At 40.2% G+C, this 72,089-nt stretch overlaps 3 protein-coding genes and 1 long non-coding RNA gene across 4 annotated transcripts; 2 read left to right on the forward strand and 2 right to left on the reverse strand.

The window, feature by feature from the left end:
- The first annotated feature begins 9,019 nt into the window (after window positions 1-9,019).
- LOC128470570 (izumo sperm-egg fusion protein 1-like) lies at window positions 9,020-15,910 on the forward strand. Its single transcript, XM_053452456.1, has 13 exons — window positions 9,020-9,109; window positions 10,244-10,403; window positions 10,797-10,871; window positions 11,326-11,412; window positions 11,984-12,004; window positions 12,743-12,757; window positions 13,165-13,248; window positions 13,595-13,651; window positions 13,890-13,964; window positions 14,376-14,476; window positions 14,911-15,061; window positions 15,492-15,630; window positions 15,850-15,910. The coding sequence occupies exons 1-13, from the start codon at window positions 9,020-9,022 to the stop codon at window positions 15,908-15,910; spliced, it is 1,116 nt and encodes a 371-aa protein (XP_053308431.1).
- Window positions 15,911-15,956: 46 nt separating this feature from the next.
- On the reverse strand, window positions 15,957-17,694 carry LOC128470714 (uncharacterized). Its single transcript, XR_008346048.1, has 2 exons — window positions 17,367-17,694; window positions 15,957-16,168 (listed from the first exon to the last, which is right to left on the reverse strand). It is a non-coding gene; the product is annotated as an uncharacterized LOC128470714 (long non-coding RNA).
- Window positions 17,695-31,290: 13,596 nt separating this feature from the next.
- On the reverse strand, window positions 31,291-33,202 carry LOC128470571 (nicotinamide N-methyltransferase-like). The gene is made up of 3 exons (XM_053452457.1): window positions 33,097-33,202; window positions 32,440-32,647; window positions 31,291-31,984 (listed from the first exon to the last, which is right to left on the reverse strand). Exons 1-3 carry the CDS (start codon window positions 33,200-33,202, stop codon window positions 31,549-31,551), a joined length of 750 nt encoding a protein of 249 aa, XP_053308432.1. The 3' UTR covers window positions 31,291-31,548.
- Window positions 33,203-42,367: 9,165 nt separating this feature from the next.
- LOC128470573 (indolethylamine N-methyltransferase-like) lies at window positions 42,368-48,039 on the forward strand. Its single transcript, XM_053452458.1, has 3 exons — window positions 42,368-42,532; window positions 45,176-45,254; window positions 47,754-48,039. Exons 1-3 carry the CDS (start codon window positions 42,379-42,381, stop codon window positions 48,037-48,039), a joined length of 519 nt encoding a protein of 172 aa, XP_053308433.1. The 5' UTR covers window positions 42,368-42,378.
- Window positions 48,040-72,089: the final 24,050 nt, after the last annotated feature.

The raw sequence follows: 72,089 nt of genomic DNA on the forward strand, positions 1-72,089 counted from the left end.
ATTGTTCACCAAGGAAATGGGAAAAAAATGTTTTTCGTTTTTTTACATACAAGCACTCACAGTTGCTATTTTATTCTAACCTCATTTAACCCCATTACGTGTCAGGCACTTCAGCTGTCAATAACTCTCACAAACAAAACTTACCTCTGCAGCACACAACAGAGGTCTACTTCCCAACACACTACAATTTGCTGCATGGAGGTAGGCTTCGGGCTCAGCCAAAGAGGCCTTCTTCTATTCAGGAAGCCACACATTCCCCTCTGCTTCATGGCACTATGAGGCTTGGACGGGCATCCTCTCAAAAAGTACTCTGTTGTATTGTTGTGCCTCTCAGCTTAACTTTATGTGTTATTTTCCCTGTTTGCTCCCATGGCCTGGCCTTACCCTGTTCCTGCCTACCTGTTTCTGTTACCCGTGTACGTGACTGCTCCCTAATCCCCTGTTTTGGACTAATCGGTTGTGACATTGATGAGTTCTCTGGATTATCTGTTTGTTATTTGCATCCGCAGCTTGATCTTCATTGCTGATGTCTTGGCTTTTATTTGACTTTGCCTTTTGTATTTACCTTGAACTTCTGGTACCTGGTCCATCCTAATTGTCAGCCTGCTAGCTGGTCCACCGTCCAAGTGCTTCTGCAGCAGTCTCTAGCATTCTGCTCCCTGATCCTTCTCTCCAGTGGGACCCTTTTCATTTGGTCACAAAGGTGTTAAATCCCACAACACAAGGTATAATTATACAAATCTATACAGCATTTATTTGATGATAATTTCCCAGCAAATGCAAAATCCAATAACAATGTAATATATTAGATTAGTTGATCTGTCTCACATGTACTTTGGGTTTGACATGTGCAATTTTTAAGGGTTACTACATTTTGTCTTTTTTTCTCGCTCTTTCAGCTTCTCATGTAGCACTCAAAGACGCACAACAACGTCCCAGGGGATACTTCATACTCCATTATCATTGATGGCCATAAATGTTTCCACCTCCATTTGAAGGTAATCTAAATTGGTTTGAATATTTTTCATTTAGTCTCCATTTTGATATTGATCATTATTTTTTAATTCATGAATAACATGATTAGACCAGGATATTAAGCCTATATCTATCTTAGTAACTCTAAATTTCCAAATGTTTTTGGGATGTTCTTTCCAATGTGTCTCCTGTAATAACATAAAATCTATTTTATTTTTTTTTACTAAAGATTTATAAAGGCATCCTGTTTTTGAGGTGAGTTCAATCCTTTGACATTTTGTGTTGCTATTCTAAGTGACATTTGGAAGCAAAGTATCGCCCCTACCCCATCTCCATTTTAGCATAAGCCCCCTGTGTAACAACTTATACCATACATTCCACAAAAAAATACTACCACATATGAGTTAGAAAGCATTTTATATTACGCTATTAACTTGTCCTGCAGCCGCCTCAGGAAAATTTACAGTGTATGAGAAACTCTGTCTCTATATAATAAAGTACTTAAGCTGTTATTAACGTATTCACAAGTATAAATTGTTCCTGAAGTATTCCATAAGACTAATGTGCAAATTACTGTTCATATTATTATTTCCATCCATAATTTTATAGAGTGCTCAATTCCTCTAAATATTCAAATGTTAATAATGGTGGAAATTAATAATCCAATCCAATAGGATACTCCCCCCTTACATTGATCCCCTAACAATCCTTAACTAGTTGAAAATGATGTCCCTCCTACTTCACATCAAAGAAAGAAAAAAAATTCCCCCTTTCTTTTTTACTCTTTGTCTTTCTTTCTTTTCTTCCTTTTTTTTTTCTTTTTAGCAACCACCAGCCGACCGATTACAATCTGTCCAGAATGGGTCCCAACCATGTAGCAAAGTGGAGAAGAAACCTCAGTTTGGGGGGGGGCAGCTACCCTCCTGCTTTATGTGGACCTTAATGCAACCACTAGCCCGGCGATTTCAAGTGTTGTTCGGTCGCTCGTGAGAACTCATAGGAAAAGAGAGCTGGTCATCGGTCAGGACAAAGCACGGAGCGCAACCTCAGGCAGACTCATTTAGAATAAAAGAGAATCTGTCCAGAATGGGTCTCAAACGTGTAGCAAAGGGAAGAAGAAAACCTTTGTTTGGTGGGTCCTTCTTAGACGATGCATACCTGTTAAGTGTCTCTACACAAAATCTTATATTGGGTAGAATAAGGCTCATTCACCAAGAGGGGAGTAATTAAATAATTTGTAACTGCATCTCAGTAGCTTTAGTACAAGCAGTACAAGTATATTCTCCCTCATCACCAAAGTCAAAATCCTTTTTCTCCAAGAAGGGCTCGACAGAACAATAATAATATGCAGTAGCTTCATTACCTTTACTGTTAAGTGTGTGCGCTACTAATTCCCTCATGTCACACCTGCTCTTTTACCAAGCCCCTAAGTCGCTTTTTGATCATTTTTGCCACAGGAATGCTCGGCAAAATAAAATATGTTTGCTCGCAGAAAACCGTGCTTTTACCTGTGGAATTTTTGACAAGCATTCTATGAACGGTAGTTCCAGAATTTTGTTATAAACCAAATTACTTATCATGTTATTTACAGTATAATATGGAGTAACACAATGGTCTGATATTACTTGGTCATTTGGAATTTGAAACACTGCAGTAACTATTGTTGACTTAAACTACACGTGAATTTTCTCCCAGGTAAAGAGATTTGCATTTAGTGGGACATATGTCTGCAATTCAAAGATTTTTTTTAGTGTTTCAGTGAAATATGTATTCTAGTTGTGAAATGTCTTATAAGGTCTTGTGAACATGACCTTCTTAAAAACGTACTGGATTGGTCCCACCACATTGGCATGTCAATTTAAACGACTATCAAGAAGTAGGTCTTAATCAATTTAAAATACCCAACTCTTATGTTGTATGTAACTGTGTAGAGTTGTTACCGCTTCTGCTGTATGTCAAGAAAGCCCCAGGCGAGAGCATGGAGCAAGAGGGGCGCATGACTGAGGGGACGTCAGGCAGCCCTCTCCCCCTCCTGTTTTCCTGTTTTGCATGTCATGCTTGGGGGGCTGTCAGTCAATTTGATTGACGGCCCTAAGCTGACAATGATAGGTGGGCATCATCCTACTGTGCTTAGGGGTGGGGGTCACTATATATATGGGAGCCCACCCCGTTTAGGTCATTTTTTCAATTGACCTGGAAAGCTTTCCCTCCCACCCCTCTTTTTTGTTCCTTGGCGGTTGGTTATCAAGCTGGCATAGACCAAGGGTTAACCACCTTAGGTGTGGTTTGACCCATGGAGCACAGGCCCTCGGCCTAAGTGCAGGACACTCCTTGGGCTTGTGCCTTGGTGAATCCTAGCCGTGACAATGGCTGCCGTGCAGGGGACGACGGTGGTCTCTACGGTTTTTACGGTTTTACGCCTGTGCCAGCCGGGTCGGTAGTTTACAGTCGTTGTTTACAATTTAGGGTTACGATTTGTACCCTTTGTATTTGGTTTACAATTGTTAGATTTAAGGCTTGCACGTGTCACAAGTAAGTCGGGTGGTGCGGCACGTGCATCGCTATATTATATACTATGTTATATTTAACAAATGTTTACAAATAAAGTTCATTTTACTATGAATAAAGTTATTTATACCTGTGTCACGGTGTGGAAGGCGTAAAGTGGACTGCACCGTGGCCTTATTTTTCCATGGTTGACTATAATAAAACATTATATTATTTACTTTGTGTTTGTGTATTTATTTGGGGGGGTAAAAGAGGGCGACGCATTGGCGCTACCTCAGTCATGTTTAGTTTCTATTGTCTGGATGAGCGGCCTGTAGCAGGAGGACATGTTGTTCAGAATTATAATGACGAAACATTGAAGATAAGAAGATTCTGGATTGAAGATGCAAACTGCTAAACCGTAAGTCTTTTCTATTCCTGTGTGAAATCTCAGAAGTTTTTGAAGATATCGTTAGATTTATGAATGTTTTCAGAGTTTGTGGTGCTTCTGTCTTTAGTCTCTTTTTGACCGGGAAGAACACCCAACTCTTTTGTGACCAGATTATGTTCTATGTAACTGTGTAGAGTAGTTACCGCTTCTGCTGTATGTCATGTTTAGTTTCTATTTTCTGGATTAGTGGCCTGTAGCAGGAGGACATGTTGTTCATAATGCGCAGCCGCTAATTATATATTCAGATTATGATTTCAGAAACTGAACCTGCGGAGATCCCAGAATCTCAGCAATAAAACTGAATACAGCTGGGGCCATACCAAAAATCACTTATAGAAATTGAACGGTTACATTTCAAATATTTTCCATATATGGTCAACATGCATGACATGTCTTGATTCCGCCAGCAATTCTGACATCACAATGGGCACAGCTTCGTAACTGGCACAAGGTAAGTGTAGCAGGGAGCTGAAGCCTCCAGGTAATTTATTTCTTTTAGCTTGGAAAGGGAAACCGGAGAAGAGGTAATAGATTGACAATCAAGAGGACAAAGCATTCAAGATCTTCGTGATCTTTCGTGATCTTCAGGAAAAGAAGGCTTCTTGTGATAAAAACACTTATGTGATGGATGTCCATGCAACATGTGATGAAAACACAGATCAGAACTTTAGAATCAGTTACTTGAGGCCATCACTGACACACTGTATTGACTGTATAATTAAGAAAAATCATATTTCATCCAATTCTCTGTATGTTTTAAGTGGGCCTGTTTTTAGGAAGCGTTTAATATCACCGTGGATTATGCCAGTTTACCGTGAGACTCTTATCATGTTGGGATTTCAGAGTAATAATGCCACAGCCCATCATCAACTGCTGATTGATGCTGTTGAAAAGGCTATAATGTCTCTAGTGACTTTTACATCCAGTGAATCTATTTGTTTTGTTAAGAATGAATTAGAATCCTGTACAAATGTGAACCCTTTAACTGCTCACCAGAAGCTTACTGATGCACATTATACGATTAATATGTCAGCACCTGCTTGTAATGGAGATCAAGTTGTAGGACGCATAATTTCAGTTTTACCAGGGCAGCTAAGTAACAACTTTGGTCTTCTACTGGTGACAATTAATATAGACCTAATAACCTTGCTTCTTTTAGATGTCCCTGATTGGCGATTCATGCAACAGTACAAGCTTCACCAGCTAAAACCCTTTCAAACCTTATCTTTGTATCCGCCATATTATGTTCATGATGTCAGCTTCTGGGTCGGTGAAGGCTCAGTGTTTGATGATATAGAGTTTCACACTATTGTCCAAAGAGTCTCCAAGGGGACTGTTGTTCGCATTCAGCTACAGGATCGATTTGAGAACTCCACAGCCAGAAAGACCAGCCTGTGTTATCGGGTTATCTATCAGTCTTGTGATAGGGCTCTTTCTTATGAGGCAGCATCAGCAATGCAACTGCTATTAAGGGAAGATCTGCAACGGTGTCTAAGTGTCACGCTTAGATAGTAAACTGCTGTGTGCATGCACACCTGTATAATTGGTTGTTAACACCAATAGTTAATCAGCCAATAACATGACAGCAACCCAATGCATTTAGGCATGTCTATGTAGTTCAAACATCAAGTCTTCCAGTCTTCCATTGTCCGGTTTCTGTGATCCTGTGAAAATTGTAGCCTTAGTTTCCGGTTCCTAGCTGGCAGGTGTAGAACCCGGTGTGGTCTTCTGCTGCTGTAGCCCATCTGCTTCAAGGAATGGTTTTATGAGTTACTGTTGCCTTTCTGTCATCTCGAACCAGTCTGCCCATTTTTTCTTTCACTTCTGGTAAGTATTTTTCAAATAAAAGTCAGAAACTGTGTTTTTGGTTCATTTTTTTCAACATATTCTTTAATAGTAAATTAGATGATATGATTAAATTAATGGTATCTTGTCCTGAACAAAAAACAATATTTGAATATTAATTTAGGAATTCCTCTATAGGAAAAAAGTTTTACCAGTAAATATTAATTCAATAAACTATGTTTCTATGTTTAATAAAAACTATGATTGAATAAATGCATTTGTTTTATTTCAATGCCACTTTGTCCCCCAGATAAGCCACTCTGCCCCCTTATATGCAACTCTGCCCCCAGAAATACCTTATACCCTGTGGCGTCAACAGCTTTCACATGTGGGGGGGGGCACATGGGGGGACAGAGACCAAAGTGTGTGTGGGGCAATTATAAAACACTACATATACACTATATATATATATATATATATATATAATATATGCGTTAGACATGCATTTTTAACAACGCAATATATATATACTTATCTCTTTAAAATAAAGACTATGATTAAAATATGATTTCTGCTGAACTGGCAGTTAGTTTTCATTCTTTAATATTAGACCCTACTGCCGATATTTATAAATATTATACCCTGCTGCCAATTTATGTTAATATTAGACCCTGCTGCCAATATATATATAAATAGCACTTGCTGCCAATATATCCAATATATATATAAGTATTAGATCCTGCTGCCAATATATATATATATATATATATACATATATATATATATATATATATAAATTTTAGACCCTGTTGCCAATATATTTTATAGTGAAATAATTGGACCCTACCCAAGCACTTCCTTGGGCGCTGCCCACACGCTCCCTGTCATGCAATCAATTCCTCCTCTACAACACCCCCCAAAAAATTGCCCACACTGACTGCTGATCAGGGGACGACTGTGAGAGTCAGCGCAGTCTTCCTTCCTTCTGAGAGCACCGTGACATTGAAAGGTCCTCTCCCCGTAATCATCCCCAGAGTCCCTTTGTCCCCTCATTTACTAAACCACACCCCTCTTTTACTTACTCTCTGTAGTTCAGGTATAGATCAAATAAACAACACATGTAAATAGCACATGCATGTATAGATCAACTGAATAAAAAATAAAAACACTGTATTTGCAGGTATACATAAATAACATATGGAAACATAGCATTGCATGTAGAGATCAACATAACACACAAACCCAGCATTGCATGGGTAGATCAACTGGAATTCACATGTAAACTCAGCACTGAGGGTATATATCAAATAAACAACCCATGGAAACAGCACTCCAGGTATAACCCCTGTATTTGCAAGTATACATAACTAATGTATGGAAACATAGCATAGCAGATAAAGATCAACAGAATAACACAAAAACCCAGCTTTGCAGGAATAGATTAATTGGAATTCACAGAAAAACTCAGAATGAAAGGTATAGATAAAACCCCCTAAGGCAAAGATCACAGGTCGCGCACCCCAAAGGCCGGCCTTGGCATCCACTCTATTCACATTATTCACACAATCATTTATTCTTTCAATCTTTCACACAAATTTGTAACACATTGATTAATGCATTCTCACAAATTCATCAATTTTCTCACTCATTGTAACACAATTCATCCACACATTAATTCATACCCTCACTCGTTCACACAATTCATCTACACATTAATCAATTCATTCTCTCTCTCATTCTGACTCTTTATTTCAATATTCTCACTACCCTCCTTTCTCACTATCTACCCCGTCTCTACCCCTTCTCACTATCTACTCCATCTCCCTCCATTCTCCCTCTCTACTCACTCTCCCTCCCTTCTCCCTATCTACCCCTTCTCACTCCCTTCAGCTTATCTACCCCTCATCCCTCCCTTCTCCCTATCTACTCTCTCCTTCTTTTGAAGTTCAATTACCTTGTAGAAGTCCTGCAGTGGAAGAGCCTCTGTCTCGCTGCTCTGTTGGGAGCACGCTGATTCACTGCTGAGCGCTGGAATATGACGTTAAGCCTTTTTATCCCCTACATGCCACTCTGCCTCCCTGATATTCATTTAACCCCCTTTATGCCACTCTGCCTCCAGAAATCCCTTGCCCCCAGTTACCAGTGCTACCCTAGACTTGTTCACATGCTTCAGATTCCTTGGTGTCTAGTGGGTGGCAGCCATTGGAGGTCTGCATGATGCGCAGAGAAACCTCCGCTGCTGCTGCCAGTACTTCCGCCAAAGTTTATATGAAAGAGCACCAGAAAGCCATGTGATGTCGGTGCTCTGTCACAGAAGCCCCAGTGGAAGTGGCAGCAGCAGTGGAGGTTGTCTGCGCGCATCGCACAGACCTCCACCGACTGCCAGAGAGAAGGATCCAGGTCCCCTGCAAGGGATCTGGATCTTACTCCTCTATTTGACATCTGATTAGAAGATGACCTCGAATATCAGACCATAGTTATGGTCATATGATCAAGCAAGACGAACCCCCACAATCTTAATATTAAATTAGGAAAAAAAGAAAAAAGCCTCAATATAAGATGACCCCATAAGAAAAAAGTTTTACTAGTAAATGTTAATTCACGTAAAATATTTTTTCATATTTAATAAAAGCTATGATTGAGAAAAATATTTTTCTGTTTTTATTTCCTTTTATTTGTCAACCTGTCCCCCAGTTCTGCACATCTGCGGCCAGGCTTGCCACTCTGCCTGTCTGATATATCTTATACCCTCCTATATACCACTCTGCCCCATGATATGCCTTTTAACCCATTATATGCCATCCTGCCTCCAGAAATGCCTTATGCCCTCTTATGCATATAGGGGTTAAAAGGCATATCATGGGACAGGGTTGCATAAAGGGGGTTTAAGGGATTTCTGCAGGCAGAGTGGCATATAGGGGGATTTAAAGGCATTTCTGAAGGGTATTTTTCAGAGTATTTGCACAGAGTATGTGAGTGCAATGTCACCAATTCTAGACAAGAACCTGGTTGCATGAAATATGACTAGGGGATGGGTTTCAAAAGTAATCAAACTAGAAAGAAAGAATCAGAGAATTAGGGATCACAGAATGACTTCATGAGTTATAATAATCCATAATACAAACCATGCCCCATATTTCTGAATGAATACAGCCAAACACTTTTTGGAGTGTTTGTTTCTGGTGCTATGGCTGGTGTGTAATCAAGGTAGTCTTGAGTGTGGTTTTACCGATGGTGGCTGATGACATTTGGATTCCCAAGCAATACCTATTATCCGGAAAAAAAAATAATTCACAGGACAGAAAGAGATACATGCCGGACATGGGACTTAACTCTTCATTCCAGGACCGTGCAAGTGAAATCTGGGTAGGATGCCGACTCATGGCACAGTGCACCTGCGTGGATCAGCATGTGGGTTTCAGAGGTCAAACCACCTTACTGGAAGTTCCCAATGTATAATTTGACTTAAAAAGTGCAGTCACCTGTGAGATGTTGATCTCAGCTACAGGGAGTCACACACCATACATTATCAGCATGGGAATAATACTGATGTATATTATAATTTACAAACCGATACAGTTAAAAATGTTTTCTGTACCTGATGTACTGCAGTTTAAGCGTCTAATTACATTTACATGTTGTATTTGGTAACATGTACATTATTGGTACTATAAACATAAAATGTCAATATCATTTTCCTTAGATTTCCCCTAAAATGTATTCAGTGGCTTCTCTTCTGCATGCACATGGTAAGTGTACTGGCTCCCTGCATAATACATCTCCTGCTTTACCCCCGTGCCCTGCTTATATGTTAGAGGGTAATACATTCCCTTTACTTTACACATGTGCATAACCACACTTATCCTAATATACACCCATACAGTTTATTAAAGGTTTCAGTAGTGTTTATTTGCCTATGGGCACCTGGGATATTCATTTGCCTATAAGATCAATCACAAGACCGTAAACTAGTAAACAGGATCTGCTGTTGGCCTCTGCAAGAAGTGGATGGCTGTGCAAATCAAAGTGGGCGTCTCTACCCTGTGAAAGAAATACAAAAATGAAACATTATTACATGGTTACTTCCACTGTTGCTTTTTTTTGGCTGCAAATCAATTCAAACAGAGTGTATGTTTTCAATCAGAAATACAAAAGAAACCTCCAGATATTTCAAATAGCCACAGAAGGCACACTTTTGTATTATCCCCTGCTCAGTGGTATCTTTTATCTGATTGAAGTATGGATACACAGGGTCCCCTGATGAATTTTAATCAAACTCAAGGTTTCTACTACATTGTTTGTGGGTATAAGAGAGTTTACTGGCATTTATACAGAAATGATTAACACATACCATGGCCAATGCAAGTGATGAGTGCTTTGTGATGTCACAATGATGACATCACAAACCCAGTGAATTTATGCTCTGCCAACTCTGCTCCTTGTCACATTCCATTAACTGACGGCTGTTGGTTACTTGGCAAGCTAATGTCTAACAGAATGATTTTCTGTATTTTATTTCTTTTGGTGCTAATGCCTGATTCCCAGGTTTCAGGCTGCCTAAAATGTCATCAGGACGCTGAAAGAAAGCTTGAGCAGTTTCAAATAATTTTGAAAAACAAGCATGTGGCAGATTTTAAAAAAGTCCATGCTTACATAACCAAGGGAATAAGTGACATAACAGATCACTTTGCAGATCTTCTACTTGGTAAGTAGTAACAGCTTAATAAATGTATTAGGATTAAAACATGAACCCTTGTATTAAGCATTAGGGTTCTATCTGTGGGAGTGACTGGTTGATTATATTTCATTTAAGTTTGTTTGGTTTAATATTGGCCCCTGGGAGGAATGGGATTGTCATATAGAAAGCTTCGAAGGGTCAGCTCGGGTACAATATGTCCTAATTCTAGCTGTGCCAACACCAATGACAATATCAGGGTAAAAAATCCTCTTCAATCTTGTATAAAACTTGATAACTTGAAATTTCTTTTTTTGTTTATGCCGCTGCACTCAGTGGGTCGATTATTCCTGGAGAACATCAGGTCAAAATGGTTTAAAATGCAGTTTTCCAATTTCATAACTTTTACAATGTGTTTTTCAGATAAATTTGGTATTTCCCAATTGGTTGAACAACTTGACAATCCTGTGCAGACGATCGGTGCCTCAGTTGCTGAAGGTATTTATTTGCTATATTTCATGTTATTAACCCCTTTATCTCCAGTAGCCAGATATAGACCGATGTGTGTATTGAATATTGTTACAAAGAAGAAGTGCAGTGATTGAGCCGTAACACTAGTGGTGGATTCAAAAAAAAGGATTAGTGCCGTTGGGCTGGCAGATGCTCGTTCAACGACTCCAATCAACTTTACTTCTGTACAGCAGATCGGGGATTCACTTATTCCCAAATTGTTGCTGAGATTTGGAAGGGGTAGAACGTAATTAAAAATAATGTTCTAACAGGTACTTTTCCTCAAAGGAGACAAATAGAGGTTTAGTCTTCACCGACCCGATATTCTAAACATGAATAAAGGATATTGTAAAGTATATGTTTACCCCTGCATCCCGACGATCACAGAATGGGTGGGAAATGTATGTATTTGGCCCGTAACTAAACTTTTTTCTTTTGGTAGGAACTCACTACATGAACACAATCGATGCGAGTTTGAAACACCTTAAAGCAAACTTCAGTGCCATCTTTAACCAGTTTATGTCAGAAAGTAAGTAAGGATTTAAGAAAAGCACAATCTTTTTGGAAACCTAAATAACGAGTGTGTTAATATTAGATTTGAAATGTAACTTTGCAGGTAATTAACCAATAGAGCATTCACAATAATGACGATTATTTTTTAGATTTGATGTTTTGTGTTTTTTGCATTCTGTGTAAAGAGATTACTGGTGGTTCTGTATTAATTTCTATATAGTTCATCATGTTTATGCTCAGTATGGGGGCATTTATTTTCACATTTTGGGTTTTTTCTTGTTACATTAGTGGTTGGGCAACAGATATTAGACTGTATCCCAGCTCCCTGCTGAGTGCATCATGTGAGAGGGAACACGGAATAGAAATGTGTGATGGAGATGCTTATATCTCGATCCCCTCGTAGTCAGCAACAGGGCTAAGAAAGAAGACCCCTAGGGATAGATAGAAAGCAGTCTTTGCAGTTATTTGGCAGGACATTGGTTATAACCTTTATGGATGACTCGAATAGTTCAATTGGCCGATATATACTGTATGCGTGCAAATACACTTTACAGAAGAGGCATTAATGATGTTATCTTTGTTTCCAGGGTACTGTCCTAATCTGAAAGGTAAGCACAATTTAAAGTTTCTAAACATCTATATGTGGGTTTTTTTATCCAAAATATCAACATGTCCCAAATGGCTTAAAACAATGACTACATTTAATGACTGAAGAACTTTAAAAGAAATTATATCCAGAATTCAGTTTCTTAATTAAAAACCTTTATTGAGATAAACATTAACAACGGTCGAATAACAATAACATCTTCCGACATTGTAGCATTGTGGCATTTTTACCTTGTTGGGTTACAAAATCCCACAATAACCATCACTAAAACAATAAAATATAGTTGTCCAACCTAATGCTCAACGTCATTTCTTGTAAAGGAAGAATTGTGTATTGGCTGGAAAGCTCTACAGAACCTAACTTTAAATATTTGGTGTTTGACTCTTTTTCATGAAGTTATTATATATTTCCATCAATATATTTTCCTAACTTAAAGTAATTCCAGATTTTTCCAAATTCCTTTCCAAAACTTCAAAATTCCAAATGTTCCAAACTATTATATATTAATTGACCTGGTTTTAACCCAGGAATGCTATGGACATGTCTTATTTAGTATTTATCCACATAGTTTTACTAAATCTATAACTCTGTAATCTAAAAACAGAATAAAATCATTTATTTCCACATTTAATTTATTGCGGAATCACACATAATGTAAAAACATTTATCTTTGTACTTTTAGTGTTAAATAGCAAATCATTTTTTTTCATTTTCTTATTCTGTTTTCTTCTCTTTTTAGGGGATAAAGCATGTGGTAAGTGTCTTTCTAATATACTTTAATCACGACAACAAATCACAATCCTTGTCAACATTATGGGTCCAACTGTTCAGCACTGGCATGATTCTCCACATACAATATGTCCTAATTGCTGGTGATTGAGGGTATGAGTGTTAACGGGTGAAAGAAATGTATCGTTTAATACAGAGAAAGGACATAATCCAATGGAGCAGCCAAGAGGTGCTGTTAAGAGAGTGGCCACTGAGAGGTTAAGATAAGTCCTGCTTTGCTAAGGAGAGAAGCAATATATTGTAATCAACAGAAGCCCCTAGAATGGAAACAGGACAACAACCACTAAGGGGTTCCCAGAACAGGTCTATATTAATCTGAATGTTCTTCATATCAGCCATCATTGTATTGATTTTTTAAATGTTTTTCTGCAGGCTTGATGATCCAAACTCTCACAAGCTGTAAGAACTGTGAAGAGGTAAAGGTACCGTGCATGGGAGGTCATAGCCAATGTAATGGTAAGTGTTTTGCTCCTCACACAGTCTCAAATGAAAATATCCAGTCGTAAGTTACATGATATGGGTGATCACTTATTTAAATAAAGTCAGTCGAGATATATTCTCGTGATGTGTCTAGTAAACCTGGTTGGTGGGCTCATAAAAGATTCCATAGCTTCAGTGAAAGTTCTTTTTCTACAAAACTCTACTGAAACATGTGTTATATGTAATTCTTCTACGTATATCTCTTTCAACACGGAATATGCTCTGTGTTGAAATTTCCCCTGGATTATTCTATTGCCACCAGAATACGCTGCTTGTTTCTATAACCATTTAATCTAACTATGACTTTTTATTTCTGTTTTAGAAAAGATGGATAAGTGTTCGCTATGCTTTTGTACTGCAGACAACAATAAATGCAAAGGTAAGAAACTACCAGAAAATTATATTAAGCATTTTTATAATGGTTCATGGGTGAACTCCTTCGCATGGCACAAAAAAAGACAGATCCTATCATCAAGTAGCAACACTGGCCTGTAAACTCCAAATATCTGTTTATTTTCTGTGAAATAATCACGTATCTAGGCTGATTATCTACACAATATCATTAAGAAGCATGTAATAACTAAATATTGCAAATAATGACATTTGTATTGTTCTAGATGTGCAGAGTGGGAAATCCTGCAAACCTTGTAGAGGGCGCGAATCCTGTATGACCGAAATACTGAAATGTGGAGGTAAGACAGTCATAATTTTGTACAAGGAAATAGAAAAATGATTTCTCTTATTTATTAAAGTCATAGGATACATTGGCAAGACCTGTTCTCCCAATCCTTTACAACCTCTTTTCTCTATATCCCACATTTTCTTCTTTTTCTAATTATTGTTGTGTTTTATGTTTTGTTTTAACCATTTTAGCCATAACCATAATAGCTAATTTTCCATATTTTCAAGTCACCTTCCTATTTATTTATCTTCAGCAAGAATGGAAACGTATTCCTGGTGCTCTGGTGGAGGTCTTTGCATATCTGAGTTAGCCTTACGCTACTAATTAGAAAAGAAATGAGTCTTTTTCGCACATTTTATACTACAGTTGATATAATCTTGCGGTCATGATATATATAACACTTTTGATATTTTCATTTTAGATCGGACTACAGACGTAATCAAAGGTCAAGAAGTAATCTTTGATTGTAGTTTAAATTGGCACGTCGATGTGGGGGAACCAATCCAGTACGTTTTTAAGAAGGTAATGTTCACAAGACCTTATAAGACATTTCACAACTAGAATACATATTTCACTGAAGACTAAAAAGTAGTTTAAGTCAAGAATAGTTATTGCAGTTTTTCAAATTCCAAAATACCAAGTAATATCAGAGCATCGCGTTATTCCACATTAAACTGTATATAACATGAGAAGTCATTTGGTTTGTAAACTAAATTGTGGAACTACTGTTCATGGAATGTTTGTCAAAAATACCACCGGTAAAAGCACTCTTTTTTCTGTTAGAAAAAATATTTTATTTTGCATTCCTGGGGCAAAAATAATCAAAAAGCGACTTAGGGGGGTTTGTAAAAGAGCAAGTGTGACACGAGGGAATTAGCAGCGCACTTAATAACAGTAAAAGTAATGAAGCTAATGCATATTATTATTGTTCTGTTTATCTCCATTACTCATTTTAGGTAGTAAATCACAAAAGTAAAATACTGAGCATCACAGACCAGCCCTTCTTGGAGAAAAAGGATGTTGACTTTGGTGATGCGGGAGAATATACTTGTACTGCCCAAACGAAGACCAAGACACCGGTCAGCACCCTGTCTTATAGAGTGAACGGTAGGTTTGATTTTGTGATAAAAAAGATGGTGTTTATTTCCACATTCCATATTATTCTATTTCCCATACACCACTATATATTGATCTTACCAGTGAGATATATAAGTCAACCTCATGTCCATAGATATTGCTACATGTGGGTCAATGTACTAAAGAGTGAGATATCAATTGTTTAATGTCACTCACAAGCTACTGAGCTGATACTTGTTAACTGTAAGTAAGGAGTAACAGTTTATCAGGACTTGATACTCAGACTCAGCTGCCACCTCAGTTATTGAATAGAGCAACAGAAATGCAGAAATTGTTCAATTATCTTCCACTTGGTGAATGAGCCTTATTTTACCCAATACAAGATTTTGTGTAGAGACACTTAACAGGTATGCATCATCTAAGCATATTTCATCGATTCTCTTTCTTTCTCTTCATGCAGTTTCAAAAGGGCCAGGAATGTCCCCAAACGCGACAGAAACCCCCATTAATTTAGACGTGGAGATTGTTGAACAAGGCATCTTCCTAATCGGAATGATTGTATTCGGTTGTTTGATTATAATATTTTCTGTGGGAATACGGTGAGTACATTTTATGGAATTTGTTTCTTTCTTCATCCCAGGTCTCTGGAGATTGTGAGAAGTTATTCCTACTATTGGATACGATATGAATATATCTTATTACCGTGACTAGATACATACATGCATGGAAGTGCTATTTACATGCAAATAATAAAAAGGGATGTATTGTTGGGCTATCAGTAACAGGCTTAATTATCTGGTCATGTTTAATCATCACAGGCTGGACATGGATTTATTTGGGCAGCTAAGTAACAGCAACTTTATAAGCCTTAACATGTAAATGAACATGAACTCTTTTCAGTGTAGTTTCAAGAGAGAGAACCAGGCAGTGAGATTATGTGATGTTTTATTAACAATTGCAATACAAATAAATGTGACAAATATTTAATGTTTTTTTCAGCATCTTAAAGTACCAAAATGAAAAGCAGGAGAGAGCCATAGTAGAACAACTGAAAGCACTCGAGGAAGGCTCGGAATCCAATTCTGATTAAGATGATCACCAGAAACATCTGTCCCATCCCACGGATTCATGTAACATCTGAAATAAATTCCAATAAAATTTCATACAATTAACACCAGGTGACTGTGCAATATGTAATTATTCAAAAATAATTATTTAAAAGATCAGTGGACTCTTACATTTGATGGGGCTTCCCTAAGCCCATATAGTGCGCCTATTCCGGAATATTTTTTTTTTTTTTTTCCTTTTTCTTTTTTTATCTATATATTTTTATTCAAAAGTTCAAAATACACATGTAAGACATATCATTCTCAGAACCATATTTCATATATCAAATGAATACATATATACTGTACATGTATTTGCCCAATACAAAAGGGATGCAAAGAAAAAAAAAAAAAAAAAGAAAAAAGAATTTCTCATGATAAATATAATTCATAGAACTAACAAATATCGTTTACCCTTTCTTCTTAACATTCATACATCAACGTCAACATTCTCTCCTGGGAGTAGCCGGAATATATCCTGTGGGCCCGCATGTTGATATCATAGTAATTTAATAAGTTGATTTCAAATGTGCAGGGGCCAAAAATATAAAAGAAAATTTTGTCATGTAGGGGTACCAATGCGTTCCTCCCAAAATAATTTCCAGGGTCGCCAGATTTTATCAAACATGTCGATCGTTTCAAGTTTATAACAATATCCCCTTTCCATTGTGCACTGGTATTCTATTTGGTTAATCTATCTCCCAACTATCTCCCAATTTATTATGCCAGCGTTTCTCCACTGCCTGGCGATACAAATCTTTGCAGCAAAAAATAAACATGTATAATAAGTATTCTTTGATTTAGCTTAAATTCCTCTAATCCCAGGTGGAACAGAAACATCCGTGGATCCACCTGGTCCTGGAGTTGGAAAAGGAGATTGAATAAATGTGAGATATTCTTCCTAATATTTTAGTTAAATGTCACAGAGAAAAAAAAAGGGTAGTGACTGTTTCTGCGCTCTCCCCTCTATACCAGCGGCACCTTATTTATGTGATTTCCTATACACAAAGAAATGTGAAATATACACACAAAAAAGAACACAAACAATGTATAAAGTATAAATGTATATATTTATATATATAGATATATATATATATATACAACCTGTATATGTTTTGGTTCAGAACGATATCTGGGTATGATCTTAAAATGAGACAAAAAACAGAAAACACATAATGGTGTAGTAGATCAGAAAGCGATATGTTGATTAACAAAACCATTGCACTCACATGCTTCATAATCAAATTAGGCTCCTCAAAATGTCTTTTCCTGGGGCTTTGTCTCCAGCAAATGGTACAGGAACTCCGGCTCCGTTTCAAAGGACAGCTTGCCACATCCCCAAACCTCCGTAATAAGCAAGAAGAAAAAGACCGTACTCGAGAATAGAAGATAAATAAATATTTATTCCAATTCATTAGAAGTTTTAAAATCCGTTCGCTAAAAAGTTTAAAGAACCGCCCGCTACGCATTTCGCTCCTTTGAGCTTCTACCAGGCGTTTTAAACTTCTTCTCGGCGTCTTCATTTTATGTGATGCTATCTTCCTCTTCCGCATTCGTCACATGCATGCCGGAGGAAGTATCGCGGGATCTCGTGTACAGTCAGTTCTTCCATCAGTCAGTTCGTTATAGTCTTTGAGTCTAAAGTTCATCTCCCGATATCTCTCAGGTAAGTTGTAGGTGAATGTATATTGGAATTTATTTCACAATTCTTATGACACCCAGATTTTATAATTTTACATAATTTATAGTGATGTATTTGTAGAGATAAAAATAAAAATATTTATACTTTGTTCTAAAGAAAATTATAAAGATCAAACTCATCATTAAGACCTTTGGGTTTTAATGTTTCAAATTCAAAGATCCACTTCATTTCTTTTGTCCTATTTGTGTTATAGTATTGCCTCCTCTCCAGTGTTTGTGAATTTCTTCTATAGCGCAAAATTTGAATTCCTTTGGATCTTTATTGTGAAACTCTAAAAAATGTTGAGATACTGAGTGTTGTAAAAATCCCTTTTTTATATTTCTGATGTGTTCACTAACACTAATATTTAATTTCCGTATTGTTCTACCTATATACTGGAGTCCACAAGGGCATTCCAGAATATAGATCACATTTTTAGAGTTACATGTTAATAATTGCAGGATATCATACTCTTGATATAACTTTTTTATAGGAACTTTTTGTTGTTGCACCGTCCTACAGACATTGCAATCTTTACAACCAAAAAAAACCTAATATATCTGTTAATGTAGATTGTTTTAACAAAATATTTTCTGTATTTCTCAGGTAACTACTAGATAATTTCTGTTTTAAATTAGGTACTCCTCTGAATACTATTTTCGGGGTATTAGGTAGTACATCCTTCAAAGTATCATCTTTTAATAGAATTCCCCAGTGTTTTTTACATTTTTTTTTATTTGATTTGCTTCATTATTATACTCCACCACCACTAGGGGGCCTTCTTTTTCCAAATTACCGTAATTGCTCGATTATAAGATGACCCTGATTAAAAGACGACCCCCCCAAATCTGAATATTAATTAAGGAAAAAAAGAAAAGGCCTGAATATAATAAGAACCTATAGGAAAAAAGTTTACCAGTAAAGGTTAATTCATGTAAACTATGTGAACAATTGTTTGTTAATAAAAGCTATGATTGAGAAAAATATTTTGTTTTTATTTCCTTTTTTAACAACCTGCCCCCCCAGTTATGCACATCTGCCCCCAGGCTTGCCACTCTGCCCCAGAAATGCCGTATACACCCTATATCCCACTGTGCCCCATGATATGCCTTTTAACTCTCTAAATGCCAATGTGCCCCATGATACGCCTTTTAATCCTCTATATACCACTGTGCCCCATGATATGCCTTTTGACCCCATATGTGCCACTCTGCCTCCAGAATTACCTTATACCCCTATATGCCACTCTTGCCTTTAGGGGGTTAAAAGGCATATCATGGGGCAGAGTGGCATGCAGGGAGGTATAAGGCATTTCAGGAGGCAGAGTGGCTTATAGAGGGTTAAAAGGCATTTCTGGAGGCAGAGTGGCATTAAGGGGGTTAAAAGGCATTTCACAGAGCATTCTGCCTCCAGAAATGCCTTATGCCCCATTTAACACTCCCTCCCCCTCCCTCCTCCAAACTTACCGGTGCTGCTGTGTCCCCGGTGCTTAGTCCAGACAGCGTGTAGAGCTCAACACGATTCGCATAGACAACTTCCGCTTGAGCTCTGCCACACCAATACCCAAACACATACCAGGACAGGCTCTGACACCCAAACACACACAGGGCAGACTCTGCCACACTGACACCCAAACACACACACAAAGGACAGACTCTGCCACACTCATATCCAAACACACACACCAGGACAGGCTCTACCACACCAACAACTATACACACACACACACACACCCCAGGACAGGCTCTGGTACACTGATAACCAAAAACACACAAACAGCAGGACACAATTTACGTCACTGACATCTACATCAGGATGGATATTTCACACTGCATTGTTGTTTATACCCCCTTAGTGTTTTTGACCCTTGTGTATTGATGCCCCAGCCAGCACCCCTTTAGTATAGATTAATGTGGTGCCCCCACACCCTTGTATGATTGCCTCCAGCCACCACTATTTGTATTAATGCCCCCAGCAAGCCCCTCCCTTTATTATTGATTTATGTGATGTCCCCATCACATATACGCGTTAGACATGCATTTTTAACTACATAATGAGTAAAGACTGATTGAAACATGATTTCAAAATTACAGCTGAACTGGCAGTTTCGTTAATATTAGACCCTTCTGCCGATACATATATATACAAATATTGGATCCTGCTGCTGATATATATATATATATATATATAAATATTACCACAGTTGCCGATATATATTAATATTAGTCCCTGCTGCCGATATATATATATATATATATATATATATGTATATGTATATTAGACCCTGCTGCCGATAGCAGGTATAGATCAACACATTAACACACAAACCCAGCTTTGCATGCATAGATCAACTGAAATTTACTTGTGATCTCAGCACCGAAGGTATATATCAAATAAACAGAATCTGACATACGAATCCTGTATTTGCAGGTATACAATAACAATATATAAAACATAACATTGTAGGTATAGATCAACTAAATACATGGAAACAGCATTGCAGCTGTTAATCAACTGAACAAGACATACAAACCCTGTATTTGCAGGTATACATAAATAATGTATGGAAACATAGCATAGCGCATATGGAGCAACAGAATAACACAGAAACCCAGCTTTACAGGTATAGATCAATTGGAATTCACATAAAAACATGCCATTAAAGGTATATTTAAAGCCCCGAAAGCCTGCCCTGGTGTCCACACTGCCCACATAGAACCTGACCAGCTCCCAGATAAGACACATAAAATTTGCCATCTTTGTCCCCAAATAGCCCAGCACAAGTCAACTTTGTCCCCAAACAGCCTGGGCAGTGTCATCTTCCTCCCATATACACCCCGACTGTGCCATCTTGGTCCCCAAGGCTCACACATCCTGCTAGTGCCATCTTTGCCCTTCCACAATTACACAACTATGATACACACATACTCATTAACTCATGCTCTCCCTCATTCAGACAATTCATTCAGACATTAATGCATACTCTCACTCATTCACACAATGCATCCACACATTAATTCATACTCACTCATTAACACTTATTTAAATATTCTTACTACCCTCTTTCTCATTATGCGGGACTGTCCTGTGCAATCCGCTGGGTGGTACCAAATTCGGTGGGGGGGGCAATGGGGGGATAACCTATCCCCCTGTAGCGACGCCACTGCACCTGTGAGATGTTGAGCTACAGGGAGTCACACAACATACATTATCAGCATGGGAATAATACTGATGTATATTATAATTTACAAACTGATACAGTTAAACATGTTTTCTGTACTTGATATAGTAACATAACTAGAGGCGTATATAGGGTATGGCAGCTATGGCACGTGCCATGGGCGCCATCCCTAGGGGGGCGCCGGTGAGCGGCTTTTAAATGCCGTTTTTTTTTTGGATGCGGAGGAGAGAGAGGGGCGCCTAGCAACTGCTCGACACCCCTCATTCTCCTCCACGAGCCCTCTACCCCCGTCCCGGTGCCGGCATAGGTAGGGGGGAGAAGGAATATAGTGGGTAGGGGGAGGCAGAGGGGTTAGAAAGTGATAAGGGAGGGAGAGGGGGGTAGAAAGTGATAAGGGAGGGAGAGGGGGTAGATACAAGTAAAGAGTGTGCATTAATGTGTGGATGCATTGAGTGAATGAGGGAGAGCATGAGTTAATATGTGAATGTATTGTCTGAATGAGGGAGAGCATGAGTTAATGTGTGGATGCATTGAGTGAGTGAGGGAGAGCATGAGTTAATGTGTGGATGCATTGAGTGAGTGAGGGAGAGCATGAGTTAATGTGTGGATGAGTTGTCTGAATTAAAGTGTGAATTAGTCAGCGACTGTAAAAGTGTTTGTGTATCATAGATGTATAATTGTGGAAGAACAAAGATGGCACTAGCAGGAGGTTTGAGCCTTGGGGACCAAGATGGCACAGGCAGGGTGTATATGAGACAAAAATGGCACAGGCCGGACTGTTTTTGGACAAAGTTGATTTGTGCTGGGCTATTTGGGGACAAAGATTGCAAATCTAATGTGTGTTATCTGGGTGCTGGTCAGGTTCTATGTGGGCAGTGTGGACGTCAGGGCTGACTTTGGGGGGTGCAACCTGTGATCTATGCCTGTAATTTAGGGGTTTTGAAATATACCTTTAATGCTGTGTTTTTATGTGAATTCCAATTGATCTTTACCTGCAAAGCTGGGTTTTTGTGTTATTCTGTAGATCCATATGTGCTATGCTATGTTTCCATACATTATTTATGTGTACCTGCAAATACAGATGCAAAAAACAGAAAGTTGCAGAATCTTGTAATACCTTTTTTATTGGACTAACAGTATTAAAATAATAGACGAGCTTTCGGGAGTCCTCCCTTTATCAAGTCAAAAGCATTTCTGACCAAGCAAGTGAAAAACACAGTTTAAAACTGACCAGTACATGTTCTGATACAGGGTTAAAACAGGGGTTAAAACAACACAGTAGAGAATTTGCAGACAAAAAACTAAGAGGGTCGTAAATAGTAAAGAGTTGCATATACTACACAGATAATAAAAGCTGGTGAGTAGCAAACTACATACTGAAACAACACACACAGATAATGGAAGCAAACCATGCAACAAAGCCAGATGCAAACTTTGCCAACACATCTGTACCAGCAACACAGCCACCCACAACAAGACATACAATATTAAAGGATCATACTCATGCACTTCACAGAATGTTGTATACATGATTCAAAGCACCAAATGTACTATAGGGTGCTACATCGGTGAAACCTGCCAGCAACTTAATAAAAGGATGAATCTGCACAGATACTCCATCAACCATCACGATGAAGAAAACCTTTGCACTCCAGTTGGGCACCACTTCACCCAAACCGGTCACTCCATACATGACCTTAAAATCAAAACACTGAGAGGTCATTTCAAAAACACCCAAGAAAGAAAGACATTTGAAGCCAAAATGATACATTTCTATGATTGTAAAAACAGAGGACTTAATGTGGATTTGAGCTTCTTAGCACACTATCAAAACTTCCTATAACCTGTGCCTTTTTTTCTCTCTCCTACATGCTCACCCCTGCCCCCCCTTATCTGTGTAGTATATGCAACTCTTTACTATTTACGACCCTCTTAGTTTTTTGTCTGCAAATTCTCTACCGTGTTGTTTTAACCCCTGTTTTAACCCTGTATCAGAACATGTACTGGTCAGTTTTAAACTGTGTTTTTCACTTGCTTGGTCAGAAATGCTTTTGACTTGATAAAGGGAGGACTCCCGAAAGCTCGTCTATTATTTTAATACTGTTAGTCCAATAAAAAAGGTATTACAAGATTCTGCAACTTTCTGTTTTTTGCATTCGTATACACTGGACTAATACGGCTACCCCAAACTGCAAATACAGGGTTAATATGTCTTATTCAGTTGATTAATACCTGCAATGCTGTTTCCATGTATTTATTTGATCTATACCTGTGATGCTACGTTTCATATATTATTATTGTATACCTGCAAATACAGGATTTGTATGTCTGATTCTGTTTATTTGATATATACCTTCAGTGCTGAGATCACAAGTGAATTTCAATTGATATCGGCAGCAGGGACTAATATTTATATATATATATGGGCAGCAGGGGCTAGTAAATGGGGTTTAGATATTTGGACAGGGGCGCAATTTCAGTGCTTGCCATAGGCGCTATTTTCAGTAGATACGCCTCTGTGAAGAAATAACCTAATACATAAGCATAATCATCCAAACTGCCACCGATCCTGATTTTCAGGGGAAAGTGCCAGGTTTACAGAGACTGTCTTCTCCCAAGTGCCTTTAATAGGCACCGCTTGCAGTGTGATCAACCAGACAAGAGCATGCTTCCCAACATTGTAGGTGCTCAAAGCAAGACGCTTTTGTTGGGGGCATACATCCGAGGTGTCCTGTTTCCATGGGACGTTTACAATTTTTCATCTGTTCTGTGCCAGTGAGAAATTAACCAACTTGGATGCTAAGATATCATCATATGAAGTCATTGTTACAGTAAGAAAAAATGGTCTTATAACTATGTGGTTACCACAGCTGGCAAATCCCTCACAGATTGTGAGTTGCGGTAGGCTAAGAAAAAAAATACTTCATCCTTAATATATGGGTTTCATAACTTATAACTAATAACATGTTATGATAGAGAACATCCACTTAATGTTAAGTATTTTCTAGAACAATTTTTCCAAGGTAAATGTCCAATATAGGAAGTAGAGTTGGGGCTGGGGATAATAGTTGCTAGGTAGTGAGAACATGCCGGAAGGTCAAAGTCATGGTATATGAGATAAAGTATCAGACTGCAAGAACGGGAAAAAGAATACGGTATTAGACAAGACAGTGATCAACATATCAGTAAGTTTGCTGCCAAAAGTCATGAATGGGAGCCGTACAGGGGAATTGGAGTTTGCAGAGGAAAGAAAGCTTAGTTGTGCTACAGGCATTATTGTCTTTAAGTAGCCAGAGTACTGGGAACCAAAACTACAAGTGGTGTCTTTAGAAAAACTTAACTCGGTGGCTAGACGCAGGCATCCAGTCAGCCTGATGCAGCAGAAGGTGAAGGAAAATGTTGCAGCTGCTGCCACCAAGATAATGAACCTTCATGTAAGCCCCATTACTCCTGCACTTCAATCGGCATTGGTTACTTTTTTACTAGTAGTATTCAGGGCCACCATCAAGGGGTTACAACCAGTACCCATGTATAGGGCCTAGGCAAACAGGGTAACCTGGCCTCCCTGATCTGTCATGGGCCCTCTCAGTGGCCCTCATGGCCCACATCCAAGGACTGGGTCCTTGTGGCAAGCTACCTGGGCCTGAGTAAATGTAGCTCCTTCCAGTACTTGTTTCTTGATGGTTTTGTGACCTAGATTGCCCCTTTCTGGGGATTGGGGCCAGTTGCCCCTTTCCAAGGATTGGGCCTGGTAATCATTTTCTTCAGATCAGAGGTTTATGATCCCTTTACATGGGTTGGAGCCTGGTGGTCCCATTGCTGGCATAGGGCAGCAAGGCAGTTGGAAGAGCCTAGGTTTGGACAGGGCATGCGGCCCTCTCTCTAGGTTTGTACTAGGCCCCAAAAAATTCTTGTGGCCGCCCCGGTTTTATTTTAGGTGTTACAGCAAAAGTTTTTCTAATGTATAGTTAATTTATAGCTAGCATTACCCCAGCCTTGATAAGTGAAATAAAATATAGTGAAATAAGACAAAATTAAATTATTTGTTTCATTTACACTGCTTATTGTTTACTTTTTGTTCTTAATTAGCTACATATAATGCTGGAAGACGATAGGGCAGTTGTTTCCTTTCCTGGGCAATAAAGGTCATGCCGATGAGTATACCATGTCCCCATGGTCGATACTAGTATGAGTATTTGTTCACAATCCATTTCTCTCCAGTGGGATTTAGGCAAGATGTGTTTCTGTACACACCTATTTTGGTGTAGTCTATGAAAGTCGATACCTGAGGTAGTGTAAGGTGTAATCTGTACCATGGGTAATTGCTTAGCTCTTTTAAAACCTTTCAGATTGAAACCTGATTTTTTTAAAAGACCTAGTGAGGAAGACTTCCTGGGATTGTTTGATGTGCGCTGCTTTCCCTTCATGGTAAATTGTCACTAAACATGCCATTGGTGGGAGCAATGTTTACAGATCTGCAATGTAACTGTAAGGGCAACCAGCAGAGCAGAGGACACATGGAAGTAGGTTTGAGTCTGGGAGGGGGGCACTGATGGGTTGCTGGGAAAACTCTTTGCCTGTCTGCCAAGTCCCCTGTTATGTCTAAGCCACCGTGTGCTCAGTGGGGGTGAGGGGACACAGAATGACCAGAAAACCCGTCTGATATTCCCTAACAAGGTGTTTTACCTTGAAACTGAGGCACCCAAAAATGCATGCTTCCCGGTACCCCAAGAATCAAAGGCAACACTATGAATTTACACATCACCTCTTGTTTGGTCACATTATATACTATGATAACTCCCGTACAGTGGGTGTCATCACATTGCATCTTCTGAGGACTTATTTGCAACCAATCATTATATGCTATGGAGTTATTAAATAAAGTTCTCCAAACTTGTTCATTTCCCGTCATTAACATAGCCTTGACAGTATCCTTTTGTTGCTGCTGATAAATGGTCTGCAACGTACATACTGACCAATTAATGGATGCTTTTTGTAAATCAACCATAATAGTATCTATCCCAGCTTGTTCTTTTGTTAATTTTATGGTGGTTGGCATCCATCGTGCCTATAAGGTTAAAACATCCTTCAGTTGGCTTCCTGCCTTATGCAGCCTATTAGCCAAAGTCTCAATATCAAACCCATTTATTGTTCCTGTAAGAGCTCCATACCCCCCTAGTATAGTATCATACCATGCTCCTTTCTTTCGTACTAAACACATCTTTGTTGGTGGGAAAGTTATAGACGCTTGAATTATTGTTTTCTGTGCCTGGGTTCCCACATTAATACATGTTGATGGGACCCTTTTAATATGCCCAGGATCAATTTTGGATGCATTTATATTTACAAAAATCAAACTCTGTGCCCACCATGTTCAGTTACTTATTTCAGTACTATTGGCACATGTTATCACATCAGTCTCATTCAAATAGAACTCAGTTTTTGTACAGTTCTTGTACAGTTAATTTTGTTCTTCAATTGCAAGATATGGAAAGTCAGAAGTTCTTTGACAGCAGGAAATATTAACTCGAGAGTTAATATTAACTTGCCCGTGCTTGATTAGCATAACAAGTAAAATTATCTTGTGTTCTTATTTGTGTAGACAGCCTCCAGCCCCATGCTACTTGACTTTGATTTGTGTTGGTTACAGGCACACCAGGAGTCCATCCATCATTTCCTGGAATAACCAAACACCCAATCCTAAGGATTCCAAGGATGCTTAGGAGTGAAACCTGTAACACAAAAGGTAGCATTATTCTCTTAAGTAACATTTCTCCTGGGGAATATATTCCCACTTCTCCTCCCATGGTTCCATCACGAGGAGAGTTTGATCTTTCCCTACCGCAATTACCTCCGCTGGAGAAGGCGGTCCTTGGGGGTTCTATATCCAAATTTTGGCCCCTACATTAACTGTATTAGTAGAACCAAAACCTTTATCTCCTCTAACCGTGCCATTTTTTTCCCCTTGTCCCACAATTAACAGCTTTGTTCCCAGATTAATCATCATGACCTTAATTTCCCCCCGATAATCTGCATCAATGATTCCCCCCAAAACTACTGCTCCCTTAATGGCAAAACTCGACCTGGTCGAAATTTGCCCAAAACGATTATCAGTAATCTGACATCCTATTTTCCGGTACTTATCGCTTTAACTTTTCCAGGTGGAATAACAGTAGTTTCTATAGCGTAAAGATCCATCCTGGCAGCCGCCGGGGTCGCCCTATTCCATTGAATTCCCAAAAATTTCACAACTTAAGACGGTCCTTGAATTTTATTAGCATTAATTTCCCACCCTTTCTCTTTCAAATGACTCAGCAGCATCTCCTGCTCAGTGGAACCTTGAATCATTATATCGTCAATATAATGTGAGATCTGCATCCGTGGTAGTAAAGGGAACTCATCTAAATGCTCAGCCACCGTCCGGTGGCATATAGTTGGACTGTGTATCCACCCTTGTGGCAATCTTGTGAAGGTATATTGCCTACCTAGCCAGGTAAAGGCAAACTGATCTTGTGCCTTTTCCTCTATAGGAATAGTGAAAAAGGCATTTGCCAAGTCTATTACCGCATACCACTCCCCACTGTGGCGTTGGATATGTTCCACAATGGTTATAGTATCAGGTACAGCTGCTGTCAGCGGTGGGGTATATTTATTCAATTCGCGGTAATCAACTGTCATCCGCCAAGACCCGTCACTCTTTTTAACAGGCCAAACTGGATTATTCCATGCGGTAGTGGTTGGCTTCATCACCCCCACCTCTACTAAATCTTTAATTGTTTCTCTGATTTCTTTGTGTCCTCCAGGTATCCTATATTGTTTCATAGCTACCAATTTACTAGCTGGAGGTATATGTACTGGTGGCATTTTTACCTTGCTTACCACTACGGGACATATTTCAATACTCGTCCTTTTGACTCCAAAAGCAAATTTTCCCTCCCCCAGGTGCCAAGTCATTCCCTTTAGTATGTCAATCCCCAAAATATATTGAGGAATCGGTACTATTATGACTGGGTATTTCCTGATAGGGAGGTTACCTATTTTTAAGGTTGCCATTGTTTGAACTCCTTCAGTAACCTTACCTCCCAACCCTGAAATTTTAATTCGGGGTCCCTTAAATTCCTTTGGATTTCCATAAATTAAACTAGCCTCTGCCCCTGTGTCAATCAATGCGGGAACATGTTGTACATTTCCCTCTTTCCAATGTATCGCCAGATGAACGTAGGGTCTGTCGTCCTTTTTGACCTATGCAGGGGCTTGGCTGGCTACCTATGCTGAATCACCGTCACTATCCTCAGGAGGGGGAGCAGAGGGTGTCATTTGTTTCTGAACCTTTGTAGCCACCATCGTGGCTATTTCCTCCCATGGATACAATTTCTGAAAATCCTTCCAATCTTTAGCTACGGTGGCAATAGCTCTACATACTTTCTGCTTGTTAACTCGTCCTTTTCTTTTTTGTATTTTGTGCCACCTTTATTGCTGCTTTTTCGGCTATATTCTGAAAATGTTCTAATTTATCTTTCATTAATCGCTGATTACACTCTAAAACTATTCGTTTTCTGACTCAAGCAGTTTTTGTTCTGCCTGATTCAACTTCTTCAACAGAAAATAATTCTGTTTACACTTGGTACGATAGGCGGTGGCCAATATCCACACTCGTCTCCCTATCGCTGCCACATCAACTGCCTTAGCAGGGACCCCCTCGAGTACCTTTACAACATCGAGGGGTTCTACATCACCTGCCTTAGCAGGGACCCCCTCGAGTACCTTTACAACATCGAGGGGTTCTACATCACCTGCCTTAGCAGGGACCCCCTCGAGTACCTTTACAACATCGAGGGGTTCTACATCACCTGCCTTAGCAGGGACCCCCTCGAGTACCTTTACAACATCGAGGGGTTCTACATCACCTGCCTTAGCAGGGACCCCCTCAAGTACTTTTACAACATCGAGGGGTTCTGCCTCTTTAATTTGATCAGCCCATGCCTCAGCTAGCCCACAATAAGTTAACTCCTGCGCTTTAATTGAATACGGAGTCTCGATCCAACCGGGAATCTCCACCTTAATCTAATTTTTCTGCTTCTTAATCTTCTTGAACATTTTATCACGAGTACTAGTGGAAAGGCCCACACAAAAATTCCTCCACCACAGCTATTAAATCTGTAGATATTTTCCACTCACTGTATAAATTCTGCCCACACCGACGCACAACAATTACAGCTCAATTCTTGCGCTTAACAATACTTTCCAAATTTCCCTAAGCACTTACAATCACAATCTATTACAGCTTGCACTTAACAATACTTTCCAAGTTTTCCTAAACACTTACAATCACAATCTCACAACAATTTTGAGCTTTCTTAATTGCGCCGGAGGGTTAAAACTTATCCACTACACTCTCCGTGCACTGAGAATGCAGCAGACACACCAAAAATACTCGTGACAACTTTCAAGAAAACATCCTGCCGACTACGCCAATTTATGTTTTATGTTAGCTGTCCCGCCCTCATTGACATACAAGTCAAGCACACTGAAACAGTTTTGTGGTAAAACGTATCCTTTATCTTGTTTATTCAATTAAAGCATCTTGTTTATTCATTAAAGCAGTGAATGAATAAAAACACCTGTATCCTATGAGTATCACGCGCATACATGCATAGTATAACATTCTAGAAGATTTGAGTGCATGATCAACGTATGCTGATCATGTGCATTTAAGTTGTTTTCTTCATAGGAAATCATGAGATTATGAGTCATACTTCTGGATCTGCTCAACAAGTTCTGAACTATATTAACCTCTATATTTCTGACTGTAACAGCGGGGAATCATGTTAGTTACTATCCTTTTGGCTGACTGAATATACTAACTTATTCAATCACACCCCATGCTCGTCAGATTCGTATCACACAAGGCTCCCATGGACCGGCGGGCTATGGGGGCTCTACATCTCCGGGAACGCTCCATATGCCTGACTTAGTCCCAGGAGCGATTATACTCCCGATCCAATTGTTGTGTTTAGAAATATCTGTCCCAATAAAGTAAGTTCCTGTTTTTTGGGGTAAGTCTCGGTGCTGTCCTAGTGAGGACAGTCAAGCACTGTATTACTATGCCACCGAGGTTCCTGAGGAGAGATGTTTCCTGCTGTCTTCGACACTAGCTCCACCTGACGATTTAAGTCTTGTATTCCTGGTTGGCTATGGGGAGAAGGAAGCAGCGTCTAGGGGTGTACCCAGTTGGTCTTGTCTGCAAATTTTTATGTATGTAGCTAAGACTGTTATGGGAAAAATAATGAGTTACATTATTTACTATACACCCCGTTGTGATTTTTAGGGCTGTAGAACACTATGATACATTCATACCAAGCTACCATTCAAACCCCCTACAAAAGAGAGACATGAGAGAATGAACAGTGGCGTAACTACAGGGGTCAGGTTGGAAAGGGCCCTTTCTAAACTATTTTGAACCGGCATGGGTAGACAGCAACGTATGGGGTCACGTTATGTCATGTGACCCTGCAGTGAAAGTGAGCATGCAAGCAGCCGGACAAGAAGCTGCAGGACCACTGAGGTAAACGTGGGGGGCGGGAGGTGGGATGTATGTATGTGGATGTGTAATTGTGTGTGTTAGCATGGATATGTACTTGTGTGAACACAGATGTGTAATTGTGTGTGTGAGCACGGATGTGTAATTGTGTGTGTGTGAGCACGGATGTGTAGGTGTTTGTGTGTGAGCATGTATCTGTAAGTGGGGTGAGATGGAGTGTGTGTTAGAATGAATCTGTACATGTGTGTTAGTGAGTGCGAGTAGGTGTTTGTGTGTGAGTCTGGATGTGTAATTGGGTGTGTGAGGATGGATGTGCCATTGTGTGGGAATCTAGGTGTAGGTGTTTGTGTGTGAGCATGTATCTGTAAGTGAGGTGCGATGGAGTGTGTGTTAGAATGAATCTGTACATGTGTGTTAGTGAGTATAAGTAAATTTGGGTAAGTGTATTTACATATGTGTGCCAAAGTGTATGTTTGAAGGGGGTCAAGAGGCAATGATGGAACATTCCAGTTGTTAAAGTTGAAGAACCTCAGGGCAATTTTTCCACCAGGGCCCTGTGATTTCTAGTTCTAGATGAAAGATTGAAAGAGGGACTTCACTTTCAAGAAGAAACTGTCCTTCATAAGGTGACCATTGGGAGGTATGAGGGTGTCATGGTGCATAGTAAATGCAATAAGATGGGAGTTTTTATGTTCCTCTACAACCACCTTTAGGCAATAAACTTCACTACACATTTAGTCTATTTATTTACTATAGCTGGTTATACGTGTCTAGAAAAAATACAATGTGCTTTCTAACATAGCTCCTGTAATTAATTGCTCATAGCTGAAAATGATTGATGCATGCAATAAATAGTATTGAACGACAACTACTGTGCATAATTCATGAATTATGACTGAAAGACGTGTGTTTATTTTATTATACAGTAAAATGTTAACATTTTCAATATACATTATATCTTGGTTATTATGGTTAATACCAGCATGAACACTGTGTTAAGTAGTGTGTTCATTTAGTATCTGGTTTACGGGCATGGACACAGTAAAGGCCGTCATAATCACCAATATCCATCCTTGATCTGTCCTCTCGTGGGACTACTATCATTTTCACAATTTCAAAACCAGCTTCTTCAAAAGACTCCTTTACCTGCTCCTTTGATATTGCCAGTGCTGAAAATCTATTTTTACCCACTAAATAGAATGTAGCATTTAAGCAACTTTGAATTATGATGTGACCGCCAGGTTTGAGCAAATCCTTGAAACTTTTCAAGGCGTTGCAGTAGGCTGCCACGTCAGGACATGCCCCCTCTAAACAGAGGCAGCTTATCAGACAATCTGCTGGTGGCAGCGTTATCGGCTCAAATGGCTTCTTTTTTAGGACATCACATTGTAGAACTTGCTTCACTGTCCTGCGGAGTTTCTCTTCCTTCTTCTCCCAGTTCTCTCTGTTAAAGGCAAATGCATATTAGTACTGGCACTTTCCATCCAATGTATTGATCATCTAGCTTAACTTCAATGCAGGCATATGATAGAGAATGCCCTACCACTGTACAGATCAGTGGCCAGATGTATTCCATAGTACTGGAGAGCCCAGCCCAGCCCATAGTACTGGAGAGTCTGCAGAAGTCACCAGTACTGGAAAAGATTCCAAATAAGAACTGTAAAAAATGGGCTACAGGGACTAGAAGGGCAGAGTAGATCTTATCTACCATTAAATTCCATTTTTTCCATATTCCTGTGTTATGCCATGTTATGGATATTCAAAATATCTTAAGTAAAATGTTATCCTTTGAAATGTTGCATTATTCAAATGTACACAAGTATTTCTTATTTTTTCACCATATGAAACAACTGATTTTGCCTCAATAAACAGAACAAATCAATATTGCGTGGTCTGTACCTGTTTCCTTCTAACTCACAAACACGTTTGACAATGTCGGTCCAGTCTAGCGCCCCCGGCTCCTTCTTCAGCCATTTCTCCACCTCAGCACGGTTTTGCTCAAGAAAATCAGAAGTGATTATTTTCTTAAACACCTCACAAGCCGACAGCAGGTGATAGATGGTCGGTCCGGCAGCAATATCGATCAGTGTTTCTCCTTTAACGCCACCTTAATTAATGTCATCACATTCAAATAGTTCATATTTTTCCCACACACATTTTGGTTTTAAAAGTTTATTATATATATAGTATATGTATCATTTTTTACCTAGCTATGACTAAGAGAAAGCTATAAAAACTGGCCCATGCTTTGAACCTCTGGTTTCAAAGCGTTAAACATGCTAGACTTCTACCAATAGGATTAGGAAAAGGCTGCCCATCTGCCCAGTTTGCTAAGTATAATCTGTCAATTTTCTTTACTCTCTAATTATAAAATTTGTTCCATCTGATTGTCCTTCATAGAACTCTGCAACCAAATTATGCTTAATAATAACTGCCACTAGAACACCAGTGTTTTCCTTGCCACTTGAATGAAAAGTAGTTTCCTTTATGCACCTTAATTTGTATATTTACTAATGTTAAATATCCATAACATCAACACATTTATTTATACTTTACCTGGAGAGAAAGCTTTGCGAAAGTTCGTTAAGACAAAGTTGACCCATTCTCCACTCAAAGCTCCAGTACCTGGAGCATATTTTTGAGAGCCTGAGTAGGGTTCCATTGTGACTTATCTTCTGCTTCAAGAATAGGCTTCAATTCATTCAAGGAATGAAAACCAAAAAACTAAAAATTACCACTTTTCTGTAAAACAAAATCTCACTGGGGTACGTTTTTACTGCTTTGAGGCTATGTGATCTGTAGAGATCTAGCTGAATAAGTAGATGTAGAGAGACAGATATATATTATTCCAAATATAAGACAGTCTGTGTCCTCCCCCTAGATACACAAGTGTTTTAGAAATCGGTATTTATAGTTTATACTGGCCTGGGAGTGACTCTCTTGGTAAACTTTTTAGATTGGTTATCATTTATCCTGGGAAAACACCCCTAAAACATACTGAACATCCCTTTGCTGCAGCGTAATAAGTTCCATAACAAATGTTCTAGCCAAAGCCTACAGCAACTCCTCCCCCCCAAAAAAACAATAAAGTTAGATGGATAGCTATTTACATTTCATTAAATCAACTCCAGACTGTATGTTCCATTTATCCAGGTACTTTGTACATTTAATAAACATGGCTGAATTCACTGAACATTGAGGACATGTAATTAGGCTGCACCCGACCACAAGAGATTTCAATTTATGCAAGTTCCAACTCACATATTTACCTCGAAATCCCAGAGTGATGTGAAATGACCCTCTCCTATAGTAAAAACAATATATGTTAATTTTACAAAATAAATAAAAAATGGAGGACCCCCAGAAAATGTATTAATGAACTTGAGGGTAAATTAGTTAACTTGGTTCTGGGGGACATAGGAGTCCAGCAATATGCCCAACCCATACTCAATGTGATGAGGTGGTCTAAATGAGCTTATGTAGAGCCTCCCTCTCCCTGCTTCATCTGTCCAGTGGGGTGTGGTATATACCATATTTGCTCAATTATAAGATGACCCTGATTATAAGACGACCCCCCAAAATTTGAATATTAATTTAGGAAAAAAAGAAAAAGCTTGAATATAAGACTTTCCCTTTTACTAGTTTTACTAGTAAATATTAATTCACATGTAAACTATTTTTTTCATATTTAATAAAAACTATGATTGAGAAAAATGTTTTCTCTGCCCCAGGCTTACTAGAGCAGCTCCCATGGGACACCTGAAGAGTTCAGGGCCTTTAGATTTAGTGTGTATAGACTTCCTAAGTATTGAACCAGATACTTCAGGAGTAGGAAACATACTTGTGATTACAGATCATTACACCCGATATGCTCAGGCTTTTCTAACTAAAGACCAAAGGGCTATAACTGTAGCCAAAGTTCTTTGGCAGAAATACTTCATACATTATGGCTTACCAAATCGTTTACATTCTGACCAAGGGAGAGACTTTGAAAGTCGATTGATTCAAGAATTACTCAAGGTTTTAAAGATTGAGAAAACACGAACCACTCCTTATCATCCCGAAGGAGATGCTCTTCCTGAGAGATTTAACAGGACTCTCTTAAACATGTTGGGTACTTTAAAAGACCCAGAGAAGAGAAGCTGGAGTCGTCACGTGGAGGCTATGGTGCATGCATACAACTGCACCCGACATGAAGCTACTGGATATTCTCCATATTTTCTAATGTTTGGAAGGGAGGCAAGGCTACCTTTGGACATTGCTTTTGGTGTATCATCAGATGGTATGATCAATACCTCCCATTTCCAATATGTGAATAACCTGAAAGATAGTTTGCAAAGAGCATATAAGTTGGCTGAAGAGGCTGCTGCTAAATTAAATCAGAACAATAAGAGACGCTATGATGCCAAAGTTCGCTACCGGGAGTTACTACCTGGAGACAAGGTTCTGCTTCGCAATCTAGGAGTGCCTGGCAAGCACAAGTTGGCTGATAGATGGAGAGAGAGTCTCTTTGAAGTTGTGACTAAGTTGCCAAATATTCCAGTTTACAAGATCAGAGGAGCTGATGGCAGAGTAAAAGTTTGGCATCGGAACCATCTCCTGCCTCTCTGTCAAGTTGAAACAGAATGATTACAACCAGATTGAGGATGTAGAACCTGGGCTGTCAGACCCTCCTCAATTAACAGACGGTAGTCAAGGAGAACCAGAGCTTACTTCTGATAGAGATTGGTGGACTGTACCCCAAGAAAATTCTGAAGAACAACCTAGTTCTTTGTCTCCAGTGCTTTCCCAATTAAATCCTGAAAGTCCTAATTTTGTTCCAGCCTCTGGGAGAGGAATTTCCAGACCTATGGGAGAGCCAGATCCTCAAGCTGCTGAAAACCTTCTCGATAGAGAGTCTAGAACAAAGACAGAAGATAATTGTGGATTTGCGCAGAGAGAGTTGAAGAGGGGGCAAAGGTTAAGGCATCCTCCTAGGTTACTAACTTATGACTTGATGGGAGAACCAAGTTATGAATATTCTAATAATGTACAATCTAAAGTGGTTAATATGTTGTATGCCATTGCAGATGTGTTTGGTTCTGGTGATGCTCCAATTTAATTATAGTTCCTTTATTTACAGATAAATATATGCTGTATATGTATCTAGTTAATTATTCAAGTGTATTTATATGTTACTGTTAAACTTTGCCTACCTTTTCTTGCCAGTGGAAGGCAAGAATTTGACTGGGGGGAGAATGTAACCCTGGTATCTATATACCTCCAGTTACCATAGATACAGACTTCCTGGTCAAAGAGAGTGATCACTGGAGCACTGGGCATGACTTGGGGCCAATAGGAAGTGAGGCCCTTCCCCCAGACTGCCTGGGGAGTAGAGAGAGAGAGAGACTGGAGGTGGCTGAGCTGGGAAAAAAGGAAGGGTGACTTGGTCTCTACAGAAAAGCACCCCAAGAGATCTCTGTACCTTCCCTGTTGCTGAGGATCCCACAAGTCTCTGCTATGAGGAGCTGATTGATTCCTGTGTCAGGCTGCTAGGTGTCTGAAGGCAGATGTGCTGCAGTGAGCTTGCCATGTGGTTCCAGTTGGAATGCTGAATCCAGTATACAGCAGAAGGCCCACAGAAGCTAAAGCTGCCCGACTGCACCAGATCCAGATATCAGAGGAAGGTACTCAGGATTAGTTACAGTCACTGAGACCATCACTACCCATTTCAAGGGAAGTATTGCCTCCATCAAGGGCCCCAACATCTATGTGCACCAACGTTACCCCAGGGGACTGATAACTATACAAGGTTGGGTTCCTAATTATTTGGGGAGGCAGGTGATTTGGACTGGGCTTGATTCAGCTATATTTTGTTTGCTGTATACCTGTTGATATTATTGAAATGCTGTTGGTTCCTGATCTAAACTAATACATGAGTTCATCTGTTTGACAACTTTACATTCTTTGTGTTTGAGTTATATATGTGTCCTAGTACACTACACTCTAATTCCCTGGAGTAATAACTAGGTGGAGGCACTGCCAAACGGTCATATTAACCCCTAACTCTCCACTATGCAGAGGCCAGGATCTCCTGTAGGCGCCAGCCAGGGTGTACACACTATGATGGATGTCAGGCCCAAAGTAAAAAGTGTTACAGATGGAGGCACTGCTGAGATGATTAGGGTTAATTTTGGGACCCCCAACACTCCTTCCTGGCCATCATCCTCAAAAGTATATGACTGGGCCTTGGACTTGGAAATTCCCCCATGGGAAGCTGTAGCTGTGTGTGAAATTCCTAAAAATTAAGGAATAAAATCAAAGCAATTGATAGCTACTCTTAGACAGATTCCTGGACTGGAATATGCTCAGATAGTGGACACTATAGTAGATACCATGGAAAATAAAGGGGCTGCACTAGTTACTGGGGGTGCCCGATTAAAACAGGAGGATTGCCCAGCAGTAATACACCTACCAGGAGCTCATCCCACTGGATGTCCTTTAGTGTATCCAAAGAGGATTAAAACCACAACAGTGAGTGATATGATGCCCCAGTTTGCTGCTAAGCTTGAGCCCAATTCCCTAAATACAACGGATGGTGAGGTGTCCAAGGTATCAGACTCTGAGGTAAATTTGTCTCTCCTCATAAAACAACTATCTGATGATATTGTGAAATCTTCCCATACTCATAGTTATCGCAGGTTAAAGATTTTCTCAGGAACTCTCCCTGTTCCTACAGGAGAGGAAGGGTTTGATGTGTGGCAAGATAACACTTTACAAGTCATGGAAGAATGGACCTGTGATGAGGCTAGCAAAAGACAAAGGCTGATAGAATGCCTAAGACCACCAGCATCAGATCTTGTTAAGTTACATAGGGCCCAATGTGATAATCCAACAGCTGCATACTTAATTAAAATACTGAGTGATGCTTATGCCTCAGTGGTAGATCCAGTAGACATGTCTGCACGTTACTTTGCCATGAAGCAAAAAGAGAAAGAAAAGTTGTCTACTTTTATCACTCGACTGGAGTTGATGTTAGCTAAGTTAGTGGACAAAAAAGTAATTGCCATCAGTGAGGTTAACAAATATAGGCAGAGGCAGGTACTAAGAGGGGCGCTTAAGTTAGACCCAGTGATACTGTCTCTCAGGGCTACCCTAAGTGAAGAGAAATATCTTACATTTTCAGAGATTACCGACATGGTAAAACAAATAGAGAGTCAAATGTGCGATGAAACTGTGAAAGTGGTAGATAAAACCACCGACAACCTGAATCCAAAAATAGTTGAAGATTTGAATGCTTTACACCAGAAGCTATCTGAAATGACTGTTCAGAAAGGTATTTTAGAAGACAAAAATACTCATTCATCTTCAGAACAATCTAAAAATATGGCAGTAGCCCCATCTCCTAAGAGACCTCGTCCCTAAGAGACCTTCGCTGTTATGGGTGTGGTGTAGAAGGACATACAATTCGTCAGTGTCCTGGTAATTCACAATCCAAACAAGTGAATCAGGTTGCCATCACTAGAAGTGTGCAAGATTATACCTGCAAATCAAAGGCAAGAAGGAAAAGACCTACAAAACGAGCATATAGTCATTCTTTAACTACCAGCATAGGCCCAAAAGCTATAATACCGGTACTAGTCAATGGGATCTTTGCGTCAGCCTTAATAGATACTGGATCTCAAGTAACCATTATCTACAGATCATTTTACAATCGTCACCTGAGACACTTGCCAATGCAAACAAAAGACAAGATAACCTTATGGGGCTTGAGTTTACAAGCATACCCTGTGCATGGGGTCATAAAGGTCAAAATAGTGATTCCTCCGCTCAATACAGGAGCAGCACGTCCCATGGAGGTGGAAGCCTTAATATGTCCTGAACCAGGTGATCGTCCAAGTGCTCCTTTAATTCTTGGTACTAACGCAGAGGTAGTGCAGGATTTGTTCAGAGCCTTTCTAGAAAAAGAAGATTTAACACGGTTAGATCTATATCCTGTACTAAAAGGAGAGTGTAGTAAACTGACTGCTGAAGGTAAACATGGATATTGCTAGAACAAGAGCAGAAGAACTGTAATTATACCTGCTGGACATGTTAAAGTTCTGTATGCTATAGCTGGCTATCCAGAGAGAGATGAAGGTGATCGCTATTTCTCTTTGGAGTCAACCCCTAGAGAAGATGCCGCTGTAGGGTGGACAGTGGTGCCTGAGGTACAAGATTGGGGTTGCGGCTATCCTAAGAGATTCCCAGTAACAATCAGAAATTTCTCACCTCATCCAGTAGAAATCATGCCTAATCAACAACTGGCTTTAATCTATGCTGTTAAGGAAGTGACTCCATATAACCACGTGAGTGCAATGTCAGTGCAACCTACTCCTGCTGCTTTGAGTTTTGATTTAGGAGATTCATCTTTACCACCCGAATGGAAAGAGAGCCTTAAGTCTAAATTACTCCTAAGGGAAGCAGTATTTTCCCAAGGTGAGATGGATGTAGGGTGTGCAAAGAGTGCTCAGCATAAAATGCGATTGAATGACTACACTCCTTTTAGAGAGCGATCAAGAAGAATTGCTCCACGAGATGTAGAGGATGTCAGGAATGTTCTACAAGAGATGGAGACTGCTGGAATAATCACAGAATCCTGTAGCCCATATGCTTCGCCTATAGTAGTTGTGCGGAAGAAGAATGGATCTGTCAGGTTGTGTGTGGATTACCGGACTCTGAATAAAAGAACTATCCCAGACCAATATACCGTGCCTAGAATTGAAGACCTTCTGAATGCTCTTTCAGGAAACAAGTGGTTCAGTGTTTTAGATTTGAGGTCTGGTTATTACCAAGTACCCATGAGTGCTGATGATCAAGAGAAGACCGCTTTCATCTGTCCTTTAGGTTTCTATCAGTTTACAAGAATGCCGCAAGGTATCTCAGGGGCACCTGCCACCTTTCAACGTCTTATGGAGAAGACAATTGGGGGCATGAATCCTAAAGAGTGTTTAGTGTATCTGGATGACCTCATTGTGTTTGGAAAGACTCCTGAAGAACACGAGGCCAGATTGGTGAAAGTACTGGATAGACTACAGAAAGAAGGTTTAAAATTATCTCTTGATAAGTGTAAATTTGCAAGGACATCTGTTACCTATGTGGGTCACATTGTATCTGCTGAGGGGGTGGCCACAGGTCCAGCCAAAGTGGAGGCCGTTGTCAACTGGCCAAGGCCAAATTATGTGGTGGAACTTCGTTCTTTCTTGGGTTTCTGTGGGTACTATCGAAGATTTGTTGAAGGATACTCTCGAATTGCCCGAGAACTGCATGATTTATTAAAGACTTCAACAGGGAACGTAGAGGAAAGAATGGCACACCCTAAAATTCCTTTTGGTGAGAAGTGGACTCCTGGTTGTGAAGAGGCTTTTAATACTTTAAAGAAGAGACTAACCGAAGCACCAGTTTTAGCTTATGCAGATCCAGAAAAACCATATATTCTACATGTAGATGCCAGTTTTGAAGGATTGGGAGCCGTTCTTCATCAGCCTGATAACGGAGGGTTAAGACCTGTAGCTTATATCAGCAGGAGCTTGATGGATAGTGAGCGCAATTACCCTGTGCATAAACTTGAATTTCTGGCGCTTAAGTGGGCCATTGTGGATAAGTTACATGATTACCTATAGGGAGTCACTTTTGAGGTGAGAACTGATAACAATCCCCTTACTTATATAATGACTACTGCAAAACTGGATGCTACAGGACATCGATGGCTGGCAGCCCTATCCAACTACCAATTCACACTGAAGTATAAGCCAGGCCCCAAAAACATTGGAGCAGATGCACTTTCACGTCGGCCTGGACTACCCTCTACTCCAGAAGATGAGGAATGGGAAGAGATCCCAGGTCCTGGAATCAGGGCCATGTGTAAAACTACTACGATAGTAGAGGACAGAGTTAATTTCTCTGAACTGAGAGTGGTTGATTCCCTGGGATGCCATCCTAAGGTTCTTCCTGCTGCTTTGTATCAGCCCATGACTGTGGCTTTAAAAAGATGGTCCATAATAGGACTAGAAGAGAAGAGAGAGGCTCAAGAAAGGGACCCAGAGGTGGGACTGGTATTAAAAGCTGTACAAGAAACTAATGCTAACTTGCTAAAACAATTGCCTACAAGCCCTAGAGAACTATATAGAAGAGAATGGAGCAAACTCAGAATAGAAGAAAACTTGCTATATAGAGTTGTGCAGTATCATGATCATCCTGGAAGGAAGCAGTTGGTATTACCACGTAAATTTCGCTATATGGTACTGAGATCACTCCATGATGATCACGGGCATCTAGGAGTAGATAAGACCTACGGTCTGGTGCAAGATCGGTTTTATTGGCCTCGTATGCGAGAAGAAGTTGAACAACACTGTCGAAAGTGCCTAAGATGTATTCAGAGAAAAACTCTACTTACTAGAGCAGCTCCCATGGGACACCTGAAGAGTTCAGGGCCTTTAGATTTAGTGTGTATAGACTTCCTAAGTATTGAACCAGATACTTCAGGAGTAGGAAACATACTTGTGATTACAGATCATTACACCCGATATGCTCAGGCTTTTCCAACTAAAGACCAAAGGGCTATAACTGTAGCCAAAGTTCTTTGGCAGAAATACTTCATACATTATGGCTTACCAAATCGTTTACATTCTGACCAAGGGAGAGACTTTGAAAGTCGATTGATTCAAGAATTACTCAAGGTTTTAAAGATTGAGAAAACACGAACCACTCCTTATCATCCCGAAGGAGATGCTCTTCCTGAGAGATTTAACAGGACTCTCTTAAACATGTTGGGTACTTTAAAAGACCCAGAGAAGAGAAGCTGGAGTCGTCACGTGGAGGCTATGGTGCATGCATACAACTGCACCTGACATGAAGCTACTGGATATTCTCCATATTTTCTAATGTTTGGAAGGGAGGCAAGGCTACCTTTGGACATTGCTTTTGGTGTATCATCAGATGGTATGATCAATACCTCCCATTTCCAATATGTGAATAACCTGAAAGATAGTTTGCAAAGAGCATATAAGTTGGCTGAAGAGGCTGCTGCTAAATTAAATCAGAACAATAAGAGACGCTATGATGCCAAAGTTCGCTACCGGGAGCTACTACCTGGAGACAAGGTTCTGCTTCGCAATCTAGGAGTGCCTGGCAAGCACAAGTTGGCTGATAGATGGAGAGAGAGTCCATTTGAAGTTGTGACTAAGTTGCCAAATATTCCAGTATACTAGATCAGAGGAGCTGATGGCAGAGTAAAAGTTTGGCATCGGAACCATCTCCTGCCTCTCTGTCAAGTTGAAACAGAAAGGCAACAGAATGATTACAACCAGATTGAGGATGTAGAACCTGGGCAGTCAGACCCTCCTCAATTAACAGACGGTAGTCAAGGAGAACCAGAGCTTACTTCTGATAGAGAAAATTCTGAAGAACAACCTAGTTCTTTGTCTCCAGTGCTTTCCCAATTAAATCCTGAAAGTCCTAATTTTGTTCCAGCCTCTGGGAGAGGAATTTCCAGACCTATGGGAGAGCCAGAATTTGTTCTCTGTGGCTATTTGTTCTCTGTGGCTATTCCAGCATCAGTTAACCAAATCATTCTAGTTTGAATTAATATTCCGCAAACAAAGGGTTACAAACATAAAACCAAGATTAGCCATTCAATATCTCCGCGCACTACAGTTTCTTGTTCCCAAAATATTTGATAAAATGCCAACTCTTTTTTTATATAGAATAAACATGTATTTGCGATTATAACTTAACTTATAGCTTCGCCACTCCCTACAAGGGACTAAAGCAGACACAAGAGTTGTCCTTGCACATTGTCCTTGCCAACTAACCAACACAATGGACGGGGAATTCACAGGCAAAGAAATATATCAGGATCTATTTAGTCCTAGAGGATATTTAGATACATATTATGATCCAAAAAAGGGGATTTTGGTAACAGATGGCTTTCTAGACTTTGCTCTGAGGAAGCTTTATGAGGCTTTTACAACTCGTAAGTACAAATTCGAGAATCAGCTTTCATATTGAAAAAGTATCGGTGCTCTTAAGACTTGTGATAGTATTTTTCTTTGCTTTTTTATGTAAAAGCAGTTTAGGTTTTCTTGAAATATTGAGCTCTTCTGTAGGTCAAAAAAGAAAGAAAGAAAAAGAAAGAAAGAAAGAAAGAAAGAAAGAGAATGAAAAAAAGAGAAAAATATATATTTACAGAGTAATTAAATAAGGAAACATTGTATACGTTTTATATTTTTATAACTGTGTCAGGAATCACTTACGTAATGATCTGCAGAAACCTAATACACTGATAATTTTAACTAAAACATACCTATGTGAATTATTAGCTTAGTTCATGGTTTCTGTTCATCTTTGTGTGCCCATATAGCTTATATTAGAAACAGCATATAGACATGCACAGATTCATATACTTGGAATCTGGACTTTGACCAGTCATTAGTTTAATGCATTTTTTAAAATGTTAACCCTTTTGCGCAATTGCTAAACTGCATCTATTTTGCAAAATTACACATTATTATGTTATGCATTTTATAAAACTATTTTATCCAAACAATAATTTCTTCCAAATTCTAAAAGTTTAAGCTTGGGTGGCATGGTTAGATATTCATTAGAATCCATGCATGTCTATTAAGAAGTTAAGCCAAAATCTGATATAAGAGAATGTTGCAATCAGAGATGGACTGTGGCCAACAACAGCTCGCACATACTTTCCCTGTCCAGTATTTGCTATTATTTTAACTCTTACTCTTCTTCCTCTCATTTGAACCATTTCCCATAAATTATCCCTTCCTACCCCTCGCCATTCACTTAACCAACTGTCAAGAAAATTTTGCAAAAATTAATAAATATTCTAATTATATCCACAATTATTAAAAAAAAAAACTAATAAAAACTGCTGTACGGAAGAACATGCAGTGTCTTTGTGGTCATGTTCCATGATGAGTGTGCCACATTGGTGCAGGAACGAAGTAACAGAACTATCTGTGTAATAAATATAAGTCAACTATTAATCTCCAAGGACAACAGCTGGCTCCCAACACAATGGGATTCCTCTTGAGTAAACCAGTTTCAAGGAATTACACTAGTGGCGAAACCCAAATGTCCAGGAACTCACAATACATCAAAGGGCTATCTCCCTACCAGGTGGGAACAATAAACAGGAGATACAATCTTCAATCTCCTACAACAAAAGGACTGCAGGAGATAGTATCTGGGCTGGAGACAAGCATGTGTTTGTCCTACAACAAAAGGATTGCAGGAGACAATATCAACACTCCAGAGACCCACCCTGAATTTGCCCTCAACTTCACTGTGGGGGCAATCTAACTTCCTGGACAAGAGCGGTCTCTACAGGCAGCTGGTGCAGGTACAAGATTGTGCCTTCCTAAGGATGAGTGGACACAAACTAAGAAGATAATTGGCTGGGACTGTTTGGGCATGGTGGCTATAAAGGTGTGAGCAGAGAGAAGGAGAGGAGAGAACCAGAAAGAAGGAAGGATAACATCAAGGTGACAGGGACACCCCATCCTTACATGCACACATAGAGTCATTAGCATAGTGTAGTTAGAGTCATAGAGCCTTGTATTTCAGACGCTTCTCTATATACTCATATATATGTATTTGTTATTTTAATAAACCCATTGTTTAAGCCACTGGTGTAAGTGGAGTTTCATACGACGAGGAATCTGTAGTAGTTAAAGGAAAGCCAGACGGGTGAAGGTTATATATCCCGGGATTTAAAGGTGCTTTCTACATTGGCGAGCTAGCCAGGAGACATAAAAGGTGGTTTTCTACAATCTGCATTAAAGAGAAGAAGGATCAAGCCCAAGACAAAAAAGCAAGAAAGTTACTAAAAGATACGCTGTAATTGACCAAGGGAATGTCCCCCTGCTTTAACTTTACTGTCCTTCAGGGTGTTTTGCACTGCTTGGGTTGTTTGCTCAGTATCAGACCAGAAGGGTGCTCACAGTGAAGGACCAAAAACGTACATATACAAACGTTGCCAGTACCGGTATTTAAATATGATTTTAATACTCGTTGCAGAGAATGCCCTTAGACTGGTGATGATTAAGCAGCCCTGGCGCTTTTAGGCCAGTTGCTGCCTGATAATGTAATTGAGACCATTGGCTGGAAATGCACACGCGCAGTCTATGTTTTTCTGCCCATGAAGCATGTGGTTGGATAGCACCGGATCTGCCACTGGGGACAGATCAAGTGAGTGTGTGACACTGCTGGCCAGCGGCCCACAAAGCATTTGCCCTGTGTGCCAGATAGCCAGTCCAGGTCTGGGGATGTCTATTCCCTGGGGTAGCCAGTCCAGGTCTGGGGATGTCTTTTCCCTGGGGTAGCCAGTCCAGGTCTGGGGATGTCTATTCCCTGGGGTACTCAGTCCATTCCCAATTTGTAAAAACATAGGACAGATTTTTCAAAGAATACCGTTTTTATACATATGACTTTATTACCCCTCTTATTTCTAATATGTATTCTACAATTCTTATTCTGTATGCATTTCCATTTTGATCCTTTAATTCTCCTTATTTATCATAAATACAGAAACTGTATGTCTCGTATGACCTTAAGTATCTGGGAATACTGATAAATGTATTATTCCGAAAATCTGTAGGTGGTGTGAAGGGAGAAGTTCTGATTGACATTGGCCATGGACCCACCATTTACCAGGACCTGTCAGCCTGTGCAGAGGCGTATCTACTGAAAATAGCGCCTATGGCAAGCACTGAAATTGCGCCCCTGTCCAAATATCTAAAACCCATTTACTAGCCCCTGCTCCCCATATATATATATAAATATTAGTCCCTGCTGCCGATAGCAGGTATAGATCAACACACAAACCCAGATCAATTGAAATTCACTTGTGATCTCAGCACTTAAGGTATATATTAAATAAACAGAATCAGACATACAAGTCCTGTATTTGCAGGTATACAATAATAATATATGAAACGTAGCATCGCAGGTATAGATCAACTGAATAAGACATATTAACCCTGTATTTGCAGGTACGAATAAATAATGTATGGAAACATAGCATAGCAGATATGGATCTACAGAATAACACCAAAACCCAGCTTTGCAGGTAAAGATCAATTGGAATTCACATAAAAACACGGCATTAAAGGTATATTTAAAACCCCCGTAAATTACAGGCATAGATCACAGGTTGCACCCCCCAAAGACAGCCCTGGCGTCCACACTGCCCACATAGAACCTGACCAGCACCCAGATTGCACACATAAGATTTGCAATCTTTGTCCCCAAATAGCCCAGCACAAGTCAACTTTGTCCCAAAACAGTCCGGCCAGTGCCATCTTTGTCCCATAGGTAGAGGGCTCGTGGAGGAGAATGAGGGGCGCCGAGCGGTTGCTAGGCGCCCCTCTCCCTCCTCCGCATCAAAAAAAAAAAAAAAAAATGGCGCCCATGGCACGTGGCACGTGGAGCGTTTGACAGAACAATGTAGGGAATATCAGGTAATGGGAATCCTGGAAGTAGTTACTAAGTACTTTATAAAAAATTTGGAAATTGTTTTAACAGCCAGGTCATCATATGTAAATTTGATAAGGGCTGTCAGTGTTGGGGTTGAAAACCTAATTAGAAAGAGTTAAGCAGAGAGGTAGAAGAAAGTGGGTCAGGTTATAGAAGACAAAATGTTCCAGTAGCTTTGAGGTCAGGGGAGAAGGTAGTTAGGTACTGATACAGGATCCAGATAGGGTTGAGCAACCCAGACAGCTGCCTGGGGAACCTATATCGGGGGGGGGCAACGCTGAGCCAATGAGGTCCAGGCCCCTTGCTTGCAGTCCTACTGACGAGCAGCAAGCGGTATTATGTAAAAAAGCTCGCTAGAAAAATAGGAGGTGCACTGCAGAAAAAGGCCATGCGAAAGGTTAGAGGAAGACGGAAGAACAATGTGACAGGGAGAGGGAAAGCTGGAAGAGCAGGATATCAACCAATGCCATCAACCAATGAATACCATCAACCAATGAAGTACAACTACCAGAGGAGCTTCCTGCCAGCGACCAGTAGATTCGCTCGTACGGACCCTTAACCCCTGGAGCGGGGAGACCAATGGTCTCTCCAGGCCTAGTTTTGGCTTCAGCAGTTAAAGGTCCAATAGAGTCGCTAGCAGGGGGCAGGGGCACTTCATTGGTTGATGGCAGAGGAGGCCTCCTGCCGGTGACCAAAAGAGTAGGTAGTCTGCACAAATTAGAAAAAGTGGAAATATAGCTTATCAACTAACTCAAATGCTATTTCCTTATCCATTCAACTGTTCCAATATCCAAACCCAAATAAACCCCATGAGCCACTGCAACATCAAGCTATAATAAGGCCTGATTAAATTATCTAGAATAGAAAACAATTGCCGTTTAGAGTACTTGGGATAGCTATACAAATAGTAACTAGTTATACAACTGTAATGTAGACTTTAAGAGCTGAAAAGCTGCTTCTTTAACATTTAACAGAAGTTTACTGCCATAAAGCACTGAGGGAATTCCAATAAACTGTGAAAGCTCAGAATCATCCCTTCTATTCTATAACTGAGTCTCCTGACGAAGCACACACCTGCACTCAACAAAGTTTTACATGGGTCACGTATAGCACATGGGCTAAACCACCTTGGGATGGTCTGAAAAGCTATATTCTTACAGAAGGATATCGGCCTATTATCAGATATTTTATGCACAACTCCCTCTGTTTATAATATTAATTAGCACACATTTCATTGATTATGTATTAAACAGCAGAAATTACCACAGATATAACAATGTATACATTTCAATCATGTTTCTTGATCAGTAGAAATTCACAATGTATTCACTTTTTCCAGAGTTTAAAACCTCTTTCAAATTGACAAATGTAGGGAGGACACATGCCACTCGGACAGTGGCGTAACAACAGGGGTCGCAGTAGTCACAGCTGTGACGGGGCCGGCCTTTGTAGGGGCCAGGTGACCCCTGCAACCCCTTGTCTCTATCTCGCTCTCCGTGCCGGTTTAAAATTGCTCAGAAGGAGCCTTTCCGACCTTTCTAACCAATTTTGAACCGGCATGGAGAGAGAGACAGACAGACAATTGGGGTACCTGATAATTGCATAGCCACTTTTGCGTAACTGCTTACCTGTGTTGTTAAAACAAAATAGGAAAGAATTGTAGAAAAATAGAAATATATATTTCTCCTTTCTTTTTATAGAACAACTGTGGAAGAGAAGAGAGAGAAACTAAGAAATACAGTGAAAAGAACTGTGAAATGTGATGTAACAAAAACCAAACCATTGGATCCTTTGGTTTTGCCACAGATTGATTGTGTAATGACCCTCGGTTGTTTAGAATGTGCTTGCAAAGATCTTGACACCTATCGGGACCTACAGAAGAGCTCAATATTTCAAGAAAACCTAAACTGCTTTTACATAAAAAAGCAAATAAAAATACTATCACAAGTCTTAAGAGCACCGATACTTTTTCAATATGAAAGCTGATTCTCGAATTTGTACTTACGAGTTGTAAAAGCCTCATAAAGCTTCCTCAGAGCAAAGTCTAGAAAGCCATCTGTTACCAAAATCCCCTTTTTTGGATCATAATATGTATCTAAATATCCTCTAGGACTAAATAGATCCTGATATATTTCTTTGCCTGTGAATTCCCCGTCCATTGTGTTGGTTAGTTGGCAAGGACAATGTGCAAGGACAACTCTTGTGTCTGCTTTAGTCCCTTGTAGGGAGTGGCGAAGCTATAAGTTAAGTTATAATCGCAAATACATGTTTATTCTATATAAAAAAAGAGTTGGCATTTTATCAAATATTTTGGGAACAAGAAACTGTAGTGCGCGGAGATATTGAATTGCTAATCTTGGTTTTATGTTTGTAACCCTTTGTTTGCGGAATATTAATTCAAACTAGAATGATTTGGTTAACTGATGCTGGAATAGCCACAGAGAACAAATAGCCACAGAGAACAAATTCTGGCTCTCCCATAGGTCTGGAAATTCCTCTCCCAGAGGCTGGAACAAAATTAGGACTTTCAGGATTTAATTGGGAAAGCACTGGAGACAAAGAACTAGGTTGTTCTTCAGAATTTTCTTGGGGTACAGTCCACCAATCTCTATCAGAAGTAAGCTCTGGTTCTCCTTGACTACCGTCTGTTAATTGAGGAGGGTCTGACTGCCCAGGTTCTACATCCTCAATCTGGTTGTAATCATTCTGTTGCCTTTCTGTTTCAACTTGACAGAGAGGCAGGAGATGGTTCCGATGCCAAACTTTTACTCTGCCATCAGCTCCTCTGATCTTGTAAACTGGAATATTTGGCAACTTAGTCACAACTTCAAATGGACTCTCTCTCCATCTATCAGCCAACTTGTGCTTGCCAGGCACTCCTAGATTGCGAAGCAGAACCTTGTCTCCAGGTAGTAGCTCCCGGTAGCGAACTTTGGCATCATAGCGTCTCTTATTGTTCTGATTTAATTTAGCAGCAGCCTCTTCAGCCAACTTATATGCTCTTTGCAAACTATCTTTCAGGTTATTCACATATTGGAAATGGGAGGTATTGATCATACCATCTGATGATACACCAAAAGCAATGTCCAAAGGTAGCCTTGCCTCCCTTCCAAACATTAGAAAATATGGAGAATATCCAGTAGCTTCATGTCAGGTGCAGTTGTATGCATGCACCATAGCCTCCACGTGACGACTCCAGCTTCTCTTCTCTGGGTCTTTTAAAGTACCCAACATGTTTAAGAGAGTCCTGTTAAATCTCTCAGGAAGAGCATCTCCTTCGGGATGATAAGGAGTGGTTCGTGTTTTCTCAATCTTTAAAACCTTGAGTAATTCTTGAATCAATCGACTTTCAAAGTCTCTCCCTTGGTCAGAATGTAAACGATTTGGTAAGCCATAATGTATGAAGTATTTCTGCCAAAGAACTTTGGCTACAGTTATAGCCCTTTGGTCTTTAGTTGGAAAAGCCTGAGCATATCGGGTGTAATGATCTGTAATCACAAGTATGTTTCCTACTCCTGAAGTATCTGGTTCAATACTTAGGAAGTCTATACACACTAAATCTAAAGGCCCTGAACTCTTCAGGTGTCCCATGGGAGCTGCTCTAGTAAGTAGAGTTTTTCTCTGAATACATCTTAGGCACTTTCGACAGTGTTGTTCAACTTCTTCTCGCATACGAGGCCAATAAAACCGATCTTGCACCAGACCGTAGGTCTTATCTACTCCTAGATGCCCGTGATCATCATGGAGTGATCTCAGTACCATATAGCGAAATTTACGTGGTAATACCAACTGCTTCCTTCCAGGATGATCATGATACTGCACAACTCTATATAGCAAGTTTTCTTCTATTCTGAGTTTGCTCCATTCTCTTCTATATAGTTCTCTAGGGCTTGTAGGCAATTGTTTTAGCAAGTTAGCATTAGTTTCTTGTACAGCTTTTAATACCAGTCCCACCTCTGGGTCCCTTTCTTGAGCCTCTCTCTTCTCTTCTAGTCCTATTATGGACCATCTTTTTAAAGCCACAGTCATGGGCTGATACAAAGCAGCAGGAAGAACCTTAGGATGGCATCCCAGGGAATCAACCACTCTCAGTTCAGAGAAATTAACTCTGTCCTCTACTATCGTAGTAGTTTTACACATGGCCCTGATTCCAGGACCTGGGATCTCTTCCCATTCCTCATCTTCTGGAGTAGAGGGTAGTCCAGGCCGACGTGAAAGTGCATCTGCTCCAATGTTTTTGGGGCCTGGCTTATACTTCAGTGTGAATTGGTAGTTGGATAGGGCTGCCAGCCATCGATGTCCTGTAGCATCCAGTTTTGCAGTAGTCATTATATAAGTAAGGGGATTGTTATCAGTTCTCACCTCAAAAGTGACTCCCTATAGGTAATCATGTAACTTATCCACAATGGCCCACTTAAGCGCCAGAAATTCAAGTTTATGCACAGGGTAATTGCGCTCACTATCCATCAAGCTCCTGCTGATATAAGCTACAGGTCTTAACCCTCCGTTATCAGGCTGATGAAGAACGGCTCCCAATCCTTCAAAACTGGCATCTACATGTAGAATATATGGTTTTTCTGGATCTGCATAAGCTAAAACTGGTGCTTCGGTTAGTCTCTTCTTTAAAGTATTAAAAGCCTCTTCACAACCAGGTGTCCACTTCTCACCAAAAGGAATTTTAGGGTGTGCCATTCTTTCCTCTACGTTCCCTGTTGAAGTCTTTAATAAATCATGCAGTTCTCGGGCAATTCGAGAGTATCCTTCAACAAATCTTCGATAGTACCCACAGAAACCCAAGAAAGAACGAAGTTCCACCACATTATTTGGCCTTGGCCAGTTGACAACGGCCTCCACTTTGGCTGGACCTGTGGCCACCCCCTCAGCAGATACAATGTGACCCACATAGGTAACAGATGTCCTTGCAAATTTACACTTATCAAGAGATAATTTTAAACCTTCTTTCTGTAGTCTATCCAGTACTTTCACCAATCTGGCCTCGTGTTCTTCAGGAGTCTTTCCAAACACAATGAGGTCATCCAGATACACTAAACACTCTTTAGGATTCATGCCCCCAATTGTCTTCTCCATAAGACGTTGAAAGGTGGCAGGTGCCCCTGAGATACCTTGTGGCATTCTTGTAAACTGATAGAAACCTAAAGGACAGATGAAAGCGGTCTTCTCTTGATCATCAGCACTCATGGGTACTTGGTAATAACCAGACCTCAAATCTAAAACACTGAACCACTTGTTTCCTGAAAGAGCATTCAGAAGGTCTTCAATTCTAGGCACGGTATATTGGTCTGGGATAGTTCTTTTATTCAGAGTCCGGTAATCCACACACAACCTGACAGATCCATTCTTCTTCCGCACAACTACTATAGGCGAAGCATATGGGCTACAGGATTCTGTGATTATTCCAGCAGTCTCCATCTCTTGTAGAACATTCCTGACATCCTCTACATCTCGTGGAGCAATTCTTCTTGATCGCTCTCTAAAAGGAGTGTAGTCATTCAATCGCATTTTATGCTGAGCACTCTTTGCACACCCTACATCCATCTCACCTTGGGAAAATACTGCTTCCCTTAGGAGTAATTTAGACTTAAGGCTCTCTTTCCATTCGGGTGGTAAAGATGAATCTCCTAAATCAAAACTCAAAGCAGCAGGAGTAGGTTGCACTGACATTGCACTCACGTGGTTATATGGAGTCACTTCCAGCATAGATTAAAGCCAGTTGTTGATTAGGCATGATTTCTACTGGATGAGGTGAGAAATTTCTGATTGTTACTGGGAATCTCTTAGGATAGCCGCAACCCCAATCTTGTACCTCAGGCACCACTGTCCACCCTACAGCGGCATCTTCTCTAGGGGTTGACTCCAAAGAGAAATAGCGATCACCTTCATCTCTCTCTGGATAGCCAGCTATAGCATACAGAACTTTAACATGTCCAGCAGGTATAATTACAGTTCTTCTGCTCTTGTAGCAATATCCATGTTTACCTTCAGCAGTCAAGTTTACTACACTCTCCTTTTAGTACAGGATATAGATCTAACCGTGTTAAATCTTCTTTTTCTAGAAAGGCTCTGAACAAATCCTGCACTACCTCTGCGTTAGTACCAAGAATTAAAGGAGCACTTGGACGATCACCTGGTTCAGGACATATTAAGGCTTCCACCTCCATGGGACGTGCTGCTCCTGTATTGAGCGGAGGAATCACTATTTTGACCTTTATGACCCCATGCACAGGGTATGCTTGTAAACTCAAGCCCCATAAGGTTATCTTGTCTTTTGTTTGCATTGGCAAGTGTCTCAGGTGACGATTGTAAAATGATCTGTAGATAATGGTTACTTGAGATCCAGTATCTATTAAGGCTGACGCAAAGATCCCATTGACTAGTACCGGTATTATAGCTTTTGGGCCTATACTGGTAGTTAAAGAATGACTATATGCTCGTTTTGTAGGTCTTTTCCTTCTTGCCTTTGATTTGCAGGTATAATCTTGCACACTTCTAGTGATGGCAACCTGATTCACTTGTTTGGATTGTGAATTACCAGGACACTGACGAATTGTATGTCCTTCTACACCACACCCATAACAGCGAAGGTCTCTTAGGGACGAGGTCTCTTAGGAGATGGGGCTACTGCCATATTTTTAGATTGTTCTGAAGATGAATGAGTATTTTTGTCTTCTAAAATACCTTTCTGAACAGTCATTTCAGATAGCTTCTGGTGTAAAGCATTCAAATCTTCAACTATTTTAGGATTCAGGTTGTCGGTGGCTTTATCTACCACTTTCACAGTTTCATCGCACATTTGACTCTCTATTTGTTTTACCATGTCGGTAATCTCTGAAAATGTAAGATATTTCTCTTCACTTAGGGTAGCCCTGAGAGACAGTATCACTGGGTCTAACTTAAGCGCCCCTCTTAGTACCTGCCTCTGCCTATATTTGTTAACCTCACTGATGGCAATTACTTTTTTGTCCACTAACTTAGCTAACATCAACTCCAGTCGAGTGATAAAAGTAGACAACTTTTCTTTCTCTTTTTGCTTCATGGCAAAGTAACGTGCAGACATGTCTACTGGATCTACCACTGAGGCATAAGCATCACTCAGTATTTTAATTAAGTATGCAGCTGTTGTATTATCACATTGGGCCCTATGTAACTTAACAAGATCTGATGCTGGTGGTCTTAGGCATTCTATCAGCCTTTGTCTTTTGCTAGCCTCATCACAGGTCCATTCTTCCATGACTTGTAAAGTGTTATCTTGCCACACATCAAACCCTTCCTCTCCTGTAGGAACAGGGAGAGTTCCTGAGAAAATCTTTAACCTGCGATAACTATGAGTATGGGAAGATTTCACAATATCATCAGATAGTTGTTTTATGAGGAGAGACAAATTTACCTCAGAGTCTGATACCTTGGACACCTCACCATCCGTTGTATTTAGGGAATTGGGCTCAAGCTTAGCAGCAAACTGGGGCATCATATCACTCACTTTTGTGGTTTTAATCCTCTTTGGATACACTAAAGGACATCCAGTGGGATGAGCTCCTGGTAGGTGTATTACTGCTGGGCAATCCTCCTGTTTTAATCGGGCACCCCCAGTAACTAGTGCAGCCCCTTTATTTTCCATGGTATCTACTATAGTGTCCACTATCTGAGCATATTCCAGTCCAGGAATCTGTCTAAGAGTAGCTATCAATTGCTTTGATTTTATTCCTTTATTTTTAGGAATTTCATACACAGCTACAGCTTCCCATGGGGGAATTTCCAAGTCCAAGGCCCAGTCATATACTTTTGAGGATGATGGCCAGGAAGGAGTGTTAGGGGTCCCAAAATTAACCCTAATCATCTCAGCAGTGCCTCCATCTGTAACACTTTTTACTTTGGGCCTGACATCCATCATAGTGTGTACACCCTGGCTGGCGCCTACAGGAGATCCTGGCCTCTGCATAGTGGAGAGTTAGGGGTTAATATGACCGTTTGGCAGTGCCTCCACCTAGTAATTACTCCAGGGAATTAGAGTGTAGTGTACTAGGACACATATATAACTCAAACACAAAGAATGTAAAGTTGTCAAACAGATGAACTCATGTATTAGTTTAGATCAGGAACCAACAGCATTTCAATAATATCAACAGGTATACAGCAAACAAAATATAGCTGAAACAAGCCCAGTCCAAATCACCTGCCTCCCCAAATAATTAGGAACCCAACCTTGTATAGTTATCAGTCCCCTGGGGTAACGTTGGTGCACATAGATGTTGGGGCCCTTGATGGAGGCAATACTTCCCTTGAAATGGGTAGTGATGGTCTCAGTGACTGTAACTAATCCTGAGTACCTTCCTCTGATATCTGGATCTGGTGCAATCTGGCAGCTTTAGCTTCTGTGGGCCTTCTGTTGTATACTGGATTCAGTATTCCAACTGGAACCACATGGCAAGCTCACTGCAGCACATCTGCCTTCAGACACCTAGCAGCCTGACACAGGAATCAATCAGCTCCTCATAGCAGAGACTTGTGGGATCCTCAGCAACAGGGAAGGTACAGAGATCTCTTGGGGTGCTTTTCTGTAGAGACCAAGTCACCCTTCCTTTTTTCCCAGCTCAGCCACCTCCAGTCTCTCTCTCTCTACTCCCCAGGCAGTCTGGGGGAAGGGCCTCACTTCCTATTGGCCCCAAGTCATGCCCAGTGCTCCAGTGATCACTCTCTTTGCCCAGGAAGTCTGTATCTATGGTAACTGGAGGTATATAGATACCAGGGTTACAATTGGACTAACATAATATTTAAAAGACAAGCTTTCGAGAGTTATCCTCCCTTCATCAGGTCCGAAGCAATACTGATCAACATGATAGAGGTTAGAACTTAAAACAAGTGATGGTATTAGAGAGGGGTGTCGTAAATAATAGGTCTGGAGGTGAGAAATGCAGAGAGGTAGAGAGATAACCAAGGGACAGAACAAATAAATCTAGGAAACCAATAACCACAGTAAAACATCAAATATAATAACAGCAATTAGACCACTTGTTTTAAGTTCTAATCTCTATCATGTTGATCCTTAGGATGTTGGACCCATCAATCTCAGCCATAACCATCAATGAAACCAGCCCCTGTTTTTTTGGTTACTTCTACCTATTAGTCATTGATATATACCCTCCTACATACATCCCCCCACACACACACTTTACCTCACCAACAAGTGCCAAAATGGCTTTTAGTGGGGCCAAAACGGCTTGGAATGGCATCGGCTACACGTGGCACCAAATGGACGAGTCATGAAGCGTTTTCTGAACTTTTGCAGTTTGCTTTCAGCAGTTTCATTGGGATCTGCCCTCTTTATCGTTGATTCGTACAAACTAGGCAATTTCCGATAAAAATAAAGTTTGTACGAAAATGAATGCACAAGTCCATTAAGGACTCTATTCTATATCTGACGCTGTTGTCTAAATGCCATCAGTGGTCCCCTGAATCCCACTGATTCCAAAGTCAACCACTGTTTAGATAACAACATTTATTCATTATACTGTGGGTGCTAGAGAGCTGGCAAGCAATGCGTGTTTGCAGAGATCAGAGCATCTCACAACCAGGGGCGGCGCTACCTGTAGGCAAGGAAGGTGCCGGCCTAAAGCACAGTCCAGCGTGGGGGCCTACTCTCTATGGTGGACTAAATGAGTAGTCCAGTCCTCTGAAGATAAGGCACCTCCAAGTAGATCTGCTGGTGGAGTGGAGCCATTTGGAGAGATCATGGCTCTCTCTCTAACTTGCCCTAAATAAAAGGAGAGCAGGACCTGTTCAGACCTCTGTCTCATTGCTCCCTTGTGAGTCTGCCGCCTTCGCATAAGACCGTCAGTTGAGCGGACATTGGCTAATCCCCGAGATAAACGGAGGCATGCATTGCGTGACCCTGTGGGGATAGCAGGGCAATATGTGTCTGGATATGTTTGTGTGTCTGTCTGTTAGCATGTGTGTCTGGGTATGTTCGTGAAATTGTGTGTTTGGGTATGACAGTGTGTGAACATGTGTCTTTGTCCGGGCATGTTAGTCTGAGTGCCTAGGTATGTTTTCGAGTGTGTGTGTCTGTGTATGTTAGTGTGTGAACATGTGTCTTTGTTTAGTATGTTAGTGTGTGTTGTGTGTCTGTGTATGAAAGTGTGTGAATATATGTCTTTGGGTATGTTAATATGTCTGGTTGTGCTAGAATGAGTATCTGGGTATGTTTGGGTTGGTGCATTGGTGTGTATATTAGTTTGTGTGCATTTGTGTTAGTGTCTAGTGTCTGGATGTGTGTGGTTTGAGTGTCTGTGTGCGTTATTGAGAGTTTCTGGCTGTGTGTTAGTGTGAGTGCCTCTCCAGAGATCAGGCTTTGGATCCACACCTGGCTCAGCAGGGAACCTGTGTACACCGCAATGGAGCAGCAAGACTGATGCCTTACGCTCCAACCACAGGATCTCAGCAAGGTAAGCGATGGGGAGAAAGTGGAGAGACAGAGTGTGAGAAAGAGGAGAAATAGTAATAAAATATAGTGTGCAATCTGGGCACAAGCCTATATATGCCATATGGGTTACAGGGCTGGCCTTTGATATGTGCAACCTATAATTTATGGTTGCAATCAGGGCCGCCCCAAGACAAAATGCCGCCTGTGGCGAAGTTTAAAATGCTGCCCCCCCATTATCTACCCTGCTGCCCCCCATTATCTACCCTTCCTCTCCCTCCCTCCCTATTATCTACCCTACCCCCCTGTGCTTACCTTTCATCAGTCCTGCGGCGAGTCTCCCTGCTTGGTCTCGGTGCCGGCTTGTAATGCTGAGCGCCGGAAATGACGTCATCTTCCGGCGCTCAGCATTACAAGCCGGCACCGAGACCGAGCTAGAGGGCTCGCAGAGGAGAGAGAGGGGCGCCGAGCAGGTACTGACAACTTGGTAAGTGAAAACCCCTCTCTCTCTTCCGCTTTAAAAAAAAAAAAAAGGGCTTGGGGCGCAAAGTTCCGCCCCTTCAAAAGTGCCGCCTGGAGCAGTTGCCCCACGCGGCTCCATTGTCGGGCCGGCCCTGGTTGCAATGTAGGCTCCATCAACACAGAGGGGGTCATGCGTATGATGAGCTCAATGGCTCTGCCCTCAAGGGGGTATACAGGAGCCAAAGGAATGGCAAAATGAGGTTACAAAAATTGTTGCACCAGCCCTGGCCACAACTTGCCTGCAGAAGTGCTACAGTGGGGCAGCTATGTGGGACCATTGTCTGAACATTGCGATTGTCCTATAAAAACCATGACACTTGGAACGTATGCTAACCTCATAAATCCTTGCTAATTTGGTACCATATTGAATGTACATACTACTCATTCAACTAATCAGTAAATGCTCAAGTTCCCTGTAACATCACACCTGGGCATCTAAGCCTTAAACAGTTAGAGCCATGTGGTGCTATGATTTGGACCTCAATGTCTATCGTTGCTGTAGTAGACCTTATTGGATATTTTTTCACAATTAAAACTTCGGCTAATGTGTCTCGCAATGAGAAACAGCTGATGTCCATCCAAGATCACATATGTGGTAAGATTCTAAAGACCCGCGTGATACTGCTGTGGAACATTACAAGTTGCGCAATAAAGAAAGGTCTGAACATGTAGCAGAAACGAGCAGTTCTTTCTTCTGTCTGTTTCAGCGTTTTTTTCTGGACCAGATTCATATTCTCTATTCTCACTTCATCAGATCCAGAAACTAATAATGCAAATTGGAGATGCAATATGTAAGTAGTGCAGTTGTTCTCGCTACAGTAGAACACAGCAGTGATACTGCTGTGGAACATTACAAGTTGTGCAATAAAGAAAGGTCTGAACATGTAGCAGAAACGAGCAGTTCTTTCTTCTGTCTGTTTCAGCGTTTTTTTCTGGACCATATTCATATTCTCTATTCTCACTTCATCAGATCCAGAAACTAATAATGCAAATTGGAGATGCAATATGTAAGTAGTGCAGTTGTTCTTGCTACACGCTACACGTGGCACCAAATCGACGAGTCATGAAGCGTTTTCTGAACTTTTGCAGTTTGCTTTCAGCAGTTTCATTGGGATCTGCCCTCGTTATCGTTGATTCGTACAAACTAGGCAATTTCCGATAAAAATAAAGTTTGTACGAAAATGAATGTACAAGTCCATTAAGGACTCTATTCTATATCTGACGCTGTTGTCTAAATGCCATCAGTGGTCCCCTGAATCCCACTGATTCCAAAGTCAACCACTGTTTAGATAACAACATTTATTCATTATACTGTGGGTGCTAGAGAGCTGGCAAGCAATGCGTGTTTGCAGAGATCAGAGCATCTCACAACCAGGGGCGGCGCTACCTGTAGGCAAGGAAGGTGCCGGCCTAAAGCACAGTCCAGCGTGGGGGCCTACTCTCTATGGTGGACTAAATGAGTAGTCCAGTCCTCTGAAGATAAGGCACCTCCAAGTAGATCTGCTGGTGGAGTGGAGCCATTTGGAGAGATCATGGCTCTCTCTCTAACTTGCCCTAAATAAAAGGAGAGCAGGACCTGTTCAGACCTCTGTCTCATTGCTCCCTTGTGAGTCTGCCGCCTTCGCATAAGACCGTCAGTTGAGCGGACATTGGCTAATCCCCGAGATAAACGGAGGCATGCATTGCGTGACCCTGTGGGGATAGCAGGGCAATATGTGTCTGGATATGTTTGTGTGTCTGTCTGTTAGCATGTGTGTCTGGGTATGTTCGTGAAATTGTGTGTTTGGGTATGACAGTGTGTGAACATGTGTCTTTGTCCGGGCATGTTAGTCTGAGTGCCTAGGTATGTTTTCGAGTGTGTGTGTCTATGTATGTTAGTGTGTGAACATGTGTCTTTGTTTAGTATGTTAGTGTGTGTTGTGTGTCTGTGTATGAAAGTGTGTGAATATATGTCTTTGGGTATGTTAATATGTCTGGTTGTGCTAGAATGAGTATCTGGGTATGTTTGGGTTGGTGCATTGGTGTGTATATTAGTTTGTGTGCATTTGTGTTAGTGTCTAGTGTCTGGATGTGTGTGGTTTGAGTGTCTGTGTGCGTTATTGAGAGTTTCTGGCTGTGTGTTAGTGTGAGTGCCTCTCCAGAGATCAGGCTTTGGATCCACACCTGGCTCAGCAGGGAACCTGTGTACACCGCAATGGAGCAGCGAGACTGATGCCTTACGCTCCAACCACAGGATCTCAGCAAGGTAAGCGATGGGGAGAAAGTGGAGAGACAGAGTGTGAGAAAGAGGAGAAATAGTAATAAAATATAGTGTGCAATCTGGGCACAAGCCTATATGTGCCATATGGGTTACAGGGCTGGCCTTTGATATGTGCAACCTATAATTTATGGTTGCAATCAGGGCCGCCCCAAGACAAAATGCCGCCTGTGGCGAAGTTTAAAATGCTGCCCCCCCCATTATCTACCCTGCTGCCCCCCATTATCTACCCTTCCCCTCCCTCCCTCCCTATTATCTACCCTACCCCCCTGTGCTTACCTTTCATCAGTCCTGCGGCGAGTCTCCCTGCTTGGTCTCGGTGCCGGCTTGTAATGCTGAGCGCCGGAAATGACGTCATCTTCCGGCGCTCAGCATTACAAGCCGGCACCGAGACCGAGCTAGAGGGCTCGCAGAGGAGAGAGAGGGGCGCCGAGCAGGTACTGACAACTTGGTAAGTGAAAACCCCTCTCTCTCTTCCGCTTTAAAAAAAAAAAAAAAAGGGCTTGGGGCGGCAAAGTTCCGCCCCTTCAAAAGTGCCGCCTGGAGCAGTTGCCCCACGCGGCTCCATTGTCGGGCCGGCCCTGGTTGCAATGTAGGCTCCATCAACACAGAGGGGGTCATGCGTATGATGAGCTCAATGGCTCTGCCCTCAAGGGGGTATACAGGAGCCAAAGGAATGGCAAAATGAGGTTACAAAAATTGTTGCACCAGCCCTGGCCACAACTTGCCTGCAGAAGTGCTACAGTGGGGCAGCTATGTGGGACCATTGTCTGAACATTGCGATTGTCCTATAAAAACCATGACACTTGGAACGTATGCTAACCTCATAAGTCCTTGCTAATTTGGTACCATATTGAATGTACATACTACTCATTCAACTAATCTGTAAATGCTCAAGTTCCCTGTAACATCACACCTGGGCATCTAAGCCTTAAACAGTTAGAGCCATGTGGTGCTATGATTTGGACCTCAATGTCTATCGTTGCTGTAGTAGACCTTATTGGATATTTTTTCACAATTAAAACTTCGGCTAATGTGTCTCGCAATGAGAAACAGCTGATGTCCATCCAAGATCACATATGTGGTAAGATTCTAAAGACCCACGTGATACTGCTGTGGAACATTACAAGTTGCACAATAAAGAAAGGTCTGAACATGTAGCAGAAACGAGCAGTTCTTTCTTCTGTCTGTTTCAGCGTTTTTTTCTGGACCAGATTCATATTCTCTATTCTCACTTCATCAGATCCAGAAACTAATAATGCAAATTGGAGATGCAATATGTAAGTAGTGCAGTTGTTCTCATAAAATGGAACATCATAAGACACCACCTTGTTAATATTACTTTAGAAAAAAGGGCAGCATTTACTCTTAGAATATTATTTAATTACAAGCAAACAGAGGTATATTAAGACAACAAATGTAACAGTGGCATATTCTGGCCTAGCCGGCAGGCCCGAAAAAACAGGAGGGGGACAGTGGACAGCCGTCCTATTTACACCATGGAGGACCCTGCAGGGTGTGGAGGGGGCAACCGGGGGAACCCATCATGCATTTGCAAGGGGGACACTGTAAGAAAATATATAGGGCCAATACAAACTTCAAATAATTGGATCACATATAAATGTATGTGCGTCAAAAATAGGCAGAGTCACTTAGATGCAAACAAAGGTAAAACATTTAATACGAACAAAAATAGAAGAAGAATATAAAAAGAAGATAACAAAAATAATACGAAACAAGTCTTACAAAACCTTGGAAAGGAATTTAGTTGATGGCATCTGTCCTATGCATTCCTGAGGATGGAGGGAGGGAGTGTTGGGACAAGAAGAGTCTGTGGATGGTAAGTACATCTCTCCTCTACCTCTCCTCCCATGCCTCTCCATGTCTTACAAAAGCCTACCTTATATGTGGATTGGATAGTGATGTCAGTGTATTGGTCTTCACCTAATTGGGTAAACATGCTCACTAAGATCTTTACACGTCGAAACCCTATTTTAGGTGGTCGCTGTACATATATTGTCATGCCCTTTTAGAGTTACAACTATACCATGCATTAGCAAGCTACTATCCTATCTATAGAATGCCTGTTCAGCAAATCCTTCATTCTATATTTAAGGTTAAGGAAACCTTGAAGCTTATTATTGAAACCTATTAATATATCTTAATTATCATTTATTTATGCCCAATAATTACATATCTTTGACTATTGCCTATACAAATAATTATATATGGTCCATTTCTTAATTGAGGTTAGAAAATGTATTAGAATATTTTACAATTCCCCCTGATGATAGGATAATATCCTTATCATATACTTTCAAATATACACATTTACTCACCATTCGTATCACATTCATATCACATTTATACTACAATCACATCACACTTTACCTGGGACCATATGATAATCATTAGCATGAGACACCCTTTTCTCTACATTTGTTATGGAATGAGAGGATTGTGCCCTTTTTATCAATTCCCTTAATATTCCATCTCCCTTATCTACTTCATACTTAACATGTTTATATATCTTACTTATTCTACACATAAGAAAACTTTGATAAATAATACATAATAAAACAAGTATAGCTATAATAACAATTGGATTCAACAATATATTCCCAGCTGCGGATTTTACCGAAGATTGTGACCACATATTTACTGTTTTTTTAAAATTTGACCACCAACTAACTCCAGACATATCATTCCATTGATGTTGAATTTGTTCTAATTCACCTTGTTTATGTTGGAAAACAATTTCGGTGTCTTTCAATTGTTGTTTTAATATGGCCAATAATCCCTTATCTTTCTTTATTTCCTCAGTCCATGTTTTCCAATGAAAATGGTCTATCTGTGTGAGATTAAATTGCAGAGGTAGTGTTCTCAAACGCTCTGTGCCTATAGTGGAGGCATTAAACTTTTTCCGATCTATCTCCAACTTTTTCAAATCTCCTTCAATGCAATATAAAAGATGAAGAGTTTCATTATGCATACAATTTAAAAAGAATGCTCTGACCAATGACTCTTCCTTCATTACCTGAAAACAAACTTTTCCTCCTTTTACTTGAGTCATTAATTCATGCATAGATGTAACACTTTCAATCCTGGCCTCACATGATAAATGATTGTGAAAACAAGAATGATAGACAACTTTTTCTTGCCCTGGAAGACATATTACTTTGGAAACAAAATGAAGACAAGCTGAAACATCTAATTGTTCCAGATTTTCCTATCAAATACAAAATCTGTATATCTTAACCATAATTAATCTAATTCGTCCAACAATGTCTCTTGATGTATCAATGTCTGATATCAGGAGTCGATCCACCTGAACTTCTCTTATCTTATGTGATAACAATGTCTTCTGTGGTAAATCCTTTGTCTGATCATCAATTCCAATTGGCTTCTGGTACGGATCAAACAACACAGCTATCAAAACATTATGCTGTCTTGATGTCACGATCCTTGTATTGCTGTTTCTCAGAATGTTCTCCTTCCAATAGTTAACTGATTTGTTTCTCCATTTTCTTGCAGAACTGTGTTCCTGCAAGAACAGAATTTAGTTAGAAACATACAATTTACACTGGTCAACATGTACCCACAGCTTCTGCTGCCTACGGGTATTTTTCACAGTCTTTTCTGTCCTTTGAACAAGGATCATAACTTGACCCATTGTGTCGATTATTTCAAATGGTCCTTCCCAATTGCTTTCCCAAGGTCCCGCCTTCCTAAAAGTCTTAATCATTACTGATGCTCCTCTCACAAATTTAGAAGAGTGAGGCGGTACCATACGCTGCATTCTAGACGCTGCGTGTGGAATGATTGCTTTTAAATTATCCTGAAGTACCTGTAACCACTTAGTTCTCGCTATGGCATCTTTCTGTGGAGTAGACAAAAACGGTTCATGAGGAAAGATCAATGGCATTTTCCTTCCTGTCATTAATTCAAAAGGTGTATACTGGGTAGTTGAGGAGCTTGTTCCCCTAATACCCATCAATACCAGAGGTACTGCATCAACCCAAGTATTTCCTTTATCGAGTAACATTTTTGCAATTCTAGACTTAATCGTTCTGTTCATTCTTTCTACAATACCTGCGGACTGAGGATGGTATGGAACATGGAATTGTTGACGTACCCTCAGGATTGCGCAAACAGCCTGCATGACTTTGCCAGTAAAATGGCTCCCCCTGTCAGATGAAATCATCCTTGGGATTCCCCAAGTACAAAAAACATGATTCACTAATGCTTTTGCCGTAGACAAAGCATCATCTTTCCTGACAGGCAACAGTTCTACCCACTTAGAAAATACATCTACCACAACCAATGCGTACCTGAGACCTTGTTTACCTGAAGGTAGGGGACCTACGTAGTCAATCTGCAATGTAGACCACGGACCGTCTGCAGGTGCAATTCTTAAAAGTGGAGGCTTTTGTCCTTTAGGCCTGGGGTTTACTTGAGCACAAATGAGACATGACTGAACAACATTTTGTACAGAGTCCTCCATTTTGTCCCAATAAAACTTCTCTTTGAGAATTTCCAGCAACTTTTGCTGACCCACATGACCTAAACTTTCATGATTATAGCGGGTGAATTCCATCTGCAAGTGTTTAGGCACAACTGGAAGTAAATTACCTTGCATTTCATAACAAATCACTCCATTTTCACAAACAAAAGGAGGTGTTATTTTATTCTTACATTCCACAATGAACGGATCTTTCATCTGTTCATCACTAAATGAAGGTAAATTTGCTTCCTTACTCTTTACTGGTAGTACTTCCAACGGTTCGAGTTCCATCACTATCTCTCCTATCAAAGCTGCTTCCTTGGCTAGAGAATCTGCTTTCTCATTTCCCAAAGCTAAATCACTAGTCCCTCTGCTATGGCCAGGTACTTTGACAATAGCATATCGGTTAGGATTTTTAGAAGCAAGCTCAAAGATAGTCTGCAATGTATCAACATGACTTAAGATTTTGTTAGATGAATCCACAAAACCTCGTTTTTTCCACACAGGTAAGTAGTCTGTTAGTGAACGTACGACATATGAACTATCACTATAGATTACCAAAGGATCATTATTTTCTTTCTCATTAATTTCCAATACTGTTTTAACAGCTTCAATTTCTGCTCTCTGTGCAGAAAAATGTCCTGGTAGTCTATGCTGAATAGCTCGACCTTTCTTTGGAAACCAAATGGCATATCCGGTATAATATTGTCCTTTCAAACAAAATCTAGAACCATCTACAAATACTGGTTCATCAGTTTCCTCTACTTCTTTTCTAAAAAGAGATGGAAAATCCCCCTGAAATGTCTCAACACACTCATGTGATTCACCCTCATATTGCATTAGTTGAGGGAGCACATATTTAGCTTTATGATCCACTTCAATCTGTTTTGGAGATAAAGACAACAACCAATGTGCAAATCTTTGATGTGACACTCCTGGGATCCTTTTTTCAAGAAGCAATTTCAAGGTGGAGTGAGGGGTCTGCAGAATTAATTTGTTAAACCCAACTATATGTTCAGTCGCCTTGACTGCAAAGTGTACACCCACCAAATGTCTTGCACACGTTTCAAACCCTTTTTCCACAGGTGAAAGGAGTTTGGAAAAATAGCCAACTATTCTCCATTCCTTTCCCTGTAGCTGCAGTAAAACTGCTGAGACAGCCGTCTCCGAGGTATGAACTTGTAAAGCAAAAGGCTTAGATGGATACACAGTTGTCAAAGCTGGTGCTCTCTGTAAATCAAGTTTAAGTTGTTCAAACGCTTTCTGCTGCTCATCTCCCCATGGACCAAACAAATTGTCATCATCAGTACTTTTTAGTAAGTCATATAAGGGTTTAGCTTTTTCAGCAAAGCCCTCTATGAAGTCTCTAGAAAAATTTACAAGTCCCAGGAATTGTCTTAAAGCTTTGAAAGTTGTAGGTACAGGCAAAGCTGCTACTGTTGCTACTCTTTCCTGCAAAGGACGTCTCTGGCCTGGACTTATCAAAACTCCCAAGTACTGAACCTCTTGTTTCAGTAATTGGACCTTCCTTGGATTTAATTTCAATCCTGACTTGTACAACAGATTAAACAATTCTGCTAGCAAGGTGAGGTGTTCCTCTCTACTCTCTGTTGCCAACAAGATATCATCAACATACTGTAGAATACAATCTTGCCTTGAGAATTTTGATAGCACTTTTGCCAATGCCTGATGAAACAGACTAGGTGACATGTGCGCCCCTTGTGGTAATCTGCAAAATACATATTGCTCATTCAGAAAAGTAAAAGCAAATTTGTATTGACAACTCCTCTCTATCTGAATACTGAAAAAACCATTACTGATATCCAGTACCGAGAAAAACTTTGCCTTAGCATTCAATCGAGACATGATGTCGGGGGTATCTGCTACAATTGGCGCCACATTTGGGGTACATTTATTAAACATACGCAGATCTAGAAGCATTCTATAAGAATTATCTGGTTTCTTAACTGCCCATAACGGATAATTTGTCACCGAATTTGATTTGCATATGACGCCTTGTTGAAGTAGTTCTTCAATAATTTTGGACAAAGGCTCAATTGAATCTGGAGGCAATCGGTACTGTTTCTGAGCTATGGGATCTGTTCCTTCCACTTTGACAACAACATCTTTCATCGTCCCTACCTCATTCTTAGACTGAGCCCATAACGAGGGATGTTTCTGCACAATTTCTACAAGAGTTAAGTCATTACAATCCATTTGTGGCCATACATGATTTGGGGATACCTCCTCAATTAAATTGATGACGGCCACTACACTGTAGTCACTTGGATCAATTACTACAGGCCCTTTAAGGTTATTACTTCTCCAAATCACTTGATTCCCTAAGTCAATGACCCAACCTCTTTCTCTCATTACGTCAGCCCCTAAGATATTTTCTGAGCTAGGACAATGCCAGATATCAATTTCAGTACACAAATAGCCAGGAATCTCAAACAAAACACCAGTAACAAGTTGCTGAAGTATTACATTTTCCACTAAAACCTACAATTGTGCAAACAGGTGAGTTAGATGTTATAGGTAAAGCTTGATTAGTCACACTTAATTGAGCTCCTGTATCAATTAGGAATGTAATCTCTTTTCCCTGTAATTTTCCCTTGACATATGGTCTGCCACAGTTGTCAGTTGACACTGGAGCTACATAGGTCAACTTACAGAGTGATTGATTCTTATCTAGTCACTGAGAGGGTGTCAGACCCCTCCTGACATTCTTTCCTGTTACATTAGTAGCAGTACTATTTGTTGTGAGCTCTTGCACCTGTCTTATTAGTGGAGTGTATGGGGGCGTTGACTTAAATTGTTCACCAGTAGGTGGGGCTGTTGGCATCAGCCCATTTTCTTTCCCAAAATTTTGTGTTCTAGGGACAAATTTTCTATTTTTAAGAAATTGTTTACACTGCCACTTCAAATGTCCTCTTTGACCACAATGATAACAACTAACATTTGGTCTGAATATCTTTCGGTTAGTATTATCAAATCGTTCAAAATTAGTAGGATTAGTTTGTGGCTTATGACAGTCATTATGAGTTAATTCTCGTCGTTTGTCAATTAGTTCCTGTACTGTAGATACTTTTACCTTTACAGTTGACATTTTCATTGCTCTTCTAATACGATCAATGAATATGGCTGCTTCTTGCAAACTAGGTTTTTCAGAGGCAAGCTGAACTGATACAGGATCTAGATATTTAAATTTCCTTACAAATGGTATAATCATTGCCTGTGGTTCATCTCCATCATCAACTCCCATTACCATTCTATAGGCATTCTCAAATTTCAACAAAAATGCAAAGGGATCATCTTGAAGATTTACTTTTAGAGATTCAATTAAGTCAAGAGATGGGGATGAGTCACCAGTTGTAAACAGAATTAATTGCTTCAATCTATCCATATCATTTGCAAGCACGAATTGACCTAATGCATCCTCTGTAGGTGTGTCCTGTAACCTTTTGGACATATGTGAAGGTATCCAAAGATTAAAAATGGCGTTTCTTTGTTTATTACTTAATTGGAATTTGTCTGTATTTGTTTCAAAAACATCGCTATTATGGAATGCATCCATCTTATCGTCATATTTAGGAATATCTTTGGCAATTTTCATTAATTGATCATTAATTTTTAAAGTCAATTTTGGTGCACTGTCTCTGAGCTTTTGTCTCTCAACTCCTCCTACGTCAAGTTCCTCATCAGAATCTATTGTTGAGGTACCAGCTATTTCAGGGACAAAAGATACGCCCTTCTTACCTTCTTGTCTTGTGATAACTGACACTTTCTTATTTTCTAAACATAGTTTAGACAGTAACTGAGCTTGTCTGTCCCTAGCCCTCTCCAAGTTCTCTAATTGCTGAGCTAAAACAAAACAGTCGGGACAGCTGTTAAAGTCGTCAGTACTGTCATCAGGGTTAGATTCTGGTACAACTTTGTTAATCATGCAAATACTTTGTCTAGGTTGTAAATCCTCCACAATCAAGTCATTAAACGTTTTAAACATGCTTAGGACATTTTGCAGTTTCTTCTTAAGTTTATCAATACATAACAATTTCTTATCTATCTTCATATTCTCTTGCTCACATTGTTTGTACATACTAGCCCATAACTGTGCATTAGTAGGACAATTATCAAATTGAAAAGTTATTTTACTTTTGTTAGCATATGTTTTTATAAAATCCATGACTTACCCTTCTTAGTGAACTCTCCTTGAGTGGCTGTTGTTTCACGCTGTATGGCTTTCTTGCGTCTGCCGTCAATAGCGTCTTTTAGCACTTGTGGTTCCAATAAGTCTGTATTCTCAAAGGTCCTTTTCTTAATTTTCTCCCGACAGTTTGCAAAAAGTGTACAGATATATCTGCCCTTCACCCTGAGCAAGCTGGAGGGCAACGGTCAGGAAAAAATACGCACGGCTGGCACGCCAGATATGTAAGAAAATATATAGGGCCAATACAAACTTCAAATAATTGGATCACATATAAATGTATGTGCGTCAAAAATAGGCAGAGTCACTTAGATGCAAACAAAGGTAAAACATTTAATACGAACAAAAATAAAAGAAGAATATAAAAAGAAGATAACAAAAATAATACGAAACAAGTCTTACAAAACCTTGGAAAGGAATTTAGTTCATGACATCTGTCCTATGCATTCCTGAGGATGGAGGGAGGGAGTGTTGGGACAAGAAGAGTCTGTGGATGGCAAGTACATCTCTCCTCTACCTCTCCTGCCATGCCTCTCGTACACCAAGCTTATATATCATTTGAAAATGATGTCAGTCTATTGGTCTTCACCTAATTAGGTGTTCAAACATGTTCACTTAGGTCTTACACGCCTAAACCCTATTTTAGGTGGTCGCTGTACGCATATTGTAATGCCCTTTTAGAGTTACAACTATCATGCATTAACAAGTTACTATCCTATCTATAGACTGCCTGTTCAGCAAATCCTTCATTCTATATTTAAGGTCAAGAAAACCTTGAAACATATTAATATATCTTAATTATCATTTATTTATGCCCAATAATTACATATCTTTGACTATTGCCTATACTAATAATTATATATGGTCCATTTCTTAATTGAGGTTAGAAAATGTATTAGAATATTTTACAGCTGTATGTCATGTTTAGTTTCTATTGTATGGATGAGCGTCCTGTAGCAGGAGGACATGTTGTTCAGAATGCGCAGCCGCTGATTATATCTTCAGATTATAATGACGAAACATTGAAGATAAGAAGATTCTGGATTGAAGATGCGAACTGCTAAACCGTAAATCTTTTCTATTCCTCTGTGAAATCTCAGAAGTTTTTGAAGATATCGTTAGATTTATGAATGTTTTCAGAGTTTGTGGTGCTTCTGTCTTTAGTCTCTTTTTGACCGGGAAGAACACCCAACTCTGATGTTACCGGATTATGTTGTATGTAACTGTGTAGCGTAGTTACCGCTTCTGCTGTATATCATGTTTAGTTTCTATTGTCTGGATTAGCGGCCTGTAGCAGGAGGACATGTTGTTCAAAATGTGCAGCCGCTGATTATATATTCAGATTATGATGTCAGAAACTGAACCTGCGGAGATCCCAGAATCTCAGCAATAAAACTGAATACAGCTGGGGCCGTAACAAAAATCATTTATAGAAATTGAACGGTTACATTTCAAATATTTTCCATATATGGTCAACATGCATGACATGTCTTGATTCCGCCAGAGCTTCTGACATCACAATGGGCACAGCTTCGTAACTGGCACAAGGTAAGTGTAGCAAGGAGCTGAAGCCTCCAGGTAATTTATTTCTTTTAGCTTGGAAAGGGAAACCGGAGAAGAGGCAATAGATTGACCATCAGAGGACAAAGCATTGAAGATAAGAAGATTCTGGACTGAAGATGTGAACTGCTAAACCGTAAGTCTTTTCTATTCCTCTGTGAATCTCAGAAGTGTTGGAAGGCTTTGAAGATATCGTTAGATTTATGAATGTTTTCAGAGTTTGTGGTGCTTCTGTCTTTAGTCTCTTTTTGACCGGGAAGAACACCCAACTCTGATGTTACCGGATTAGGTTGTATGTAACTGTGTAGAGTAGTTACCGCTTCTGCTGTATGTCATGTTTAGTTTCTATTGTCTGGATTAGCGGCCTGTAGCAGGAGGACATGTTGTTCAGAATGCGCAGCCGCTGATTATATATTCAGATTATAATGACAAAACATTGAAGATAAGAAGATTCTGAATTGAAGATGCGAACTGCTAAACCGTAAGTCTTTTCTATTCCTCTGTGAAATCTCAGAAGTTTTTGAAGATATCGTTAGATTTATGAATGTTTTCAGAGTTTGTGGTGCTTCTGTCTTTAGTCTCTTTTTGACCGGGAAGAACACCCAACTCTGATGTTACCGGATTAGGTTGTATGTAACTGTGTAGAGTTGTTACCGCTTCTGCTGTATGTCATGTTTAGTTTCTATTGTCTGGATTAGCGGCCTGTAGCAGGAGGACATGTTGTTCAGAATGCGCAGCCGCTGATTATATCTTCAGATTATAATGACGAAACATTGAAGATAAGAAGATTCTGGATTGAAGATGCGAACTGCTAAACCGTAAGTCTTTTCTATTCCTCTGTGAAATCTCAGAAGTTTTTGAAGATATCGTTAGATTTATGAATGTTTTCAGAGTTTGTGGTGCTTCTGTCTTTAGTCTCTTTTTGACCGGGAAGAACACCCAACTCTGATGTTACCGGATTAGGTTGTATGTAACTGTGTAGAGTTGTTACCGCTTCTGCTGTATGTCATGTTTAGTTTCTATTGTATGGATGAGCATCCTGTAGCAGGAGGACATGTTGTTCAGAATGCGCAGCCGCTGATTATATCTTCAGATTATAATGACGAAACATTGAAGATAAGAAGATTCTGGATTGAAGATGCGAACTGCTAAACCGTAAATCTTTTCTATTCCTCTGTGAAATCTCAGAAGTTTTTGAAGATATTGTTAGATTTATGAATGTTTTCAGAGTTTGTGGTGCTTCTGTCTTTAGTCTCTTTTTGACCGGGAAGAACACCCAACTCTGATGTTACCGGATTATGTTGTATGTAACTGTGTAGAGTAGTTACCGCTTCTGCTGTATATCATGTTTAGTTTCTATTGTCTGGATTAGCGGCCTGTAGCAGGAGGACATGTTGTTCAAAATGTGCAGCCGCTGATTATATATTCAGATTATGATGTCAGAAACTGAACCTGCGGAGATCCCAGAATCTCAGCAATAAAACTGAATACAGCTGGGGCCGTAACAAAAATCATTTATAGAAATTGAACGGTTACATTTCAAATATTTTCCATATATGGTCAACATGCATGACATGTCTTGATTCCGCCAGAGCTTCTGACATCACAATGGGCACAGCTTCGTAACTGGCACAAGGTAAGTGTAGCAAGGAGCTGAAGCCTCCAGGTAATTTATTTCTTTTAGCTTGGAAAGGGAAACCGGAGAAGAGGCAATAGATTGACCATCAGAGGACAAAGCATTGAAGATAAGAAGATTCTGGACTGAAGATGTGAACTGCTAAACCGTAAGTCTTTTCTATTCCTCTGTGAATCTCAGAAGTGTTGGAAGGCTTTGAAGATATCGTTAGATTTATGAATGTTTTCAGAGTTTGTGGTGCTTCTGTCTTTAGTCTCTTTTTGACCGGGAAGAACACCCAACTCTGATGTTACCGGATTAGGTTGTATGTAACTGTGTAGAGTAGTTACCGCTTCTGCTGTATGTCATGTTTAGTTTCTATTGTCTGGATTAGCGGCCTGTAGCAGGAGGACATGTTGTTCAGAATGCGCAGCCGTTGATTATATATTCAGATTATAATGACAAAACATTGAAGATAAGAAGATTCTGGATTGAAGATGCGAACTGCTAAACCGTAAATCTTTTCTATTCCTCTGTGAAATCTCAGAAGTTTTTGAAGATATCGTTAGATTTATGAATGTTTTCAGAGTTTGTGGTGCTTCTGTCTTTAGTCTCTTTTTGACCGGGAAGAACACCCAACTCTGATGTTACCGGATTAGGTTGTATGTAACTGTGTAGAGTTGTTACCGCTTCTGCTGTATGTCATGTTTAGTTTCTATTGTCTGGATTAGCGGCCTGTAGCAGGAGGACATGTTGTTCAGAATGCGCAGCCGCTGATTATATCTTCAGATTATAATGACGAAACATTGAAGATAAGAAGATTCTGGATTGAAGATGCGAACTGCTAAACCGTAAGTCTTTTCTATTCCTCTGTGAAATCTCAGAAGTTTTTGAAGATATCGTTAGATTTATGAATGTTTTCAGAGTTTGTGGTGC

This window comes from Spea bombifrons, chromosome 12, assembly GCF_027358695.1.
Source record: "Spea bombifrons isolate aSpeBom1 chromosome 12, aSpeBom1.2.pri, whole genome shotgun sequence".
Lineage (NCBI taxonomy): Eukaryota > Metazoa > Chordata > Amphibia > Anura > Pelobatidae > Spea > Spea bombifrons.

Excerpts from the sequence above, each read along its gene's own strand:
- LOC128470571 (XM_053452457.1), bottom strand. The coding sequence starts at position 33,202 with ATGGAACCCTACTCAGGCTCTCAAAAATATGCTCCAGGTACTGGAGCT. Across the intron at positions 32,648-33,096 it reads TCGCAAAGCTTTCTCTCCAG|GTGGCGTTAAAGGAGAAACA; the intron begins GTAAAGTATAAA and ends ACATTAATTAAG. Across the intron at positions 31,985-32,439 it reads TGTGAGTTAGAAGGAAACAG|AGAGAACTGGGAGAAGAAGG; the intron begins GTACAGACCACG and ends TGCCTTTAACAG.
- LOC128470573 (XM_053452458.1), top strand. The coding sequence starts at position 42,379 with ATGGACGGGGAATTCACAGGCAAAGAAATATATCAGGATCTATTTAGT. Across the intron at positions 42,533-45,175 it reads TTATGAGGCTTTTACAACTC|GTGGTGTGAAGGGAGAAGTT; the intron begins GTAAGTACAAAT and ends GAAAATCTGTAG. Across the intron at positions 45,255-47,753 it reads CTGTCAGCCTGTGCAGAGGC|AACAACTGTGGAAGAGAAGA; the intron begins GTATCTACTGAA and ends TTCTTTTTATAG.
- LOC128470570 (XM_053452456.1), top strand. The coding sequence starts at position 9,020 with ATGGGACTTAACTCTTCATTCCAGGACCGTGCAAGTGAAATCTGGGTA. Across the intron at positions 11,413-11,983 it reads TAACCAGTTTATGTCAGAAA|GGTACTGTCCTAATCTGAAA; the intron begins GTAAGTAAGGAT and ends CTTTGTTTCCAG. Across the intron at positions 13,249-13,594 it reads AGGTCATAGCCAATGTAATG|AAAAGATGGATAAGTGTTCG; the intron begins GTAAGTGTTTTG and ends TTTCTGTTTTAG.